We start from the raw sequence: 51,406 nt of genomic DNA, 5'->3' as shown, positions 1-51,406 counted from the left end.
CTGAATATGTTGAGAAGACAGCTTGAAGTTGCCAAACAACAACCTCCAGTGTATGGTGGGAAGTCTCCTTTCTTCCACCCCATGTGATATTTTTTTATACCCTGCGCCGGTGAGATCTGATGTTTACACTACATGCCCGAATTGTGCCTCGTGGATCATTCAAGTTGTATTGCGTTTGAATTTAGAATGTGTGGAAAGCTCTGCTATACACTTCTGTCAGCAGACGTTGCCTGCTTGTGTTTCTGAACGTATCCCAGAGGCACTTCAAGCTGTTCTGTTGCAGATGACACTATAAGAAACGCGTTTATAAAAAAAAAGGAGAGAAAGACGACAAAAGGCAACAACATATGAGCAGAATTTATATAATGTCATTGTATTAACAACATCAACAAAATGCTGTAAAAAGTAATACATTCTTTATGTGCCTCCCATCGGGACAGTCTGAACAAACATGATCTGTTCAACAGACAGTGCTTCATTCATTATTTTACAGTCCATAGATACAATGAAGAAAAACATTATTGTATAGATCACAGTAAAAAGTACAGGTAATAATTACATTTTTTTTAAAAAATTTTTTTATCATAAAAATCTGTCAGGTCGTACCCCTTCCTAACCCCTTGCTACCTTTGTTCACAATAAGTAGTTTTGAGAGTTTTCTTTCAGACTCGAAAGTATGGAAAATGCCTTCCTTTATGTACTCGTCTTGCTTGTGTTTTTTAAAAACCCTCACAGCACCTCAGCAGAACTGGCATTGATGGTAGTGAGCCACTATTTTAAAGGTTTCAGGCACTGAATGTACTATGGCCAAAGCAGGTTTCATCATATCATTTAATTAGACCCCTGAATGTAATCGTTATCTATATACAAATAAAAATGTAAGGATGTCCCCTTTACATACCAATGTACAACATAAGACTGATTAAGTTTACATCTTCATACGTAGAGAAGAGCAGAAGCAGGGGGATTTAGTATTTTCATTGTCCTGATGGCTTTGGTTTTCACTCGAGCCATCGTATATGCATTCAACTCTCAAATGTAGAATGATTTGTAAGCGGTGGATGGAACAAGGTTTCGTTGATTGACACTGGTGTTAAAGCAACACCGTGGTCCTCTGATCCATCCTGAGTTCATGGGATTGACAATAATAGGGGTGGGGGGGTGGGGGGGGAGTTGCATTCCTTCATCTCCTTCAGAATAGGACTACGAGTCCCGCCTTGTTCTTGTTTTCTATGTCTAAGCATTCCTAAAAGGGCAAAGGTCAGGCGGAGAACTTTAGATCTGATATGGCTGACGAGTGGAGAACCTTTTGTGAAGACAGTGGAGTTTAGGAGGCAGCTCTTTAATTATCTAGGATCAAGACGCATCTCCCTCATAGCTGCGAGAAGTAAGGGTGTCGAGGGTGCTACAGCACCCCCTGATGAATCTAAATAAAAATATATTTTTCAAAATTAGTGAACTAGGCCTTTACACTGTATGAGCAGAGAACGAAAAAACATCTTCCTGCGGCCTTGATCTCCCTCTCTTTTTATTTCTCATCATCCCTCACTCGTATTATATCTCTGACTGTGACGCTCCACTCTCTCCTTGGCCCTCTGCTGTGAGAGTGAAGTCAGTGGCTCCACGGTACGGGCTTCAGAGAGTGGTTCCAGGGTCTAGACAGTGGTCCCAGGGTGCAGACAGTGGTCCCAGGGTCCAGACAGTGGCCCCAGGGTCCAGACAGTGGCCCCAGGGTCCAGACAGTGGCCCCAGGGTCCAGACAGTGGCCCAGGGTCCAGGACAGTGGCCCCAGGGTCTAGACAGTGGCCCCAGGGTCTAGACAGTGGCCCCAGGGTCTAGACAGTGGCCCCAGGGTCTAGACAGTGGCCCCAGGGTCTAGACAGTGGCTCCAGGGTCTAGACAGTGGCTCCAGGGTCTAGACAGTGGCTCCAGGGTCTAGACAGTGGTCCCAGGGTCTAGACAGTGGTCCCAGGGTCTAGACAGCGGCCCCAGGGTCTAGACAGCGGCCCCAGGGTCTAGACAGTGGCCCCAGGGTCTAGACAGTGGCCCCAGGGTCTAGACAGTGGCCCCAGGGTCTAGACAGTGGCTCCAGGGTCTAGACAGTGGCTCCAGGGTCTAGACAGTGGCTCCAGGGTCTAGACAGTGGTTCCAGGGTCTAGACAGTGGCCCCAGGGTCTAGACAGTGGCTCCAGGGTCTAGACAGTGGCTCCAGGGTCTAGACAGTGGCTCCAGGGTCTAGACAGTGGTTCCAGGGTCTAGACAGTGGTCCCAGGGTGCAGACAGTGGTCCCAGGGTCCAGACAGTGGCCCCAGGGTCCAGACAGTGGCCCCAGGGTCCAGACAGTGGCCCCAGGGTCCAGACAGTGGCCCAGACAGTGGCCCCAGGGTCCAGACAGTGGCCCCAGGTCCAGACAGTGGCCCCAGGGTCCAGACAGTGGCCCCAGGGTCCAGACAGTGGCCCCAGGGTCTAGACAGTGGCCCCAGGGTCTAGACAGTGGCCCCAGGGTCTAGACAGTGGCCCCAGGGTCTAGACAGTGGCTCCAGGGTCTAGACAGTGGCTCCAGGGTCTAGACAGTGGCTCCAGGGTCTAGACAGTGGTCCCAGGGTCTAGACAGCGGCCCCAGGGTCTAGACAGCGGCCCCAGGGTCTAGACAGTGGCCCCAGGGTCTAGACAGTGGCCCCAGGGTCTAGACAGTGGCCCCAGGGTCTAGACAGTGGCCCCAGGGTCTAGACAGTGGCTCCAGGGTCTAGACAGTGGCTCCAGGGTCTAGACAGTGGCTCCAGGGTCTAGACAGTGGCTCCAGGGTCTAGACAGTGGTTCCAGGGTCTAGACAGTGGTTCCAGGGTCTAGACAGTGGCTCCAGGGTCTAGACAGTGGTCCCAGGGTCTAGACAGTGGCTCCAGGGTCTAGACAGTGGCTCCAGGGTCTAGACAGTGGCTCCAGGGTCTAGACAGTGGCTCCAGGGTCTCTCCTCTACTTCTTCTCCTTCTGGAAGCTGAAACTGGTGCGCCGGCTCAGTTTACGCTGCTTCTGGGCAAAGTAGTCCGCCCGCGACGTGCTGGCCCGAGACTCCAGGATGTAGTTCACCTGAGAATGATAAAACAAAGGGATTGTGGGAAGTGTTTCGATCAAAATATGTAGAAACATATGTAGACTACGCTACATAGTACAACTGGTTATTTGTGACACAGAAAAAAAAAAACATATTTGGTGTTGAAATTTCAACTAGTCACAATTAATAAAACCATTAGAAAATCCAATAGCAGGACATAATTGCTTTTTCAAGGGGCATGGGAAACCAGATGACAGACAGTCAGAATGACACACTCATGTCTCGTTACATCCAGTAGATGTCACTACATGGGAACACATGCTACTTTAAGGAGAAACACGGACAGCTCATAAAAGGCAGACTCAAGAGCAGGGACGGCGGAGGTGATGATAACGTTGATCATTTTAACGGAGGTTTAATGCCTAGACCTGAGATATAAAAAGTTAAGCCTTTTGGCCTTAAAGAGAGAAGGGATACTTCAAAAAACGAGTTTTAAAGGCGGAATTACCACGCCCTGTGGGATCCTCCTCACCATGCTGTTTTATGGGTAATGGCATAAACATGCTGTCAATAATTTCATGGCTAGTAAAATCCTTGGCATTCACATGGAAACCCTGGGCTTTGACCAAAACATTCACACTCAGTTTTTTTTTTTATATGGTCTGGTGTTTGGTTATAATGTGCCTCAAGGGCACAGCTGTGATGTGTGTGTGTGTGTGTGTGTGTGTGTGTGTGTGTGTGTGTGTGTGTGTGTGTGTGTGTGTGTGTGTGTGTCTACAGCTTTTATGATGACGGGAAGTGGGGCCCACTCAAACGAGACAGATGAGAGGTATGAGTTTGGATCAGGTGAACATTCAAATACTCAAGAGAAATATTGTTGCTGGAAATATATCGTAACTATTTATTTTATTTTTTAAAGTAACATGTTTGTTTCTAATGTCCTCTCCTCTCATCTGCTTTTTATACCGAGGTATAAATATATTTATAAATATATTGCCCTTCTTTTCGACCCCCCCCAAGCCACATTGGCTTGTAGTAATGAAAACATTATTCCCTGCAATGTGTGGTCACGCTCAAGAGGAATACCCCAGGGGTCAACTCCGGGCCCACTGAGATTTCAAGATGGAATCATCAGGATAAGGACACTCATGGGTCACACCTGCCAACCCCGGTTGACATGCCTCCACGGGGATGACACGCTACTTAAAGCCCTGTCCCCTGAGAGTAGGGGACTAGAGTCCTCGCAATTACCTGCAATTTCACCCTATCTTCTCTGGTCTTCAACCTTCACCCCACCTCACCTGCCCTTTAACATTCACCTCACCTGCCCTGGACTTCAACCTTCACCTCACCTGCCCTGGCCTTCAACCTTCACCTCACCTGCCCTGGCCTTCAACCTTCACCTCACCTGCCCTGGCCTTCAACCTTCACCTCACCTGCCCTGGCCTTCAACATTCACCTCACCTGCCCTGGCCTTCAACATTCACCTCACCTGCCCTGGCCTTCAACATTCACCTCACCTGGCCTTCAACATTCACCTCACCTGGCCTTCAACATTCACCTCACCTGCCCTGGCCTTCAACATTCACCTCACCTGCCCTGGCCTTCAACATTCACCTCACCTGGCATGGCATGGCCTTCAACATTCACCTCACCTGGCATGGCCTTCAACCTTCACCTCACCTGGCCTGGCCTTCAACATTCACCTCACCTGCCCTGGCTTCAACATTCACCTCACCTGCCCTGGCCTTCAACATTCACCTCACCTGGCCTTCAACATTCACCTCACCTGGCCTGGCCTTCAACATTCACCTCACCTGCCCTGGCCTTCATCCTTCACCTCACCTGCCCTGGCCTTCAACATTCACCTCACCTGCCCTGGCCTTCAACCTTCACCTCACCTGCCCTGGCCTTCAACATTCACCTCACCTGCCCAGGCCTTCAACATTCACCTCACCTGGCCTGGCCTTCAGGAGATGCTTTCCCATGCCCCACTTTCAAGACTTATTACAGAAAGGTCCTTAAAAGTAAATTAATCATCATTAATGCTAATTAAAGAGAGTATCATTATCTTCCGTATTTTAATGGTTACAGTTGAATTATCATACGCCGATGTGGTAAAAATGCCTCACGGCCTTAATCTACATTTTTAATAGGATATTTCATATTTGCATCTCTGCGTGCGCATACAATTAGTTTTTTTTAGCCCTACGGGTATATGTGGGAGACTGCATAATAATATAGTCGAACCGTCAATATCTGTCAATAGTGACTTGTACCCTGCAGACCTGACTTTGTAAAGTAGAGGAAGTGGTTGCTAAAACAACATATTTCCATGTGATATGGAGGCAAAAGGCACATGGACCCTCCCTATTACTCACCTTCAGCACGATCTCATTGACAGTAGCAGCATCACACTCAAAGTACAAGGGCTTGTAGTCGTGGTTACTGAGGTATGTGAGCTTGAATATTGCATGACCTGCAACACAAGGAGGAAGAGGACGTGAAATGCAAGACAGTAAAACAAGGAATTTACACAAACCAAGAGACTGTAAAATCATTGTCCCCACAGTTGGGATAAGGCTCACCTTTATATTACAGTCAAGAGACAGGGCCTAGACCTTTATATTACAGTCAAGGGACAGGGCCTAGACCTTTATATTACAGTCAAGGGACAGGGCCTAGACCTTTATATTACAGTCAAGGGACAGGGCCTAGACCTTTATATTACAGTCAAGAGACAGGGCCTAGACCTTTATATTACAGTCAAGGGACAGGGCCTAGACCTTTATATTACAGTCAAGGGACAGGGCCTAGACCTTTATATTACAGTCAAGGGACAGGCCTAGACCTTTATATTACAGTCAAGGGACAGGGCCTAGACCTTTATATTACAGTCAAGGGACAGGGCCTAGACCTTTATATTACAGTCAAGGACAGGGCCTAGACCTTTATATTACAGTCAAGAGACAGGGCCTAGACCTTTATTTTATAGTCAAGGGACAGGGCCTAGACCTTTATTTTATAGTCAAGGTACAGGGCCTAGACCTTTATATTACAGTCAAGGGACAGGGCCTAGACCTTTATATTACAGTCAAGGGACAGGGCCTAGACCTTTATATTACAGTCAAGAGACAGGGCCTAGACCTTTATATTACAGTCAAGGGACAGGGCCTAGACCTTTATATTACAGTCAAGGGACAGGGCCTAGACCTTTATATTACAGTCAAGAGACAGGGCCTAGACCTTTATATTACAGTCAAGGGACAGGGCCTAGACCTTTATATTATAGTCAAGGGACAGGGCCTAGACCTTTATATTACAGTCAAGGGACAGGGCCTAGACCTTTATATTACAGTCAAGGGACAGGGCCTAGACCTTTATATTACAGTCAAGAGACAGGGCCTAGACCTTTATATTACAGTCAAGGGACAGGGCCTAGACCTTTATATTACAGTCAAGGGACAGGGCCTAGACCTTTATATTACAGTCAAGAGACAGGGCCTAGACCTTTATATTACAGTCAAGGGACAGGGCCTAGACCTTTATATTATAGTCAAGGGACAGGGCCTAGACCTTTATATTACAGTCAAGGGACAGGGCCTAGACCTTTATATTACAGTCAAGAGACAGGGCCTAGACCTTTATATTACAGTCAAGGGACAGGGCCTAGACCTTTATATTACAGTCAAGGGACAGGGCCTATACCTTTATATTACAGTCAGGAGACAGGGCCTAGACCTTTATATTATAGTCAAGGGACAGGGCCTATACCTTTATATTACAGTCAGGAGACAGGGCCTAGACCTTTATATTATAGTCAAGGGACAGGGCCTAGACCAAGGGACAGGGCCTAGACCTTTATATTACAGTCAAGAGACAGGGCCTAGACCTTTATATTATAGTCAAGGGACAGGGCCTAGACCAAGGGACAGGACCTAGACCTTTATTTTATAGTCAGGAGACAGGGCCTAGACCTTTATATTATAGTCAAGGGACAGGGCCTAGACCAAGGGACAGGACCTAGACCTTTATTTTATAGTCAAGGGACAGGGCCTAGACCTTTATATTACAGTCAAGAGACAGGGCCTAGACCTTTATATTACAGTCAAGGGACAGGGCCTAGACCTTTATTTTATAGTCAAGGGACAGGGCCTAGACCAAGGGACAGGACCTAGACCTTTATTTTATAGTCAAGGGACAGGGCCTAGACCTTTATATTACAGTCAAGAGACAGGGCCTAGACCTTTATATTATAGTCAAGGGACAGGGCCTAGACCTTTATTTTATAGTCAAGGGACAGGTCCTAGACCAAGGGACAGGACCTAGACCTTTATTTTATAGTCAAGGGACAGGGCCTAGACCTTTATATTACAGTCAAGAGACAGGGCCTAGACCTTTATATTATAGTCAAGGGACAGGGCCTAGACCTTTATATTACAGTCAAGGGACAGGGCCTAGACCTTTATATTACAGTCAAGGGACAGGGCCTAGACCTTTATATTACAGTCAAGAGACAGGGCCTAGATCTTTATATTATAGTCAAGACACATGGCTTAGATTGCGGGAGCACTACAGAGTACCACGTCTATTAATGGAAAAGTGCTTTTAGCCAAATAAAAGCTAAGGTGACGCATTAAACCCCCAACGTGAGGCAGTAAACCCAACGCACAAATCAATAACATCTACTGGTAGTTCAATGTGCGTATGATACATAATAAATGGGGACGACTATACACAGTACTGTACACACAAACATCATATTCTACTACACACGTTGCCCAAGAGTGAACGGTAGAAGTTCCTAATTTAAGGAACATTACTATGGTAATGAATTCATGCTATGTTGTTACTGATTGATGGAGGGGGAGGGGGGCTTTTAATTCAGCTTCCTGGAGCATCTCTGTGCAATCCACTACAATGAAAGTTTACATCAACTGAGTTAACTCTGTTGGCTATGTTTCCTCGTTTCTACCTCCCTTGTCTTTTGATCTCTCCTGTAGGCGTTTCTGATTTCATGGCTAACCTTGTGCTCTGAACAAACCATTCGTTACTGTTAATGCATTGCCATCTCATGTAAATCAACCAGGGGGCTCAATAAGCAAGTGAAGGCTAACATATGCAGATGTACAATTCCAAAAGTATCACCCCCCCCCCCCCCCCCAACCCCATATATCTGAGAGTCTAGCCAATTAGCCACAATCAATTCTAGGGGATTTAAGTGGCTGGTATTAATTCATTTTTCTGCACGCAACTTTCCTCAAAAGAGGTTTGGTCTACGAAGAACAGGACCCTAGAATCATGCATCTTGGGCAATAAAAAATCTGTGCAAAGACAACATGTCAAAACTGGGGAAAAATGACTCTTGCTAATGGATTCGCAACAGAAAATAGCTTTTAAGTAATCAATCTTTTAGTTTTTTTACTCAAGAAAAAAACAAATCTTTCTCATTAAAGGAGCTGGGTGTCATAGCCTCTTTGTGGCTGTATGGCGTAATGAAAACGGCATTACCATTGATCACAATTATAAGGGTTCATGCTGATATCCCGTCGATTACCACACCACTTCCTTGTTTCACTAACAAAAACGTAAGCAGATTAATTTCAACTCCCTTGCAGCCACTCTGAAATACACATTTGAATAATACCCAGAAAAAGAACGATTAACATACACTGAACAAAAATATAAATGCACCATGCAACAATTTAAACAATTTAAACAATTTCATATTAGGAAATCGGTCAATTTGAATAAATTCATTAGGCCCTAATCTATGGCTTTCACGTGACTGGGCAGGGGCGCAGCCATGGGTGGGCCTGGGAGGACATAGGCCCACCCACTTGGGAGCTATGCCCAACCAATCAGAATTAGTTTTTCCACACAAAATTGTTTTGTTTTTTTTACAGACAGAAATACTTCTCAGTTTCATTAGCTGTCCGGGTGGCTGGTCTCAGACGATCCCGTAGGTGAAGAAGGATGTGGAGGTCCTGGGCTGTCGTGGTTACACGTGGTTTGTGGTTGTGAGGCTAGTTGGACTTACTGACAAATTCTCACAAACCGACGTGGGAGGCCGCCTCCACATCCTTCTTCACCTACGGGATCGTAGGTGATGGTAGAGAAATGAACCTTAACATTTTTGGCAACAGCTATGGAGAATATTCCTGCAGTCAGCATGCCAATTGCACGCTCCCTTAAAATTTGAGACATCTGTGGCATTGTGTTGTGTGACAAAACTGCACATTTTAGAATGGCCGTTTATTGTCCCCAGCACAAGGTTCATCTGTGTAATGACCATGCTGTTTAATCCGTTTCTTGATTTGCCACACCTGTCAGGTGGATGGATTATTTTGGCAAAGATAAGCTTTCTGTGCGTATAGAACATTTCTGGGATCTTTTATTTCAGCTCATGAAACATGGGACCAACACTTTACATGTTGCCTTTATATTTTGGTTCAGTGTAGTAACCATTTCAATCATTTTAAACTTTTAAGACGCATTTAGAAATTATACTTCTCATTGTGAGAAGCGTGGTCGACCCACACGCATCAAAGAGATGTCAAGAGGTTGATCTGTAACTACTGAGGATTATTCTACTCAAGCATCAAAGCGATGTCAAGTGGTTGATCTGTAACTACTGAGGATTATTCTACTCAAGCATCAAAGTGATGTCAAGAGGTTGATCTGTAACTATTGAGGATTATTCTAGTCAAGCAAAGAGATGTCAAGAGATTGATCTGTAACTATTGAGGATTATTCTACTCAAGCAAAGAGATGTCAAGAGATTGATCTGTAACTATTGAGGATTATTCTACTCAAGCAAAGAGATGTCAAGAGGTTGATCTGTAACTATTGAGGATTATTCTACTCAAGCATCAAAGCGATGTCAAGAGGTTGATCTGTATCACCCTCAATGCCATTGGTAGACACTGCGAGTAGTGTTCGCACATCTCTATGTCCCAACACCAGAATCTCTTCTATATAAAAAGGAAAGTGACTCGGCCTCCTATCAGACACCAGTACTCTACCAGAGACCATTTTCTAGCGGAACCGGCGAAGTGGAACAAATGTCTCGCCCAAAGTGGAGAAGGCAGTGCAGGGAGGAAGACAATGGAGGAGGCGCGCTGTGGCTTTCTTCCCTAGACGTGTGTCTGCAGAAAGGAGCAAGGCCTTCATTAACTCTGACACGGCTCTTAACTATCCCTTTATTTGAGGGGTAAGAATAGAGACTTACGTATCCCTTCATTAGAGGGGCTGCTCATTGACTACAGCCTTCAACACCATAGTACCCTCCAAACTCATCATTAAGCTTGAGACCCTGGGTCTCGACCACGCCCTGTGGTCCTGGACTTTCTGGCCGGCGCCCCCCCAGGTAGTGAAGGTAGGAAACAACATTTCCACCCCGCTGATCCTCAACATTAGGGCCTCCACAAGGTGCGTTCTCAGCCCTCTCCTGTAGTCCCTGTTCACCCACGACTGCATGGCCATGCACGCCTCCAACTCAATCATCAAGTTTGCAGACAACACTACAGTGGTAGGCTTGATTACCAACAACAACAAGACAGCCTACAGGGAGGTGGTGAGGGCCCTCGGAGTGTGGTGTCAGGAAAATAACCTCTCACTCCACGTCAACAAAACAAAGGAGATGATCGCTGACTTCAGGAAACAGCCGAGGGAGCTCCCCCATATCCACCGACGGGACAGTAGTGGAGAAGGTGGAAAGTAGAGGTCGACCGATTAATCGGCATGGCTAAGAATGGGTAATCGGCCTTTTTGGATGTCGATTATGGTCGATTACATTGCAATCCACAAGGAAACTGCGGGGCAGGCTGACCACATGTTACGCGAGTGCAGCATCAAAATGACCTTGTGGCTGCAAGGAGCCAAGGTAAGTTGCTAGCTAGCATTAAACTTATTTTATAAAAAATGATCAATCTTCACATTAACCTCTCTGGGATATAGGTGGGACGCTTGGCCAAAAGCCAGTGAAAATGCAGAGGGCCAAATTCAAATAAATTACTATAAAAATCTAACTTTCATTAAATCACACATGCAAGATAGCAAATTAAAGCTACACTCGTTGTGAATCCAGCCAACATGTCAGATTTCAAAAGGCTTTTCAACGAAAGCATAAGATGCTATTATCTGATGATAGCACAAAAGTAAACAATGAGAGAGTAGCATATTTCAACCCTGCAGGCGCGACACAAAATGCAGGAATAAAATATAATTCATGCCTTACCTTTGACGAGCTTCTTCTGTTGGCACTCCAATATGTCCCATAAACATCACAAATGGTCCTTTTGTTCAATTAATTCCGTCCATATATATCCAAAATGTCAATTTATTTGGCGCGTTTGATCCAGAAAAACACTGGTTCCAACTTGACCAATGTCACTACAAAATATCTCAAAAGTTAACTGTAAACTTTGCCAAAACATTTCAAACTACTTTTGTAATACAACTTTAGGTATTTTTAAACGTAAATAATCGATAAAATTGAAGACGGGATGATCTGTGTTCAATACAGGAAGAAAACAAACTGACGCTACTTTTCTGGTCACGTGCCTCTAACAAACAGTGCACTTGAAGTGACCCTCGTTTTGAACGGGGCTACTTCATTACACAAAGGAAAAAACCTCAACCAATTTCTAAAGACTGGTGACATCCAGTGAAGCGGTAGGAACTGCAAGCAAGTCCCTTAGGAATCTGGTTTCCCAATGAAAACACATTGAAGACAGTGACCTCATAACAACAAAAAATCTGAATGGTTTGTCCTCTGGGTTTTGCCTGCTACATAAGTTCTGTTATACTCACAGACATGATTCAAACAGTTTTAGAAACTTCAGCGTGTTTTCTATCCAAATAATACTAATAATATGCATATCTTATATTCTGGGGATGAGTAGCAGGCAGTTGAATTTGGGCATTCTATTCATCCAAAAGTGAAAATGCTGCCCCCTATCCCTATCCCCTATTTTTATGACACTTTTTATGGATATCTTTAAGAAATGGCTTTCTTGCCACTCTTCCATAAAGGCCAGATTCCATAAAGGCCCACTGTTTGACAGTGGGGATGGTGTGTTCAGGGTGTTGCTTTTATGCCAAACATAACGTTTTGCATTGTTGCCAAAAAGTTCAATTTTGGTTTAATCTGACCAGAGCACCTTCTTCCACATGTTTGGTGTGTCTCCCAGGTGGCTTGTGGCAAACTTTAAACAACACTTTTTATGGATATCTTTAAGAAATGGCTTTCTTCTTGCCACTCTTCCATAAAGGCCAGATTTGTGCAATATACGACTGATTGTTGTCCTATGGACAGAGTCTCCCACCTCAGCTGTAGATCTCTGCAGTTCATCCAGAGTGATCATGGGCCTCTTGGCTGCATCTCTGATCAGTCTTCTCCTTGTATGAGCTGAAAGTTTAGATGGACAGCCAGGTCTTGGTAGATTTGCAGTGGTCTGATACTCCTTCCATTTCAATATTATCGCTTGCACAGTGCTCCTTGGGATGTTTAAAGCTTGGGAAATCTTTTTGTATCCAAATCCGGCTTTAAACTTCTTCACAACAGTATCTCGGACCTGCCTGGTGTGTTCCTTGTTCTTCATGATGCTCTCTGCGCTTTTAACGGACCTTTGAGACTATCACAGTGCAGGTGCATTTATACGGAGACTTGATTACACACAGGTGGATTGTATTTATCATCATTAGTCATTTAGGTCAACATTGGATCATTCAGAGATCCTCACTGAACTTCTGGAGAGAGTTTGCTGCACTGAAAGTAAAGGGCTGAATAATTTTGCACGCCCAATTTGTCAGTTTTTGATTTGTTAAAAAAGTTTGAAATATCCAATAAATGTTGTTCCACTTCATGATTGTGTCCCACTTGTTGTTGATTCTTCACAAAAAAATAAAGTTTTATATCTTTATGTTTGAAGCCTGAAATGTGGCAAAAGGTCGCAAAGTTCAAGAGGGCCGAATACTTTCGCAAGGCACTGTATATATATAAATCTGCCGATGAATCGGTATCGGCTTTTTTTGGTCCTCCAATAATCAGTATCAGTGTTAAAAAATCATATTCAGTCGACGTCTAGTGGAAAGTTTAAAGTTCCTCGGTGTACACATCATGGGCAAACTGAAATGGTCCACCCATACAGTCAGCGTGGTGAAGGTGCAACAGCGCCTCTTCAACCACAGGAGGCTTAAGAAATGGGCTTGTCACCTAAAACCCTCACAAATTTTTACAGATGCACAATCGAGAGCATCTTGTCGGGCTGTATCACTGCCTGGTACGGCAACTGCACCGCCCTCCGCTGCAAGGCTCTCCAGAGGGTAGTGAGGTCTGCACAGCGCATCACTGGGGGCAAACTACCTGCCCTCCAGGACACCTACACCAACCGATGTCACAGGAAGGACAAAAAGATCATCAAGGACAACAACCACCCGAGCCACTGCCTGTTCACCCTGCTATCATCCAGAATGTGAGGTCAGTTCAGGTGCATCAAAGCTGGGACAGAGAGACTGAAAAACAGCTTCTATCTTAAGGCCATCAGACTGTTAAACAGCCCTCACTTACATAGAGAGGCCGCTGCCAACATACCGTCTCAAATTACTGGCCACTTAAATAAATGGATTTAATAAAGGTATCCATAGTCACTTTAAATAATGCCACTTTAATAATGTTTACATACCTACATTACTCATCTCACATATACATATTCTTATTCCATCCCCTTACATTTGTGTGCATGGTTGTCGTTGTGAATTTGTTCGATATTACTGCACTGCCGGAACTAGAAGTACAAGCATTTCACTACACTCGCATTAACATCTGCTAACCATGTGACCAATAACATTATATTTGAAAAATAGAGACTCTTACGTATCCCTTCATTAGGGGGGGATAAGAATAGAGACTTACGTATCCCTTCATTAGGGGGGGGGGTAAGATTAACTCAGACACGGCAAGAATAGAGTCAGTAACTGACGCAGCAGTGTGGAAAATCTTTGTGGGAGTGTGTCATGACACTATTCTGCACCCCCCTTAGTTCCATCCTATCAGCCATCAGTCAATTTACCACAGAACTAATTGCTTTATACTTGCTAAATTGAATGCAGGAAAACTGAAATCTATTTTACCTAATTTCGTCCAGCATGTCACCTGGGCAATTAGAGGGGTAAAGAAAACTCTAAATTACTTTTACTCCACATGCAGAGACTTATAAAAAGCTCTCCCACCATTTTGTCAAATCTGACCATAACTTTATCCTCGAAATGAGGTTTTTCATGCAAAAACACACAAAGTACCAGGGAAGTGCTTCATTTGGTCTGACGAAGTGTAAAATAAACCGACAGGACTGTCCTGGAATATGTTCCAGGATTAATCTGATAACAATGAGGAGTATTTACCTTAATAACGTGTATTGTTCATTTACCACATCAGTCACCAGCTTCATTAATAAGTGCATCGTCGTCCCCACAGTGACCGTACGTACATATCCCAACCAGAAGCCATAGATTACAGGCAACATCCGCACTGAGCTAAAGGTTAGAGCTGCCACTTTCAAGGAGAGAGACACTCACCAAAAACGCGTATAAGAAATCCCCCTAAACTCTCCGACGAACCATCAAACAGGCAAAGATCAACACAGGACTAAGATCGAATCCTGCTACACCGGCTCTGACGCTCGTCAGACATGTCAGGGCTTGCAAACTATCACGGATTACAAAAGGAAACCCAGTGACACAAGCCTACCAGATGAGATAAATGCCTTCTATGCTAGCTTCAAGGCAAGGAACACTGAGCCATGTGTGAGAACACCAGATGTTCAGGACGACTGTGGCTCTCCATAGCCGCTGTAGGACCTTTAAACAGGTTATCATTCACAAGGCCGCAGACAGATAACAACTATGCGTACTTAGATCATGCGCTGATCTGGATCCTGGACTTCCTAACGGGCCGCCCCCATGTGGTGAGGGTAGGCAGCACACATCCGCCACAACACATCCTCAACACGGGGCGTGTGCTTAGTCCTGTCCTGTTCTCCCTGTTGACCTAGGACTGTGTGGCCGTGCACAACTCCCAACATGTTGTTTGCCAACGACACGACGGTGGTCGGCCTGATCACCGATGAGACAGCCTATAGGGAGGAGGTCAGAGACCATGTGGTGCCCGGATAACAACCTCTCCCTAAACATTAGCAAAACAAAGGAGCTTACCGTGAGCTACAGGAAACAGAGGGCCGAGCACGCCCCCATTCACAGGGCTGTAGTGGAGTGGTTTGAGAGGTTCTTCAGTGTCCACATCACTAAGGACCTATCATTGTCCAAACACACCAACACAGTCATGAAGAGGGCACAACATCCACATGTTCCCCTCAGAAGGTTGAATATATTTGTCTGGGCCCTCAGATCCTCAAACATTTCTACAGCTGAGCATATTGACTGGCTGCATCACCGCTTGGTATGGCAACTGCTTGGCATCTGATCGCAAGGTGCTACAGAGGGTAGTGTATACGGCCTAGTACAACACTGGGGCCGAGCTCCCGGTCATCCAGAACCTCTATACCAGGTGATGTCAGAGGAAGGCCCCCAAAAATTTGACAAAGACTCGTTCAAAGGCACTTGAATCTTTTGTCTTGCCCATTCACCCTCTGAATGGCACACGTACACAATCTATGTCTCAATTGTCTCGAGGCTTAAAAATCCTTCTTTAACCTGTCTCCTCCCCTTCATCTACACCGATTGAAGTGGATTTAAAAGTATTTCTGAAATGCATTTGGGGAATTGGTTCAGTTAAAATCAACTGACACCGCGTGACAATATACTAGAAAGTGACGACGACTGCATATAAAACTGGACATGGCTTCTTCTTCTATGCTTCTGGTGTCTTTTATCACAAACCTAATCAAACCTGCACGAGACCTTAGTTGCCCTCGTATTCCCCAGAGGCTCTGGTGTACCTCAGGGCTCAAAACCAAGACCTCCTGAAATGACTCAGGATATCTCCGCCTCCCCCCTTTTCTACTCCCCATCCCTGGAGAGGGACCCAGGCGGTCGACCCCCCCCCCCCCCCCCCCCCATTTTGAGGAGCAGTTGATGAATAGATCAGAGGAGCGATGAGCACCTCTCGCGACGCTCGCCAACCGCGACTCCCTTTCACCGTCTGCACCTCATTAATCACGCCATTGTCTGATTTGAAAGGCAAGCCATGTAAGTGTCATATCCACTCAAAGCCAAGGAGAGGCCTGGCCGAGGGGATGCGAACACCATCAAAATAAGACACAAAAATCTTCAATATAAACCACAAAGAGAAACAGACATAGGTCCTTAGTTACTAAAAGGTCTAGGGACTGGTTCGTTAACGAGCCCGAGGTAAAGCTGTACCATCTAATTGGGCAAAATAAGCTGTCAGAATGTATTTTTCATTTAATAGGTTAAAGAGGGGGGGAAAATATATAAATATATAAATATTATTCAATTTATTGCACTTTTATTTTTTTATAACTATGATTGCATAGCAACAGGCCAAATGTCCTCAGCCTAAAGCGGTGTTGATAACATGCTTGCTGCCGTACTTGTGGACTGGAAGAAAAAACAAAAACAAAGAAAATGCGAATGTCATATTTGTACTTCCCTGCAGGCGAAAAATATCCTGGTCAGGTGCCACAGGGTGCACACAGAAACATATGCACGGGGTTACGTTTGTCAAGAGGCTTGGAGGAAAAAAAGTGATTGAGTGGGGTGGGCAGCGGAGGTGGGGTGGGGGGGGGGGGGGGGTGACTGCTTGTTTGGTGTGATACTGATTATGGGAACATGAGACTTTTGGGGTCTTTCATAGCAACACATGCTTCCCATTTAAAGTCAATAACTCCATTCTTCCCACCGCTTGGCGATGTGACAGTGAACGCTTGTCCCAAGTTCAAGGTTCATTGTAATCATTTACATTCCCCCACCCCCCCCCTGCAAAACCCCCTTTTCAAATGAAGAGAAAAGTCTACTTTGGTCACTGCTTGGTCTCGTCCTCACCTCCCCCACGTGCAAACACACACCACTGAAACCATACACCCCCCCCCCACCCCCCCCCACACACACACACACACCAAACCCCCCACACTCACACCCAACCCCAACACATACACATACACCCAACACACACACACACCCACACACACACACACACAAAACATCCCTTGGAGAGTATACAAACCCTTCATGTCCTGGAGCAGGTCATGACCATACTGGGAAAAAAAAGTCTTAAAGCTACAATGTCACTTTTTGGGCGACCTGACAAATTCACATAGAAATGTGTGTTATTGATCTGTCATTCTCGTTGACAGCAAGTCTAAGAAGTGGTAGATCTGTTACATGTGCGCTATTTCTAGGCTTCCCGTTCTTAACTTTATTTTTTACGGTTTCGTAAACAGTTAAAAACACAATATCTGTGGTTCTGGAAAATATATTTCACATATTTTAGATGTTAAAATGATTCTCTACACTACACATTGTTTGTTTTGTCACATAAACTGAAATGAAGCAAACGATTAGAATTTATAGCAACCAGGAAATGGATGAGTGATTTCTGCAATTAGTGCACACATGAAGTTGATTCCTGAATGTAAATGCTGTCTTGCAGTGGCATGATTTTATTTGTCTGGGAAAAAAATTTCAGCCACACCAATCAATTTTTTTTTAGAATCGTACGTTAAGAATCAGGTTACAAGGACGTTTACCAACATATCAGGCGTTCTCTCTCTCTCTGGTCACCCCCAAAACCAATTCTTCCTTTGGCCACCTCTCCTTACAGTTATCTGCTGCCAATGACTGGAACGAACTACAAAAATCTCTGAAACTGGAAACACTTATCTCCCTCACTAGCTTTAAACACCAGCTGTCAGAGCAGCTCACAGATTACTGCACCTGTACATAGTCCATCTATAGTTTAGCCCAAACAACTACCTCTTCCCCTACTGTATTTATTTATTTTGCTCCTTTGCACCCCATTATTTTTATTTCTACTTTGCACATTCTTCCACTGCAAATCTACCATTCCAGTGTTTTACTTGCTATATTGTATTTACTTCGCCACCATGGCCTTTTTTTTGCCTTTACCTCCCTTATCTCACCTCATTTGCTCACAATTTATATATACTTATTTTTCTACTGTATCATTGACTGTATGTTTGTTTTACTCCTGTGTTGTTGTATGTGTCGAACTGCTTTGCTTTATCTTGGCCAGGTCGCAATTGTAAATGAGAACTTGTCCTCAACTGGCCTACCTGGTTAAATAAAGGTGTTCTCAACTTGCCTACCTGGTTAAATAAAGGTGTTCTCAACTTGCCTACCTGGTTAAATAAAGGTGTTCTCAACTTGCCTACCTGGTTAAATAAAGGTGAAATAAAATAAATAAATAAATAAATAGGCCAGACTATTTTACGAGGGTGCCATAATTGAAGTGCAAATGTACGGACATCAAGCACAGACCAAGTCAAACAAAGCATGAGTCAAACATGATATATAAAGACATCCAAGAGATCCCGTATACCATGAAACACAGCACAAAGCACATACAGTAGATACACTTTCTGACCGGTGAGTGAACGTGACACAAAGACTCCTTTACAATACTGTTCCCCACGGAACTCAAAGAGAAAACCTAACAGATCCTCACAAAGCTGCACCATCGAGAGCATCCTGTCCTATTGCATCACCGCCTGGTATGGCAACTGCTCGGCATCCGACCGTAAGGCGCTACAGAGGGTGGTGCGTACGGCCGAGTACATCACTGGAGCCAAGCTTCCTGCCATCCAGGACCTATATAATAGGCGGTTTCAGAGGAAAGCCACAAAAATTGTCAAAGACTCCGGTCACCCAAGTCATGGACTGTTCTCTCTGCTACCGCACGGCAAGCGGTACCGGAGCACCAAGTCTAGGTCACAAAAAGCCTCCTTAACAGCTTCTACCCTCAAGCCATAAGACTGCTGAACAAATAATCAAGATGGCCAACAGGACTATTTACATTGACCCCCCCCTCCCCACCCACTTGTGTTTACACTGCTGCTACTCGCTGTTTATTATCCATGCATAGTCACTTCACCCCTACCTACATGTACAAATTACCTCAACTAACCTGTACCCCCGCACACTGACTCGGTACCGGTACCCCCTGTATATAGCCTCCACACTGACTCGGTACCGGTACCCCCTGTATATAGCCTCCACACTGACTCGGTACCGGTACCCCCTGTATATAGCCTCCACACTGACTCGGTACCGGTACCCCCTGTATATAGCCTCCACATTGACTCTGTACCGTAACACCCTGTATATAGTCTCCACACTGACTCGGTACCGGTACCCCCTGTATATAGCCTCCACATTGACTCTGTACCGTAATACCCTGTATATAGCCTCCACATTGACTCTGTACCGTAACACCCTGTATATAGTCTCCACACTGACTCGGTACCGGTACCCCCTGTATATAGCCTCCACACTGACTCTGTACCGGTACCCCCTGTATATAGCCTCCACATTGACTCGGTACCGGTACACCCTGTATATAGCCTCCACATTGACTCTGTACCGGTACCCCCTGTATATAGTCTCCACATTGACTCTGTACCGTAACACCCTGTATATAGCCTCCACATTGACTCTGTACCTGTACCCCCTGTATATAGCCTCCACATTGACTCTGTACCGGTACACCCTGTATATAGCCTCCACATTGACTCTGTACCGGTACCCCCTGTATATAGTCTCCACATTGACTCTGTACCGTAACACCCTGTATATAGCCTCCACATTGACTCTGTACCGTAACACCCTGTATATAGCCTCCACATTGACTCAGTACCGGTACCCCCTGTATATAGCCTCCACATTGACTCTGTACCGGTAGCCCCTGTATATAGCCTCCACACTGACTCGGTACCGGTACCCCCTGTATATAGCCTCCACACTGACTCTGTACCGTAACACCCTGTATATAGCCTCCACACTGACTCGGTACCGGTCCCCCTGTATATAGCCTCCACATTGACTCTGTACCGTAACACCCTGTATATAGCCTCCACACTGACTCTGTACCGGTACCCCCTGTATATAGCCTCCACATTGACTCTGTACCGTAACACCCTGTATATAGCCTCCACACTGACTCTGTACCGTAACACCCTGTATATAGCCTCCACATTGACTCTGTACCGGTACCCCCTGTATATAGCCTCCACATTGACTCTGTACCGTAAATCCCTGTATATAGCCTCCACATTGACTCTGTACCGGTACCCCCTGTATATAGCCTCCACATTGACTCTGTACCGTAATACCCTGTATATAGCCTCCACATTGACTCTGTACCGTAACACCCTGTATATAGCCTCCACATTGACTCTGTACCGTAACACCCTGTATATAGCCTCCACATTGACTCTGTACCGTAACACCCTGTATATAGCCTCCACACTGACTCTGTACCGTAACACCCTGTATATAGCCTCCACATTGACTCTGTACCGTAACAACCTGTATATAGCCTCCACATTGACTCTGTACCGGTACCCCCTGTATATAGCCTCCACACTGACTCTGTACAGTAACACCCTGGATATAGCCTCCACATTGACTCGGTACCGGTACCCCCTGTATATAGCCTCCACACTGACTCTGTACCGGTACCCCCTGTATATAGCCTCCACATTGACTCGGTACCGGTACCCCCTGTATATAGCCTCCACATTGACTCTGTACCGGTACCCCCTGTATATAGCCTCCACACTGACTCAGTACCGGTACCCCCTGTATATAGCCTCCACATTGACTCTGTACCGGTACCCCCTGTATATAGCCTCCACACTGACTCGGTACCGGTACCCCCTGTATATAGCCTCCACATTGACTCTGTACCGGTACCCCCTGTATATAGCCTCCACACTGACTCAGTACCGGTACCCCCCCCCCTGTATATAGCCTCCACATTGACTCTGTACCGGTAACCCCTGTATATAGCCTCCACACTGACTCAGTACCGGTACCCCCCCCCTGTATATAGCCTCCACATTGACTCTGTACCGGTACCCCCTGTATATAGCCTCCACATTGACTCTGTACCGGTACCCCCTGTATATAGCCTCCACACTGACTCGGTACCGGTACCCCCTGTATATAGCCTCCACACTGACTCTGTACCGTAACACCCTGTATATAGCCTCCACACTGACTCGGTACCGGTCCCCCTGTATATAGCCTCCACATTGACTCTGTACCGTAACACCCTGTATATAGCCTCCACATTGACTCTGTACCGGTACCCCCTGTATATAGCCTCCACATTGACTCTGTACCGTAACACCCTGTATATAGCCTCCACATTGACTCTGTACCGGTACCCCCTGTATATAGCCTCCACATTGACTCTGTACCGGTACCCCCTGTATATAGCCTCCACACTGACTCAGTACCGGTACCCCCTGTATATAGCCTCCACACTGACTCTGTACCGTAACACCCTGTATATAGCCTCCACACTGACTCGGTACCGGTCCCCCTGTATATAGCCTCCACATTGACTCTGTACCGTAACACCCTGTATATAGCCTCCACACTGACTCTGTACCGGTACCCCCTGTATATAGCCTCCACATTGACTCTGTACCGTAACACCCTGTATATAGCCTCCACACTGACTCTGTACCGTAACACCCTGTATATAGCCTCCACATTGACTCTGTACCGTAACACCCTGTATATAGCCTCCACATTGACTCTGTACCGTAACACCCTGTATATAGCCTCCACACTGACTCTGTACCGGTACCCCCTGTATATAGCCTCCACACTGACTCGGTACCGGTACCCCCTGTATATAGCCTCCACATTGACTCTGTACCGTAACACCCTGTATATAGCCTCCACACTGACTCTGTACCGGTACCCCCTGTATATAGCCTCCACATTGACTCTGTACCGTAACACCCTGTATATAGCCTCCACATTGACTCTGTACCGTAACACCCTGTATATAGCCTCCACATTGACTCTGTACCGGTACCCCCTGTATATAGCCTCCACATTGACTCTGTACCGTAAATCCCTGTATATAGCCTCCACATTGACTCTGTACCGGTACCCCCTGTATATAGCCTCCACATTGACTCTGTACCGTAATACCCTGTATATAGCCTCCACATTGACTCTGTACCGTAACACCCTGTATATAGCCTCCACATTGACTCTGTACCGTAACACCCTGTATATAGCCTCCACATTGACTCTGTACCGTAACACCCTGTATATAGCCTCCACATTGACTCTGTACCGTAACAACCTGTATATAGCCTCCACATTGACTCTGTACCGTAACACCCTGTATATAGCCTCCACACTGACTCTGTACCGTAACACCCTGTATATAGCCTCCACATTGACTCTGTACCGTAACAACCTGTATATAGCCTCCACATTGACTCTGTACCGGTACCCCCTGTATATAGCCTCCACACTGACTCTGTACAGTAACACCCTGTATATAGCCTCCACATTGACTCGGTACCGGTACCCCCTGTATATAGCCTCCACACTGACTCTGTACCGGTACCCCCTGTATATAGCCTCCACATTGACTCGGTACCGGTACCCCCTGTATATAGCCTCCACATTGACTCTGTACCGGTACCCCCTGTATATAGCCTCCACACTGACTCAGTACCGGTACCCCCTGTATATAGCCTCCACATTGACTCTGTACCGGTACCCCCTGTATATAGCCTCCACACTGACTCGGTACCGGTACCCCCTGTATATAGCCTCCACATTGACTCTGTACCGGTACCCCCTGTATATAGCCTCCACACTGACTCAGTACCGGTACCCCCCCCCTGTATATAGCCTCCACATTGACTCTGTACCGGTAACCCCTGTATATAGCCTCCACACTGACTCAGTACCGGTACCCCCCCCCCTGTATATAGCCTCCACATTGACTCTGTACCGGTACCCCCTGTATATAGCCTCCACATTGACTCTGTACCGGTACCCCCTGTATATAGCCTCCACACTGACTCAGTACCGGTACCCCCCCCCTGTATATAGCCTCCACACTGACTCAGTACCGGTACCCCCCCTGTATATAGCCTCCACATTGACTCTGTACGGTACCCCCTGTATATAGCCTCCACATTGACTCTGTACCGGTACCCCCTGTATATAGCCTCCACACTGACTCAGTACCGGTACCCCCTGTATATAGCCTCCACACTGACTCAGTACCGGTACCCCCTGTATATAGCCTCCACATTGACTCTGTACCGTAACACCCTGTATATAGCCTCCACATTGACTCGGTACCGGTACCCCCTGTATATAGCCTCCACACTGACTCAGTACCGGTACCCCCCCCCCCCTGTATATAGCCTCCACATTGACTCTGTACCGTAACACCCTGTATATAGCCTCCACATTGACTCTGTACCGGTACCCCCTGTATATAGCCTCCACATTGACTCTGTACCGGTACCCCCTGTATATAGCCTCCACACTGACTCTGTACCGTAACACCCTGTATATAGCCTCCACACTGACTCTGTACCGTAACACCCTGTATATAGCCTCCACACTGACTCTGTACCGTAACACCCTGTATATAGCCTCCACACTGACTCTGTACCGTAACACCCTGTATATAGCCTCCACATTGACTCTGTACCGGTACCCCCTGTATATAGCCTCCACACTGACTCGGTACCGGTACCCCCTGTATATAGCCTCCACACTGACTCTGTACCGGTACCCCCTGTATATAGCCTCCACATTGACTCTGTACCGGTACCCCCTGTATATAGTCTCCACACTGACTTGGTACCGTAACCCCCTGTATATAGCCTCCACATTGACTCTGTACCGGTACCCCCTGTATATAGTCTCCACATTGACTCTGTACCGGTACCCCCTGTATATAGTCTCCACACTGACTCTGTACCGGTACCCCCTGTATATAGCCTCCACATTGACTCTGTACCGGTACCCCCTGTATATAGCCTCCACACTGACTCTGTACCGGTACCCCCTGTATATAGCCTCCACATTGACTCTGTACCGGTACCCCCTGTATATAGTCTCCACACTGACTCGGTACCGTAACCCCCTGTATATAGCCTCCACATTGACTCTGTACCGGTACCCCCTGTATATAGTCTCCACATTGACTCTGTACCGGTACCCCCTGTATATAGTCTCCACACTGACTCTGTACCGGTACCCCCTGTATATAGCCTCCACATTGACTCTGTACCGGTACCCCTGTATATAGTCTCCACATTGACTCTGTACCGGTACCCCCTGTATATAGTCTCCACACTGACTCTGTACCGGTACCCCCTGTATATAGCCTCCACATTGACTCTGTACCGGTACCCCCTGTATATAGCCTCCACATTGACTCTGTACCGGTACCCCCTGTATATAGTCTCCACACTGACTCGGTACCGTAACCCCTGTATATAGCCTCCACATTGACTCTGTACCGGTACCCCCTGTATATAGTCTCCACATTGACTCTGTACCGGTACCCCCTGTATATAGTCTCCACACTGACTCTGTACCGGTACCCCCTGTATATAGCCTCCACATTGACTCTGTACCGGTACCCCCTGTATATAGTCTCCACACTGACTCTGTACCGGTACCCCCTGTATTTAGCCTCCACACTGACTCTGTACCGGTACCCCCTGTATATAGCCTCCACATTGACTATGTACCGTAACACCCTGTATATAGCCTCCACATTGACTCTGTACCGTAACACCCTGTATATAGTCTCCACATTGACTCTGTACCGGTACCCCCTGTATATAGTCTCCACACTGACTCTGTACCGGCACCCCCTGTATATAGCCTCCACACTGACTCTGTACCGGTACCCCCTGTATATAGCCTCCACATTGACTATGTACCGTAACACCCTGTATATAGCCTCCACATTGACTATGTACCGTAACACCCTGTATATAGCCTCCACATTGACTCTGTACCGTAACACCCTGTATATAGTCTCCACATTGACTCTGTACCGGTACCCCTGTATATAGCCTCCACACTGACTCTGTACCAGTACCATCTGTATATAACCTCCACATTGACTCTGTACCGTAACACCCTGTATATAGCCTCCACATTGACTCTGTACCGGTACCCCCTGTATATAGCCTCCACATTGACTCGGTACCGGTACCCCCTGTATATAGCCTCCACACTGACTCTGTACCAGTACCCCCTGTATATAGCCTCCACACTGACTCTGTACCAGTACCCCCTGTATATAGTCTCCACATTGACTATGTACCGGTACCCCCTGTATATAGCCTCCACATTGACTCTGTACCGGTACCCCCTGTATATAGCCTCCACACTGACTCTGTACCGTAACACCCTGTATATAGCCTCCACATTGACTCTGTACCGGTACCCCCTGTATATAGCCTCCACATTGACTCTGTACCGGTACCCCCTGTATATAGCCTCCACATTGACTCGGTACCGGTACCCCTGTATATAGCCTCCACACTGACTCTGTACCGGTACCCCCTGTATATAGCCTCCACATTGACTCTGTACCGGTACCCCCTGTATATAGCCTCCATATTGACTCTGTACCGGTACCCCCTGTATATAGCCTCCATATTGACTCTGTACCGGTACCCCCTGTATATAGCCTCCATATTGACTCTGTACCGTAACACCCTGTATATAGCCTCCACATTGACTCTGTACCGGTACCCCCTGTATATAGCCTCCATATTGACTCTGTACCGGTACCCCCTGTATATAGCCTCCATATTGACTCTGTACCGGTACCCCCTGTATATAGCCTCCACATTGACTCTGTACCGGTACCCCCTGTATATAGCCTCCATATTGACTCTGTACCGGTACCCCTGTATATAGCCTCCACATTGACTCTGTACCGGTACCCCCTGTATATAGCCTCCATATTGACTCTGTACCGGTACCCCCTGTATATAGCCTCCATATTGACTCTGTACCGGTACCCCCTGTATATAGCCTCCATATTGACTCTGTACCGGTACCCCCTGTATATAGCCTCCACATTGACTCTGTACCGGTACCCCCTGTATATAGCCTCCATATTGACTCTGTACCGGTACCCCTGTATATAGCCTCCACATTGACTCTGTACCGGTACCCCCTGTATATAGCCTCCACATTGACTCTGTACCGGTACCCCCTGTATATAGCCTCCACACTGACTCTGTACCGGTACCCCCTGTATATAGCCTCCACATTGACTCTGTACCGTAACACCCTGTATATAGCCTCCACACTGACTCTGTACTGGTACTCTGTACCGGTACCCCCTGTATATAGCCTCCACATTGACTCTGTACCGGTACCCCTGTATATAGCCTTCACATTGACTCTGTACCGGTACCCCCTGTATATAGCCTCCACATTGACTCTGTACCGGTACCCCCTGTATATAGCCTCCACACTGACTCTGTACCGGTACCCCCTGTATATAGCCTCCACACTGACTCGGTACCGGTACCCCCTGTATATAGCCTCCACACTGACTCGGTACCGGTACCCCCTGTATATAGCCTCCACACTGACTCGGTACCGGTACCCCCTGTATATAGCCTCCACACTGACTCGGTACCGGTACCCCCTGTATATAGCCTCCACATTGACTCTGTACCGTAACACCCTGTATATAGCCTCCACACCTACTCAGTACCGGTACCCCCTGTATATAGCCTCCACACTGACTCTGTACCGGTACCCCCTGTATATAGCCTCCACACTGACTCGGTACCGGTACCCCCTGTATAGAGCCTCCACACCTACTCAGTACCGGTACCCCCTGTATATAGCCTCCACATTGACTCTGTACCGGTACCCCCTGCATATAGCCTCCACATTGACTCTGTACCGTAACACCCTGTATATATCCTCCACACCTACTCAGTACCGGTACCCCCTGTATATAGCCTCCACATTGACTCGGTACCGGTACCCCCTGTATATAGCCTCCACATTGACTCTGTACCGTAACACCCTGTATATAGCCTCCACATTGACTCTGTACCGTAACACCCTGTATATAGCCTCCACACTGACTCTGTACCGGTACCCCCTGTATATAGCCTCCACACTGACTCTGTACTGGTACCCCCTGTATATAGCCTCCACATTGACTCTGTACCAGTACCCCCTGTATATAGCCTCCACATTGACTCTGTACCGTAATACCCTGTATATAGCCTCCACACTGACTCTGTACCGGTACCCCCCTGTATATAGCCTCCACATTGACTCTGTACCGGTACCCCCTGTATATAGCCTCCACATTAACTCTGTACTGGTACCCCCTGTATATAGTCTCCACATTGACTCTGTACCGTAATACCCTGTATATATCCTCCACACTGACTCTGTACTGGTACCCCCCTGTATATAGCCTCCACATTGACTCTGTACCGGTACCCCCTGTATATAGCCTCCACATTAACTCTGTACTGGTACACCCTGTATATAGCCTCCACATTGACTCTGTACTGGTACCCCCTGTATATAGCCTCCACACTGACTCGGTACCGGTACCCCCTGTATATAGCCTCCACACTGACTCGGTACCGGTACCCCCTGTATATAGCCTCCACACTGACTCGGTACCAGTACCCCCTGTATATAGCCTCCACACTGACTCGGTACCGGTACCCCCTGTATATAGCCTCCACATTGACTCTGTACCGTAACACCCTGTATATAGCCTCCACACCTACTCAGTACCGGTACCCCTGTATATAGCCTCCACACTGACTCTGTACCGGTACCCCCTGTATATAGCCTCCACACTGACTCGGTACCGGTACCCCCTGTATAGAGCCTCCACACCTACTCAGTACCGGTACCCCCTGTATATAGCCTCCACATTGACTCTGTACCGGTACCCCCTGCATATAGCCTCCACATTGACTCTGTACCGTAACACCCTGTATATATCCTCCACACCTACTCAGTACCGGTACCCCCTGTATATAGCCTCCACATTGACTCGGTACCGGTACCCCCTGTATATAGCCTCCACATTGACTCTGTACCGTAACACCCTGTATATAGCCTCCACATTGACTCTGTACCGTAACACCCTGTATATAGCCTCCACACTGACTCTGTACCGGTACCCCCTGTATATAGCCTCCACACTGACTCTGTACTGGTACCCCCTGTATATAGCCTCCACATTGACTCTGTACCAGTACCCCCTGTATATAGCCTCCACATTGACTCTGTACCGTAATACCCTGTATATAGCCTCCACACTGACTCTGTACCGGTACCCCCCTGTATATAGCCTCCACATTGACTCTGTACCGGTACCCCCTGTATATAGCCTCCACATTAACTCTGTACTGGTACCCCCTGTATATAGTCTCCACATTGACTCTGTACCGTAATACCCTGTATATATCCTCCACACTGACTCTGTACTGGTACCCCCCTGTATATAGCCTCCACATTGACTCTGTACCGGTACCCCCTGTATATAGCCTCCACATTAACTCTGTACTGGTACACCCTGTATATAGCCTCCACATTGACTCTGTACTGGTACCCCCTGTATATAGTCTCCACATTGACTCTGTACCGTAATACCCTGTATATAGTCTCCACATAGACTCTGTACCGTAACACCCTGTATATAGCCTCCACACTGACTCTGTACCAGTACCCCCTGTATATAGCCTCCTTAATGTTAATTTATTGTGTTATTTTTTTATAACTGTTTCTTGAACTGTTGGTTATGGATTTGTACTGTAAGTTAGCATTTCACGATAAGGTCTTACACCTGAATTCGCCGCATGTGACAAAGTTTGATTTGATTTTCATTTGATGACCCTATCAATCGCATTGCCTTACAAAACAGGCACGGGTTGGCACCATGAAGCAAACATGTCAAGAATATGACCACACAACCAAATTAGTGGATTACATAACGAAAATCTGTAACAGAGGCAATGAAAGAGACACTGTGACAACTACAGTTCTAACTTCCACTCAGTGTCGATAAGCAGCATTCCCCCCCCATCCCTTCCCCCCCTCCTCCTTCCCACTCATCCCCCTTTCACTCCTGCATTAGCCGGCCTTCATTAATCTTCGTGCAGTCTTCTTTACCTAGTCATGTAGAACCGCTAGAGAGAGAGAGAGAGAGAGAGAGAGAGAGAGAGAGAGAGAGAGAGAGAGAGAGAGAGACAGAGAGACAGAGAGAGAGAGAGAGAGAGAGAGAGAGAGAGAGAGAGAGAGAGAGAGAGAGAGACAGACAGATAGACAGACAGACAGAGAGACAGAGAGAGAGAGAGAGAGAGAGAGAGAGAGAGACAAAGAGAGGGAGAGAGAGAGAGAGAGAGAGGAGAGAGAGAGAGAGAGACAAAGAGAGGGAGAGAGAGAGAGAGAGAGACAGACAGATAGACAGACAGACAGAGAGACAGAGAGAGAGAGAGAGACAGAGAGGGAGAGAGAGGGACAGAGAGAGACAGAGCTGCGCCCCTGTGCCAATTACCAGGTCAACGGCGTGTTGAGCCCCAGCGACGCAGAGGAATGAGCTCTCTTAGAGGGAGATGTGGGTTAGCCGGGGGAGATGTGGGTTAGCCGGGGGAGATGTGGGTTAGCCGGGGGAGATGTGGGTTAGCCGGGGGAGATGTGGGTTAGCCGGGGCCAATATTGATGGACACGGGTGCGAGAAGAGAAGAGGTAAGCAGGGGACGTGGGGGGGAAGAGGGTTGGGGGGTACAGGATTAGGTCCTTAGGGGAGAGATGGATGCTGTGTGAGGAAAATGGTGGAATAGGTAGTAGAATGAGTTGCATGATATACAGTGGGGGAAAAAAAGTATTTAGTCAGCCACCAATTGTGCAAGTTCTCCCACTTAAAAAGATGAGAGAGGCCTGTAATTTTCAGCATAGGTACACTTCAACTATGACAGACAAAATGAGAAAAAAAATGTAGGATTTTTAATGAATTTATTTGCAAATTATGGTGGAAAATAAGTATTTGGTCACCGACAAACAAGCAAGATTTCTGCCTCTCACAGACCTGTAACTTCTTCTTTAAGAGGCTCCTCTGTCCTCCACTCGTTACCTGTATTAATGGCACCTGTTTGAACTTGTTAGCAGTATAAAAGACACCTGTCCACAACCTCAAACAGTCACACTCCAAACTCCACTATGGCCAAGACCAAAGAGCTGTCAAAGGACACCAGAAACAAAATTGTAGACCTGTACCAGGCTGGGAAGACTGAATCTGCAATAGGTAAGCAGCTTGGTTTGAAGAAATCAACTGTGGGAGTAATTATTAGGAAATGGAAGACATACAAGAACACTGATAATCTCCCTCGATCTGGGGCTCCATGCAAGATCTCACCCCGTGGGGTCAAAATGATCACAAGAGCGGTGAGCAAAAATACAAGAACCACACGGGGGACCTAGTGAATGACCTGCAGAGAGCTGGGACCAAAGTAACAAAGCCTACCATCAGCAAGGGCATTGAAGATGAAACGTCGCTGGGTCTTTCAGCATGACAATGATCCCAAACACACCGCCGGGGCAACGAAGGAGTGGCTTCGTAAGAAGCCTTTCAAGGTCCTGGAGTGGCCTAGCCAGTCTCCAGATCTCAACCCCATAGAAAATCTTTGGAGGGAGTTGAAAGTCTGTGTTGCCCAGCAACAGCCCCAAAACACCACTGCTCTAGAGGAGATCTGCATGGAGGAATGGGCCAAAATACCAGCAACAGTGTGTGAAAACCTTGTGAAGATTTACAGAAAACGTTTGACCTCTGTCATTGCCAACAAAGGGTATATAACAAAATATTGAGATAAACTTTTGTTATTGACCAAATACTTATTTTCCACCATAATTTTCAAATAAATTCATAAAAAATCCTACAATGTGATTTTCGGGATTTTTTTTATAACTTTGTCTGTCATAGTTGAAGTGTACCTATGATGAAAATTACAGGCCTCTCATTTTTTTAAGTGGGAGAACTTGCACAATTGGTGGCTGACTAAATACTTTTTTGCCCCACTGTAGTTGAATGTACAATGATATTTTTTGTCCTCTGTATTTTCCTAATTTTCATAAATGTAATCTTCAGTTGCTCGTACTATATCATGCTACGTACTACAGCGGTAGTATTATACTGCCCCACAGGATCGAATCCCACCTGACACTTACCTTCTTATTCCAATCTCTGTACACCGTTCTCTCTATCGTCTAACCTGCCCCGCTCTCTCCACCCTCTAACCTGAGAGACGACACACCATAATACAGAGAGACGACACACCACAATACAGGGAGACGACACACCACAATACAGAGAGACGACACACCACAATACAGAGACACGACACACCACAATACAGAGAGACGACACACCACAATACAGAGAGACGACACACCACAATACAGAGAGACGACACACCACAATACAGAGAGACGACACACCACAATACAGAGAGACGACACACCACAATACAGAGAGACGACACACCACAATACAGAGAGACGACACACCACAATACAGAGAGACGACACACCACAATACAGAGAGACGACGACACCACAATACAGAGACGACGCACCGTAATACAGAGACGACGCACCGCAATACAGAGACGACGCACCGTAATACAGACGACGCACCGTAATACAGAGACGACGCACCGTAATACAGAGACGACGCACCACAATACAGAGAGACGACACACCACAATACAGAGAGACGACACACCATAATACAGAGAGACGATGACACACCATAATACAGAGAGACGATGACACACCATAATACAGAGAGACGACACACCATAATACAGAGAGACGACACACCATAATACAGACGATACACCATAATACAGACGACGCACCATAATACAAAGAGACGACACACCATAATACAGAGAGATGACACACCATAATACAGACGACACACCATAATACAGAAAGACGAGACACCATAATACAGAGAGACGACACACCATAATACAGAGAGATGACGCACCACAATACAGAGACGACAACGCACCATAATACAGAGAGACGACACACCATAACATAGAGACAACATACCATAATATAGAGAGACGACACACCATAACGCACTATAATACAGAGACGGACAACGCACTATAATACAGAGAGATGAACAAACCATAATACAGAGAGGACGACACACCATAATACAGAGAGACAACACACTATAATACAGAGAGACAACACACCCTAATACAGAGAGACGACACACCATAATACAGATGACACACCATAATACAGAGAGACGACACACCATAACGCACAATAATACAGAGACGACAACGCACCATAATACAGAGAGATGACACACCATAATACAGAGAGACGACAAAGCAGTGTGAATAGAGGGGGGAGAGATAGAGACTGGGTATATTGGTAAAGCAGTGTGAATAGAGGGGGGAGAGATAGAGACTGGGTATATTGGTAAAGCAGTGTGAATATAGGGGGGAGAGATAGAGACTGGGTATATTGGTAAAGCAGTGTGAATAGAGGGAGGAGAGATAGAGACTGGGTATATTGGTAAAGCAGTGTGAATAGAGGGAGGAGAGATAGAGACTGGGTGTTGGTAAAGCAGTGTGAATAGAGGGGGGAGAGATAGAGACTGGTGTTGGTAAAGCAGTGGTGAATAGAGGGGGGAGAGATAGAGACTGGGTGTTGGTAAAGCAGTGTGAATAGAGGGGAGAGATTAGAGACTGGGTGTTGGTAAAACAGTGTGAATAGAGGGGAGAGATAGAGACTGGGTGTGGTAAAGCAGTGTGAATAGAGGGGGGCGAGATAGAGACTGGGTGTTGGTAAAGCAGTGTGAATAGAGGGAGGAGAGATAGAGACTGGGTGTTGGTAAAACAGTGTGAATAGAGGGGGAGAGATAGAGACTGGGTGTTGGTAAAGCAGTGAGAATAGAGGGAGGAGAGATAGAGACTGGGTGTTGGTAAAGCAGTGTGAATAGAGGGGGGAGAGATAGAGACTGGGTGTTGGTAAAGCAGTGTGAATAGAGAGGGCAGAGATAGAGACTGGGTGTTGGTAAAGCAGTGTGAATAGAGGGGGGAGAGATAGAGACTGGGTGTTGGTAAAGCAGTGTGAATAGAGGGGGGAGAGATAGAGACTGGGTGTTGGTAAAGCAGTGTGAATAGAGGGGGGAGAGATAGAGACTGGGTGTTGGTAAAGCAGTGTGAATAGAGGGGGGAGAGATAGAGACTGGGTGTTGGTAAAGCAGTGTGAATAGAGGGGGGCGAGATAGAGACTGGGTGTTGGTAAAACAGTGTGAATAGAGGGGGAGAGATAGAGACTGGGTGTTGGTAAAGCAGTGTGAATAGAGGGGGGAGAGATAGAGACTGGGTGTTGGTAAAGCAGTGTGAATAGAGGGGGGAGAGATAGAGACTGGGTGTTGGTAAAGCAGTGTGAATAGAGGGGGGAGAGATAGAGACTGGGTGTTGGTAAAGCAGTGTGAATAGAGGGGGGAGAGATAGAGACTGGGTGTTGGTAAAGCAGTGTGAATAGAGGGAGGAGAGATAGAGACTGGGTGTTGGTAAAAACAGTGTGAATAGAGGGGGAGAGATAGAGACTGGGTGTTGGTAAAGCAGTGTGAATAGAGGGGGGAGAGATAGAGACTGGGTGTTGGTAAAGCAGTGTGAATAGAGGGGGGAGAGATAGAGACTGGGTGTTGGTAAAACAGTGTGAATAGAGGGGGGAGAGATAGAGACTGGGTGTTGGTAAAGCAGTGTGAATAGAGGGAGGAGAGATAGAGACTGGGTGTTGGTAAAGCAGTGTGAATAGAGGGGGGGAGAGATAGAGACTGGGTGTTGGTAAAGCAGTGTGAATAGAGGGGGGAGAGATAGAGACTGGGTGTTGGTAAAGCAGTGTGTATAGAGGGGGGAGAGATAGAGACTGGGTGTTGGTAAAACAGTGTGAATAGAGGGGGAGAGATAGAGACTGGGTGTTGGTAAAGCAGTGTGAATAGAGGGGGGAGAGATAGAGACTGGTGTTGGTAAAGCAGTGTGAATAGAGGGGGGAGAGATAGAGACTGGGTGTTGGTAAAGCAGTGTGAATAGAGGGGGAGAGATAGAGACTGGGTGTTGGTAAAGCAGTGTGAATAGAGGGGGAGAGATAGAGACTGGGTGTTGGTAAAGCAGTGTGAATAGAGGGGGGAGAGATGGAGACTGGGTGTTGGTAAAACAGTGTGAATAGAGGGGGGAGAGATAGAGACTGGGTGTTGGTAAAGCAGTGTGAATAGAGGGGGGAGAGATAGAGACTGGGTGTTGGTAAAGCAGTGTGAATAGAGGGGGGAGAGATAGAGACTGGGTGTTGGTAAAGCAGTGTGAATAGAGGGGGGAGAGATAGAGACTGGGTGTTGGTAAAGCAGTGTGAATAGAGGGGGGAGAGATAGAGACTGGGTGTTGGTAAAGCAGTGTGAATAGAGGGGGGAGAGATAGAGACTGGGTGTTGGTAAAGCAGTGTGAATAGAGGGGGGAGAGATAGAGACTGGGTGTTGGTAACGCAGTGTGAATAGAGAGGGCAGAGATAGAGACTGGGTGTTGGTAAAGCAGTGTGAATAGAGGGGGCAGAGATAGAGACTGGGTGTTGGTAAAGCAGTGAGAATAGAGGGGGCAGAGATAGAGACTGGGTGTTGGTAAAGCAGTGAGAATAGAGGGAGGAGAGATAGAGACTGGGTGTTGGTAAAGCAGTGAGAATAGAGGGGGCAGAGATAGAGACTGGGTGTTGGTAAAGCAGTGTGAATAGAGGGGGGAGAGATAGAGACTGGGTGTTGGTAAAGCAGTGTGAATAGAGGGGGGAGAGATAGAGACTGGGTGTTGGTAAAGCAGTGTGAATAGAGAGGGCAGAGATAGAGACTGGGTGTTGGTAAAGCAGTGTGAATAGAGAGGGCAGAGATAGAGACTGGGTGTTGGTAAAGCAGTGTGAATAGAGGGGGGAGAGATAGAGACTGGGTGTTGGTAAAGCAGTGTGAATAGAGAGGGGAGAGATAGAGACTGGGTGTTGGTAAAGCAGTGTGAATAGAGAGGGGAGAGATAGAGACTGGGTACAGCGGACGGTGATTGAAGCAGGCTCTACAGAGGACGGTGATTGAAGCAGGCTCTACAGAGGACGGTGATTGAAGCAGGCTCTACAGAGGACGGTGATTGAAGCAGGCTCTACAGAGGACGGTGATTGAAGCTGGCTCTACAGAGGACGGTGATTGAAGCTGGCTCTACAGCAGATGGTGATTGAAGCTGGCTCTACAGCAGATGGTGATTGAAGCAGGCTCTACAGAGGACGGTGATTGAAGCTGGCTCTACAGAGGACGGTGATTGAAGCTGGCTCTACAGCGGACGGTGATTGAAGCAGGCTCTACAGCGGACGGTGATTGAAGCAGGCTCTACAGCAGACGGTGATTGAAGCAGGCTCTACAGAGGACGGTGATTGAAGCAGGCTCTACAGCGGACGGTGATTGAAGCAGGCTCTACAGCGGACGGTGATTGAAGCAGGCTCTACAGAGGACGGTGATTGAAGCAGGCTCTACAGAGGACGGTGATTGAAGCAGGCTCTACAGAGGACGGTGATTGAAGCTGGCTCTACAGAGGACGGTGATTAAAGCAGGCTCAACAGCGGACGGTGATTGAAGCAGGCTCTACAGCGGACGGTGATTGAAGCAGGCTCTACAGAGGACGGTGATTGAAGCAGGCTCTACAGAGGACGGTGATTGAAGCAGGCTCTACAGCGGACGGTGATTGAAGCAGGCTCTACAGAGGACGGTGATTGAAGCAGGCTCTACAGAGGACGGTGATTGAAGCAGGCTCTACAGAGGACGGTGATTGAAGCAGGCTCTACAGAGGACGGTGATTGAAGCAGGCTCTACAGAGGACGGTGATTGAAGCTGGCTCTACAGAGGACGGTGATTGAAGCAGGCTCTACAGCGGACGGTGATTGAAGCTGGCTCTACAGCAGACGGTGATTGAAGCAGGCTCTACAGAGGACGGTGATTGAAGCAGGCTCTACAGCAGACGGTGATTGAAGCAGGCTCTACAGAGGACGGTGATTGAAGCAGGCTCTACAGCAGACGGTGATTGAAGCAGGCTCTACAGAGGACGGTGATTGAAGCTGGCTCTACAGCGGACGGTGATTGAAGCAGGCTCTACAGCGGACGGTGATTGAAGCAGGCTCTACAGCAGACTGTGATTGAAGCTGGCTCTACAGAGGACGGTGATTGAAGCAGGCTCTACAGCGGACGGTGATTGAAGCAGGCTCTACAGCGGACGGTGATTGAAGCAGGCTCTACAGCGGACGGTGATTGAAGCAGGCTCTACAGAGGACGGTGATTGAAGCAGGCTCTACAGAGGACGGTGATTGAAGCTGGCTCTACAGAGGACGGTGATTGAAGCAGGCTCTACAGCGCACGGTGATTGAAGCTGGCTCTACAGAGGACGGTGATTGAAGCAGGCTCTACAGCGGACGGTGATTGAAGCTGGCTCTACAGAGGACGGTGATTGAAGCTGGCTCTACAGAGGACGGTGATTGAAGCAGGCTCTACAGAGGACGGTGATTGAAGCAGGCTCTACAGCGGACGGTGATTGAAGCAGGCTCTACAGAGGACGGTGATTGAAGCTAGGGCGGCGGAGGCTCGGGGAGAAAAGAGAGGAGGTCTTCGACTACAGGATTTTATTACAGATGGCAGGAGATGATGGTGGGTTAACAAAGATACGCTAACACACACACACAGCTATGTTCTTTCAGCCTGGTGGACGTGTGGGAGGGGGGGGGGGGGGGGCGTTGTAGAAATGCTAGGCAGCTTCAACGATTACAATCTGTATTTGATGTCAGTTCAAATAAGACATCTGCTTAGTCGCAAAGTACAATCTGAAGAGAGATCACTGAATCCAGTACCCCTATTGACTTGTAATATAGGCTATTTTCACTGACTGCTAGTACATGCAATTTCAGCTGAATCGTCTGGTGTTTTACAGTCACTTATGGAAGGTCTCAGCACTGCTGAGTCAAACCAGAGGAATATACAGTCAAAGATGACTTAATGAATATGATCCCGAGAAAGATGAGTGCTTTCAGTATGAGGGTGATGTGTGTTCACCAGTCAGTGACCTTGTGTGTTACCACACACACACACACACACACACAAACAGTGGTACTCACTGGGGCTCCTCTCCTCCACAAGGTCACAGGCACAGAGGTGGTCTGAATCGATGGAGATAGGTTTCTGTCGGATCCAGAACTTGGTGCTGGTCTTCTGGTTGGTGACGGGGTCGATCTCCACCTTCTCCCCCGAGATGCCTGCATGAGGGACAGGGAGTGAGAAAGGAGGGGAAATAGTGGAGGGGGGGGGGGGGGGGGGGGAATAGAGAGAGAGAGAGATGGCAGAGGTGAAATCATAATACTCCACACCGAATGTTCTCTCCATCCTCCATTTTGTTGTGGGACACAACAGCATCTCTCGTGGATTGTCACAGCGTAAAGCGTTGGTGTAATCAGTTTTTTTTTTTGGTGTGAAAATGATGGTGCTGTGTGGCGTTAATGGCCATTCACAGTGCTAATCTGTCATCACTGTCGCCTGGCCCCTGCTGCTGCTGGCTGCGCACACAAATACCCACACAAATATACCCACACACACAGTAAAATGGATGCTCTAGACGTCCATAGACCTAGAGGTCTGACACAGTAGATTAAGTACAGACAGATTCCCCAGGAGGGAGATCTATAGTGGCTCCTATTCAATCAAAATCGTTAACCAGGTTTACGGGACAAATGGTATTCCTCACACATTGCGAGAAAGCAGGTTTGAAATTAAAGGTTCAAGTCCTTTTTTTTGGGGGGGACTTTTAAATGAACGATAAACCCCATTGACTGTTGAATGAGACGACGTGTAGGATACGTCGTCAGCTTGATTCGACTGTCGTACCTCCGACAAAACACAAAATAAAAGCCTGCAGCGTCATTTGACTTTTTTCTGGTCGTATTTTTTTTAGAGGGTTTTGCTCAGTCAGTAAGTTCTTCCTAAATACCTGTTTGAAAAGACGTGGAGGTGGAGCTCAACCAACACATTTGATCATCATTGAAAAGGAAAAAAAAAGGTGTAACACTCGTTCACCAACAAAAAACGGAACGTTTTATTTAAGCAAAGTTTTTTTTTTTTTTTTATTAAAAATTGAAAAAGCTTGATGTTTCTGCCATTAACGGCCTTTTTTCAGACTCAACGCCTCTTTGATAGACAACTTGGTAACCAAAGCAACAACGTCATAAAAGCGAGGACATTCAGTGTTGATGTGTGCCATTGGGCTGAGGAAACGTATTTTAAAACGCTAATCTATTGAATTACTGTTTATTTTAACTGTTGTGCCGGTACATGGCCACAAAATAGCACCTTAAATGGACTCGACAGAATGGGGACATCTCGGGCTCTTGCAATGCCTCCAATGGAGACAGGTTTGGTATACTTTGTGTGTTTCTCTCCTGTTTTGTTAATGTTTTCATTAGGTTATCAGGCAAGCCAGTGGGTTGGATGAGAACTGCATTTTGATGCTCTCTATAAAAGGTAATGGAGAATAGGCTAGACACACACACACACACAGGCACACACACACACACAGGCACACACACACAGGCACACACACACACACACACACACACACACACAGGCACACACACACACACAAGCACACACACACACAGGCACACACACACACACAGGCACACACACACAGGCACACACACACAGGCACACACACACACACACACAGGCACACACACAGGCACACACACGCACAGAGAGAGAAAGAGAGTGGGGCCTATGGTCTATGACAGATGTGTCAGCTGTCAATCAGAGCGGTTAATGTGAGGCAAAAGGGGGGGCGGAGAGATGAACCCATGGATTTGTTCGGCATTGAAATCCTTGGGAAGGCCACACTGAAAATACATTGGAAAAAAAACGCTTTCAGTGTTAAACGTAAACGACTAAGCAAGATAAACAATGTAGAAAAATCATGGATCTATTTATTTTAACAATCACCAAAATAAAAGCTAGATAGTCAGGGAGAACTGAAAATTCCCAAAACAATGATTATTATTATGTTTGAGCAAAAAAAAACACAGCATTAGCCATGGCAGAATATGTACAATTGCAGGAAATTTCCTTAAATATATACACTGCCAAGATGAGGAGGGGCCTCAAAAATGATCTGAACTCCAGCACCCATTGTCACGCCCATGCCACGCCCATTAATATCCAGAAAGAACCCTGGAACCCGGCTGTCAATCAGAGCGGTTAATGTGAGGGACTGCAGGCAAAAAAAGGGCAGAAAGATGATTCCGGCTGTCAATCAAACGATGGTCAACATTCCACAGGAAACAGAAAGATCCTGTAACGCGTCTCAAATTGCTTCCTATTCCCCATTTAGTGCACTACTTTTGGCCAGAGCCCTACGGTCAAAAGTAGTGCACTATTAGTGAATAGGGGTGCCATTTTGGGACGCAGCCACACGGAGTACTGGGAGACAACATGGAGTACTGGGAGACAACATGGAGTACTGGGAGACAACATGGAGTACTGGGAGACAACATGGAGTACTGGGAGACAACATGGAGTACTGGGAGACAAAATGGAGTACTGGGAGACAAAATGGAGTACTGGGAGACAACATGGAGTACTGGGAGACAACATGGAGTACTGGGAGACAACATGGAGTCAACATGGAGTACTGGGAGACGACATGGAGTACTGGGAGACAACATGGAGTACTGGGAGACAACATGGAGTCAACATGGAGTACTGGGAGACAACATGGAGTACTGGGAGACAACATGGAGTCAACATGGAGTACTGGGAGACGACATGGAGTACTGGGGACGACATGGAGTACTGGGAGACGACATGGAGTACTGGGAGACAACATGGAGTACTGGGAGACAAATGGGACTGCTTTGATGGAGGAAGTCTGTTTTTTCATCATTGTCCGCTTCCCTTCACCCCTTATTTCTTCTCTATAAGGTTGAGTTCTGTTGAGTTTTCTGTAAAAAATGTGTATTTTAGAGGTAAGGCATTCGAGGCCACTAGTGCCTCTTCCATTGCCTCAATTCAAAATGCCAAAATTAGTCATTTTGACGGATTCAAATTCGAAAAGTGTTGCGTTTCGGTGTACATGGCACACCCCCCCCCCCCAAAATGTTTTTTTTTTATGTTCATGTGCAAGTTCCATGTTGGTAAATAGTGTGTCATCCTAAGTGTATACATCTTAGGCAAATGACATTAATTACCCGGATAAAATATCTGATTAAAGATTTTGTTTTCTCTTCTGCTCTACAGGATTGACAATTACAGATCACCACTAAAGGGGAATCAGAAGGATCCCGGCAGACCCTATTCTCACTTCCACTCTATACATCACAGCCACTGATGTAATATGGACTCAGTCACTTGTATTGATGATAATGGTTATTAAATTGCCACCCTATTTTTCCTTGGCCACATGGAATTGGTTGCTATAAACAAGCCCTAATCCAATTCCGTGACAGAGGCCTCGCCTAATGCCATGTGAAGGGGGCAGATTGAGCATCACCATTGAGGGTTATTAGAAAAATTAAGATGGGGGGCTGGCACCCCAGACCCCCCTGTCTTACATGACCGTCCACCCCCTCCCGATCTCCTCTATAACTGCCTTCCAGGGCCATCAGCCAATTCTCTTATAGGGGGAGAAGAGAGGACCCGCCGACCATCTGTGAGTGAGTTGTTCCAAACTGTAACGAGAGACGACACTTTTCCAATAACCGCCCCGGTAATTCGACCCATTCATTTCCCTCACCGCGGTTAACAAGCTTTATTAAACCAGCAGCATTGCATGGATGCCGCCACCATCTTTTCTCATTTGCATCAATTAGGAAGAAGCCCAGAGCTGGGCTCTCTGGGTGGAGGTGGACCCCAGCAGTGACGCAGGGCAGAGTATTCTGTTACGGAGGTTGTCTTTTGGGGGGAAAAGCAGATAGGAACCAGTGTCGTCAGTCAAAGACAGTAGCTGGGACCAAGAGACTAAAAAACAGCTTCTATCTCAAGGCCATCAGATTGTTAAACAGCCATCACTAGCACAGAGAGGCGGCTGCCTACCTACAGACTTGATATCATTGGCGACTTTAATAAATTGATCACTAGTCACTTTAATAATGTTTACATATCTTGCATTACTCATCTCATATGTATATACTGTATCCTTCACTATCTATTCTTTACTATCTATTGCATCTTAGCCTCTCTGTCACTGCTCATCTATATATTTTATTTGTGGGCCCCTCCCACATTTGACAGTGTCCAGATACAAGCACACACAGACAGAGATTTTGCAGACTTGTGCACACTGTCTGGTACTAATGCCTCTGGCTCAATCCACATAAATCCTAGAGCTATGGGCCACGGGGACATTCCTGCCTCCGTGAATCTGGACTTTCCGTCCCGGTGTTGACATTAAGTAACATCAGTTTGTACCACTAGCTAGCAACACAGGACACTGCCCATCCACTTTCCATCCTAAATGTCTCTCCTGATTCCATTTTTTTCTTGTTGGGGGGGGGGGGGGGGGGGGGGGGGGGGGGGCTTTAATACTGCAGATAGATAATGGCTTCTATACAGTTTTATATCTTATGTTTGAAGCCTGAAATGTGGCAAAAGGTCGCAAAGTTCAAGGTAGCCGAATACTTTCGCAAGGCACTGTACATATGGACAGTACCAAAAATAAGTGACCTAATGATTCCACCTCTCCTTTTTCTTCAGAGCTTTGGACTGTAATAGAATCCCTCCGATGGCATCGTACAGTCAGAGCGGAGTGCCCTCTTGGAAAAGACATCATGAAGCTAAAGGCAGAGTAGGAGGTGTCGGATGGGTTTGAAAAAAGACAAACCCCACAACCATTACAAACCCCTCAATGGTTTGTCAGCAAGGCTTAGGGCCGCCACCCCCCCCCCCCCCCCCCCCCCCCCCCCTCCTCCTCCAACTTGGTTTAATCTGACACGCTGAACGCATCTGTTGGCGGTTAAGCCGTGGTGTTTGCTAGCTGCCGTCGCCTCTGAAACCCCAGGAAACCCCTATCTCTGAGAAACACTGGGGAGAACATCCGACAGGTCGTTTGGTTTAAGAACCCATCCTCTGTCAGCCTAGGGAGGGAGAGGAGGCTCCACAAAGCTGGCAGCCTGGTTTCAATTCAATAATATCAGCATGAATGCAAAAAAAAACCGAAAATATGTGAAAATGCGAGGCGTTGTCGTTACGTGTCTGACAGCTGATGGGTAACACTGTGAATTAGATAAATAATTCATTTGAATATGAAACATTTGCCCAAAAAAAGCAATAAATGATGGGTTGGCAAAGCCTCAGGTAGAGTTTTTCGTATCAAACCTGAAACATCAGAATTACTATTCATTCTACTTTACAAGCACAGTTCAATGAAATGCTAATCCATTTGCTATTGGCTGTGACAGAGAGGGGTTAACAGGTGGACAGTGACAGAGAGGGGTTAACAGGTGGACAGTGACAGAGAGGGGTTAACAGGTGGACAGTGAGAGAGAGGGGTTAACAGGTGGACAGTGACAGAGAGGGGTTAACAGGTGGACAGTGAGAGAGAGGGGTTAACAGGTGGACAGTGACAGAGAGGGGTTAACAGGTGGACAGTGAGAGAGAGGGGTTAACAGGTGGGACAGTGACAGAGAGGGGTTAACAGGTGGACAGTGACAGAGAGGGGTTAACAGGTGGACAGTGACAGAGAGGGGTTAACAGGTGGACAGTGACAGAGAGGGGTTAACAGGTGGACAGTGACAGAGAGGGGTTAACAGGTGGACAGTGAGAGAGAGGGGTTAACAGGTGGACAGTGACAGAGAGGGGTTAACAGGTGGACAGTGACAGAGAGGGGTTAACAGGGGACAGTGAGAGAGAGGGGTTAACAGGTGGACAGTGACAGAAGGGGGGTTAAGAGTAGAGGGTATTTGTCCCGTGTTGGTTATGATAGGAGTAACAGAGTAGAGGGTATTTGTCCCGTGTTGGTTATGATAGGAGTAACAGAGTAGAGGGTATTTGTCCCCTGTGTTGGTTATGATAGGAGTAACAGAGTAGAGGGTATTTGTCCCTGTGTTGGTTATGATAGGAGTAACAGAGTAGAGGGTATTTGTCCCGTGTTGGTTATGATAGGAGTAACAGAGTAGAGGGTATTTGTCCCCTGTGTTGGTTATGATAGGAGTAACAGAGTAGAGGGTATTTGTCCCGTGTTGGTTATGATAGGAGTAACAGAGTAGAGGGTATTTGTCCCGTGTTGGTTATGATAGGAGTAACAGAGTAGAGGGTATTTGTCCCCTGTGTTGGTTATGACCAGAGTAACAGAGTATCCAATGCACCATGTAAAAACTTCACGACTAGAAAAGACTGAGACTTTGATTCAAATCTCAGTTCCAAAATAGTGCGCAAGTACAACTGTGAACGAGGACTGTGTGGTTTGAGCATGTCCGGTACAGAGGACATGTTCCCGCTCGTGGACATCAGTCAGACCAGGAGGAGACACAACGCTTCCCAAACGGCACCATATTCCCAAAACAGTATACTACGTTTAACCAGAGCACTATGGGTTCTGGTCAAACGATGTACACTAAATAGGGAATATGGTGCAATTTGGAACGCAGAGAGTCTCCTCCTGGTCTGAATTAACGCTCATTACCAAAGCCAACGGGCCAGTGGGGGGGGGGTACCGAGGTTACCATGGCAGATTGTTGTAAACAACAAGATTGATCCTGCTTTCCAGGAAGTGACCGGTGACCTGGTCTGACCTGTGGCAACGTGATTGGAGGGGAGATTTAGTTTCTTTCTCATGCCGTACCTACGTCCTCCGACTGAAACCTAACCTGAGGTAAACGACTGCCTGACTAATTCAAAACAGACAGAGACCCAACTTAAAAAACTATTAAGGTATAAACAGCATTTCATAGCATCACCAGATGTTTAACCTTAATGTACATTCAAGTCAAAAAGGTCTCTATTTTTTTTTATAAATCCGTGGAAGGCTGGACAACGTGTGTTGTCTGTGGGCTCCAAAGGACAGAATGGAGAGCAGGGTCGGGCCAGTGTGGGGTGGGGGGGGAGCAGGCTCGGGCCAGTGTGGGGTGGGGGGGGAGCAGGCTCGGGCCAGTGTGTGGTGGGGTGGGAGCAGGGTTGGGTGGGGGTAGGGAGTAGGTTTGGGCCAGTGTGGGGTGGAGGTAGTAGGGTGGGGTGGGGGTGGGGGTAGGGAGTAGGGTCAGGCCAGTGTGGGGTGGAGGTAGTAGGTTGGGCCTGTGTGGGGTAGGGAGTAGGGTCAGGCCAGTGTGGGGTGGAGGTAGTAGGGTGGGCCAGTGTGGGGTAGGGAGTAGGGTCAGGCCAGTGGTGGGGTGGAGGTAGTAGGGTTGGGGTGTGGGGTGGGGGGGGGAGCAGGGTCGGGCCAGTGTGGGGTGGAGGTAGTAGGGTTGGGGTGTGGGGTGAAGGTGGGGAGTATTTACCGAGCTGTACGTCAGTGGTGAAGCGGAGCTTGTGGATCATGCTGATCTTGAAGGACTTGTAGCGGTGGCTACTCAGCATGTCCTGCACCGTGGTGATGTCCATGGGAGGATCCTCCTCTGAACTGTCTCTCCTCTGGAGCCTGACAGAGAGAACGGAGAGACAAACAGGTGGGGGGGGAGAGCAAGAAACAGGGGGGGAAAGAGAGAAAGAGGGGGTCGGAAAGAGAGAAACGAGGGGTAGGAAAGAGAGAAAGAGGGGGTCGTCAAGAGAGAGAAAGAAGGGGTCGGGAAAGAGAGAGAAAGAGGGGGTGGGAAAGAGCAAGAAACAGGGGGGAAAGAGAAAGAGGGGTGGGAAAGAGCAAGAAACAGGGGGGGAAAGAGAGAAAGAGGGGATAGGAAAGAGAGAAAGAGGGGTGGGGTAGAAAGAGAGAGAAAGAGGGGTTGGGAAAGAGAGAAAGAGGGGTAGGAAAGAGAGAGAAAGAGGGGTTGGAAAGAGAGAGAAAGAGGGGGTCAAAAAGAGAGAGAAAGAGGTGGTCGAAAAGAGAGAGAAAGAGGGGATAGGAAAGAGAGAAAGAAAGAAAGAGGGGTTCGGAGAGAGAGAGAAAGAGGGGGTGGAAGAGAGAGAGAAAGAGGGTGGGGAGAGAGAGAGAGAAAGAGGGGGTGGGCGAGAGAGCAAGAAAGAGGGGGTGGGAGAGAGAGAAAGAGGGGGGGGTGAGAGAGAGAGAGAAAGAGGGGGTGGGAGAGAGAGAGAAAGAGGGGGTGGGAGAGAGAGAGAGAAAGAGGGGGTGGGAGAGAGAGAAAGAAAGAGGGGGTGGGAGAGAGAGAGAAAGAGGGGGTGGGAAAGAGAGAGAAAGAGGGGGTGGGAGAGAGAGAAAGAGGGGTGGGAGAGAGAGCAAGAAAGAGGGGGGGAGAGAGAGAGAAAGAGGGGGGGGGAGAGAGAGAGAAAGAGGGGGTGGGAGAGAGAGAGAAAGAAAGAGGGGGTGGGAGAGAGAGAAAGAAAGAGGGGTGGGAGAGAGAGAAAGGGGAGAGAAAAACCAGAGACTACTTTCAAAACCAAGAGTAGGTGAAACTTGCATTGAAGAAAAAGTTAAGCACAGACTATAAAAATATGTTCAGATGAGAGATATTCAGCCATTAGTGGTCTTGACTCTACCCAGGAGGATCCTCTGTGTAGGGTGAAGGTGCCCTAGATGCTGATCTTGGGTCATTTTTTATTTTTATTTCTGTCACTAATTGTTAAGGGCTACGGTTGGGGAAGGTGAAGCTGATCCTAGATCACACCGGTGCAGAATACTCAGTTTTCCCTGACCAGGCAGAACTCTAGGGTGCTCTGGCTCTCGAGGCTGCAGTCCAGATCCACGGGCACGTTGGGCTCCGTCTGCCTCTCCAGACGGTACATGGGACCTGTGGCAAAGCGAATACAGGGTCAAACGCAATGCAACAACCGACTCCACAGAGACCCATGGATTACCATATACAGTCGACTGCTAGGGCTATCTGTACACCTATACACACACAGGCTTTTAACGAGGAAGTGAAAATAACCGACAATACTTTTAACATCTTTTTTAAATCACACTACGGTGTGATTTAGAATAGTTTATGTTTTGTGTACGTGCATCTGTTGGACGTCGACAAAAAGAACCCGAATCAAGACACGGGGAAACCGGGGAGAAAGGGATGAGGGCAGACAGAGGAAGAGGAAGGGATGAGGGCAGACAGAGGAAGAGGAGGAGGTGGAGGAAGGGATGAGGGCAGGCAGAGGAAGAGGAGGAGGCGGAGGAAGGGATGAGGGCAGGCAGAGGAAGAGGAGGAGGTGGAGGAAGGGATGAGGGCAGACAGAGGAAGAGGAGGAGGTGGAGGAAGGCATGAGGGCAGGCAGAGGAAGAGGAGGAGGTGGAGGAAGGGATGAGGGCAGGCAGAGGAAGAGGAGGAGGTGGAGGAAGGGGAATTAGCGGGGGACAAGCAACAGAGATGCTCTTTGGCTCCGCCACACTCGTCAAGACAAGGCCACAGGGGTCACAGCTCCTCTCTTTCCTATACCACAATCCCATCCCCATCCTGGCCACTCCTTTGGTTCAGCTCAAACAAAAGGCTGCATTCATCCTCTCCTTCCCTCTCCCCTCCTCCCTCTCTCCCTTCCTCTCTCCCTTCCTCTCTCCCATCCCTCTCCCCCTCCCTCTCTCCCTCCCTCCCTCCTTCCCTTCCCTCCCTTCCCCTCCTCTCTCTCTCCTCCCTCTCTTCCTTCCCTTCCCTCCCTCTCCCCCTCCCTCTCTCCCTCCCCCCTCTCTCCTTCTCTCTCCCCCTCCCTCTCTCCCACCCTCCCCTCTTTCCTCTCTCCCTCCCTCTCTCCTTCTCTCTCCCCCTCCCTCTCCCACCCTCCCTCTCTTCCTCTCTCCCTTCCCCTCTCTCTCCCTCCCTCCCTCTCCCTCCTCCCCAGTCTCCATTCATCTGGCTCCAGGCATGTCAAGGTCAGCGCTCCACCTCCGTATTTAGACGGCCGTAACCGGGAGCCCAATTAGATTCGCAAAGCTTTTCTTTTCTTGTGGCGACTCCGAGCTTCCATAATGGGGACCCATTTTTAGGTGACCTCTTTGGGCCAGGAGATGCAATATATCCCCTCGGAAAACGACCAACAAAGAAATAAAGTCAAACTGTACGTCGGTAACAGAAGAGAACGATACTAGATGAGGGACAGGGAGTCCGCTGCTCCAGCTTTTTGCTGTTACTCTTTAGAGTTGACGGGGCCGGCTCTTCAGCGCCGGCATGCAAGAGCAGGGAAAACGTTACAATTACAGACGCAAAAGTACATATTGGATAAAGCACAACCGAAAAAGTCCACTGAAGTTAGGTGAATTTGCATTCTGTCTGCAAGCCCCCCCCCCCCCAAAAAAAGCACTCTACAGTGATCAGTCAAGCGGTTGATTTGCTCGGGAAAGATTTCATTTATGACATGTAGACGTGGTGATGTCATAGCTATTTTTTTTTTTTTACAAAAAAACAGAGTCTTAAAAAAAGAAGTATCAGCGACAAAAGAGAGATTCAATTAACAAGTAACTGGGATGTGAAACAGGCACATCGTATTATATCTAAAGATATAATTTTAATCAAATTTGTCCTTCAGAATCAATACATGTTCTGAAAGATGGCACAGGATGTAAGACATTCCCGGTGGTGGTTATCTCTATCCGAAAAGCCCTCGCCGTCCAACCCGCCCAGCAATGTTCCCATGTTATGAACGGTGGCCTAAAAAATAATTCACCAAGAAGAGAGGGTGGATGCATTCCCAATTCTTCTCTTACTTTCTTTCTCACAATTAAAAAAAAAAAAAATAAATATAGTAAAAGAAGTCAAATTCTATGTCGGAAAAAGACTTTGGGCAATATTTACCCTTTCTCATATACGCGGGTTTTCCAAAATGTCACCCGAGCCTCAGCGAGCCATCAAAAGAATATTCCTTGAATTCCTGGGAGCGTTTCGTCACAAGGTAAACAAACATGAACGTTGCGAGAAGCAGCTGGGGGTCAAATATTGTAATGTACCTAATCATTCGCTTCAATCACGTTTGACCTCAGAGCAGCGAAATCTTCGCTACGAAGAATTGAATTGGGTGAGAATACGCTAGAAGGTGCAGGAGAATGTACCCCGGTGTCTTCGGTAGAGAGGCCGCGAACCTCGAGGGGGGGGGGGGGGTCAATGCTTAGATGTGGAGTCGGAGTGGAGGGCGAAAGAGTGTGACTAATGGCGAACAACGGAAAATGACCTTTTCGCTTTCCTGCATGACGCGGAGCACGATGTTGAGCGGCTGGGGCGAGCCTTGATAAAGGACATGACCACCAGGATAAAAAAAATGCCAAAGCTCCCCCGACAAAAACAATGCTGAGAGGAAAAGATGCCCTGCCTTGGTGTGTGTGTGTGTGTGTGTGTGTGTGTGTGTGTGTGTGTAAAATACGTTTGTTACTGTGTGTGTGTGTGTAAAATACGTTTGTTACTGTGTGTGTGTGTGTGTTTGTGTGTGTGTGTAAAATACGTTTGTTAACTGTGTGTGTGTGTGTAAAATACGTTTGTTACTGTTGTGTGTGTGTGTGTGTGTGTTTGTGTGTGTGCGTAAAATACGTTTGTTACGTGTGTGTGTGTGTTTGTGTGGTGTGTAAAATACGTTTGTTACTGTGTGTGTGTGTGTAAAATACGTTTGTTACTGTGTGTGTGTGTGTGGTGTGTGTGTGTGTGTGTGCGTAAAATACGTTGTTACTGTGTGTGTGTGTGGTTTGTGTGTGTGTGTAAAATACGTTTGTTACTGTGTGTGTGTGTGTAAAATACGTTTGTTACTGTGTGTTGGTGTGTGTGTGTGTGTGTGTGTGTAAAATACGTTTGTTACTGTGTGTGTGTGTGTGTGTGTGTGTGTGTGGTGTGTGTGTAATATGTTTGTTACTGTGTGTGTGTGTGTGTGTATATATGTTTGTTACTGGGTGAACGGTGTGTGTGTGTGTGTGTGTGTGTGTGTATAATATGTTTGTTACTGGGTGAACGTGTGTGTGTGTGTGGTGTTGTGTGTGTGGTGTATAATATGTTTGTTACTGGGTGTGTGTGTGTTATAATACCATTGAAAGGACGGTGTAGGTGTGAGCTAACTGCGCAGTTCATAGGAGTAAAACCAACTCGCACAACTAAAATGAAACGATGACTGAACTGAACGCTGGAAAGAAAACTGCCATCCTCATTTAAGCCTGGGTGCAACTAACATCTGATTGGTTAACGAGACCGGCTCCATCAGGCCAACTGCCCATCATGTAGTTTTACTGTTTACAAGACTTTTATACATTCATTCATTGTTCACATAAAAAAAATGAACAAACAAAAATAAATAAATTAAAAAGTAACACCCTTTTTTTTTGCCTTTCGTGAACTAACGGTCACTTTTCCTATTAGCCGATAGCTATTTCATTGAGGAAATATACACTTAGTATAACTGAGATGTGGTTGCTCTGCCTGGCCATCTTAAGATGAATGAACCAATCGTAAACAGCTAGGATTAAAGCGTCTGTTTAATGACTAACATGTAGAAGCATTCAAAAAAATATAAAAAAATGTGGACACACAGTTGACTCTCAAACACAAATACTCACGTTAGACAAGGCAAGGTGCACACACACACACACACACAAACTCCCCCCCCCCCCCCCGAGCTTCAGACCTCATCTGCAGTTCAGACACACGCGTCGTCCTAGGCCCAGCCATCACCTCCTCCCCAAATGTCACCACAGTTTGCTCGATAATGTGCTCGGGCCCCATTCAATACCCCTTATCTTCTGGCACAGACCCACCCGTTTTACCCCCCCCCCCCCCCTCTCACCTTCACACACCACGTCATATTTCATATCATTAGAGCATCCACGTCGGGCCACTTCATTCAGTTTACCCTTTTAAAAACAGTCGGGTTGCAGGGGGATTTTGTTTCTTCGTGTGATATTTTGGGGGACGTTTGAGTATTCGAAGTCCTTATGGACTGGGGCCCATTGATTATAAGCAGATTTAGTGGAGGGAGAAAGGGGAGTGGAGAGAGGGGGGGAGAGAGGGCTGTCGGTGATAAGCACTCTGCCCTTAAGGAAGGAGAGGGTCGTGTCACCTTGCAGAGTACCGAGATGAATTCATACATAAAATGCCGCATGGCTACATTCAATTGGATGGGTCTGTCTAGAGACTTTGAACAGCACGTTATGATGAAGTATGTTTGGTTCCTGGCAATTCTTCACTGTTGCTGTGGTTTGACCTAACGGGTGTTTGGTAGAACTGGGATTAACACGATCAGTCAAGGAGAGCACATTTATGTTAAGCTCCCGCTATAGACAAAAAGGCATGGAAAGATGTCTATGCAAAAGGATTCTTGTGAAAGGTCTTCATCAGCCGATGCCCCTAAAATGGCCCATCCAGTATTTTGGAGCAAACTCAGACGGAAACCACTGGAGGTAAAAAAATAAAAATAAAATCTTTGTAAAAAACGCAGAGGTAAAAATGATATTCAAGCACGGCAAGATGGCGAGACCTTGAACTCTTATGTGAAAAGAAAGCGAAGGAGAGATTGAAAGCGAGCATGAGCGACAAAGAAGATTGGAAAAGAGTCTCACTCTAGTGAGTAAATATAACCAATACTCATCTAATGTAAATGAGAGAGTCCCTCTCTTTGATGTGTGTGTGTGTGTGTGAGAAAGAGAGAGAGGTGGTGTTTGGGGTTAAACCAGACCATTTTCCACAGACCTGGGGCCACCACCTAATCACCATCACTCAGGTTCCTGGACTGCAAAATGGATCTAGAAATAAATCCAAAGCATCACCTGAGCTCCCCCTGCTAGCCAGGTACGCGGCGGCCACGCTTCCACTCCGTTCTCTCTCGGAGATTTGGTGTGTGTGTAGTCCGTATGGCAGCGTTGGTAATGGCACCCGATAGAGCAGGACCGAGTGAAAATGAAACGGGGATGGACTAAGCCCTATGGTACTCCATCGTATCTCTTTACCGAAGAGACCTGCGTCGACCTGACCCTGTCTGTTTTGCAGATGGCTGCAAAAGGATCAGAAGTGCCCTGCTCGGGGAAGACGACGCAAAATGTTGAGGGCAAGGTTACACTACGGCGTAGTCTAACACCAACATTTAGAGCGAAAAATAAATACACAAATAATCATAATTTGGGCAGTCTTACTGGTCACCCTTAATCACAAGGGTGCACGTTTTGTGAGAACATCTGTGGGTGACTATACTCC

General features: G+C 47.1%; 1 pseudogene; it reads right to left on the bottom strand.

Moving 5' to 3' along the window:
* Positions 1 to 2,428: 2,428 nt before the first annotated feature.
* LOC118962498 lies at positions 2,429 to 46,215 on the bottom strand (annotated as a pseudogene).
* Between the last annotated feature and the right edge of the window lie 5,191 nt (positions 46,216 to 51,406).

This window comes from Oncorhynchus mykiss, unplaced genomic scaffold, assembly GCF_013265735.2.
Source record: "Oncorhynchus mykiss isolate Arlee unplaced genomic scaffold, USDA_OmykA_1.1 un_scaffold_768, whole genome shotgun sequence".
Lineage (NCBI taxonomy): Eukaryota > Metazoa > Chordata > Actinopteri > Salmoniformes > Salmonidae > Oncorhynchus > Oncorhynchus mykiss.
The sequence above is the reverse complement of the archived record's forward strand: the minus strand, read 5'-3'. Positions and strand labels throughout refer to the sequence as shown.